At 38.4% G+C, this 72089-nt stretch overlaps 1 long non-coding RNA gene across 1 annotated transcript; it reads right to left on the bottom strand.

Moving 5' to 3' along the window:
* Positions 1-19326: 19326 nt before the first annotated feature.
* On the bottom strand, positions 19327-54993 carry LOC141568114 (uncharacterized). Its single transcript, XR_012491131.2, has 3 exons — positions 54847-54993; positions 23519-23589; positions 19327-22140 (listed from the first exon to the last, which is right to left on the bottom strand). It is a non-coding gene; the product is annotated as an uncharacterized LOC141568114 (long non-coding RNA).
* Positions 54994-72089: the final 17096 nt, after the last annotated feature.

Raw genomic sequence — 72089 nt, 5'->3', positions numbered from 1 at the left:
GCAGCTTTTTTAGCACTTTCAAATAGTAAACCTGGTTAACTGTTTGTCTAGTTGGTACAAATTCATAATGAGTAATCCCTCTGATATCAAAAAAGCTTAGCAACATTGTTGCAACAAGTTCGTGAACGTAATTGTCAGACCTGTATATACACGGAGAGCTTACCATATTCCTGACAATATTTCCAGGTGCTTGGAATGCATCAACAAACAAACTGATAAAAATACTGCTCTTTGCATTTTGGTGGGGAAGACAGACAATAGATCAGTTACATAATATGGTACACGATGGTTAGGATTATCAGAAACAAATAAACAAAAGTAGAGAAGAGAGAATCCAGAGTGGATATGGGAGGCCATTGCTAATTTAAATGCAATGATTGGGGTATTTAGGGCAGGCCTCATTTGTAAAGGTGAGTTTGACAAAAACTTGAAGAAGGTCATTAGCCATGAAGTTATCTAGGGAAATATTCTTCCAGAGGAAGCAGCAAAGGGAGAAGGCCCTAAGATATAAAGTTACCTGATGTAGCTAGAATGGAGTGAGCAGACCACCTAGGGCCATGGTAGGGATTTGGATGTTACAGGGAAGTTGGGGAAATCTGGGCATAGGAGAGGCACACTGTACTTCACATTTTAAAGGGGTCAATCTGGTTTTGAATTGAGAATACGCTGAATTTTAATGTGACATTGTGTGATTCTGTGTGTTATGTTTACCTTTTGGGGATGGATGGCATAAAAATTATCCTGTCTAAAGGGAAAGTATTTGGAAAACTCTTTTCTGTCTATAGTCTAAAACAGCTTAAATAAGATTGGATTTATGTACTACTTAAAACATTCCTAGAATTGAACCTATGAAACTATCTAGGCCTGGAATTCACAACTTGTTTCACTTTCGCCTATGGCTACTGGTCTACTTAAGGTTTTCTCTCTATCTCAAGTGAATTTGTAATACTTTATATTTTCAACTTATCAGGCTTTCAAATTCATTTGTATAGTGAAGCAAGCTCTTCCATTATAATTTTTTTTAATGTCTTCTGTTTTTTGGCTAGTTCCTTCTTCTTCTAATTTGACGTATGTTTACTTTTTCCATCCTCCCACCACGATTTGTGTGTGTTAGTGTTACATATATCTAATCCATTTGGTCAATGAAACAATTATTGAATGTATATATTTTGCATATTTTGTATTTCTTAATGCTTTAAGTTCTGTGCTTGTCTTTGTTGTCTCCTGATTTTTCAGTTGTATTAGGTAGTATCTATCACATGATGGTTAAAAGCACAAACTTTGAAGTCAGGTGTCCTGGAGTCTAATATTCATTTTTCCACTAGCAATCATGTTGCTTCTTCAAAAGTGTAAATATAAATAAATATTTATCTTAAATATTCTGCTAAATAGATTAATTCCTCCCTTGATTCATATTCCTGTAACAGCTTTTTGTTTTTAGTCTTTCTTTACTTCATTTCCAATTTATTTTTATTATGGTTTCATTTATTCATAGAATTTATTCATAGAAAAATTCTTGGAATTTTTCGATCGGAGTTTACTTCATGGGGATGCCATTTGTTGCAACACAATTTTTTCCAGTTTTATTGAGGTATAATTGTGAAAAAAACGTGTATTTGTAAGATGTACAACTTGATGTCTTGATATATGTAAAATTGTGAAATAATTAACATATCAAGTTAATTAACATAGCCATTATCTCACAGTTACCATCTTCTTTTGTTTTCTGTGTGTGTGTGCGTGTGTGTGTGTGCTGAAAACACTTGAGATTTACTCGCTCAACAAATTTCAAGTACACAATACAATATTGATAACTATAGTCACATTGTGGTGCATTGGATCTCCAGAATGTATTCATTTTGTATAACTGAAACTTGTATCCCTAACCAACATAACTTTTGGAGTGTCTGGGAAGTGAGGCAGGGAATCCCGCAACCTCAACTTGTCTCTGTTTTCCCTCATCAGTCAGTAATTAATTACTCCTTCTGGGTAAGAATCTCTCAAAGTTCACATCTCACAGTAAAATTCCATAGCTCATAGACCTTAATTTTGGTAAATTAATGTTTATTTACATTTATTAATTTGCCTCTACTTTGTAGCAGCTGAACTGTTTATAATTTTCCAGTTTTCTTCACTTTACCCTGTATCTAGTGTGTTCTTTTAGAAGTTGTAGAGAAACTGACAATCTTTTTGAAATTTGCATATTAGCATCCTTCATTAAAGTTACTTAGTTTCATTGTATATGCAGAGTTTGTTTTTCCTGAGTGTTATTGTAGATTGTGACATGCTTAGTTACATTCATAGGAGTTAATACAGAAAGACAAAAACTCTCCTAAATTATTTACTTTTTGATAAAAGCACTAACTGTTTTCAAATTTTACTCTCTTCGCTTACAACTCTTGTCTTTTTCTCCATCCTGGTTCTGTTACTTAATCTTTCTCCCAATTCTCCTAACTCCCTTTCCTTTCTTAGTTTTGGTTGTAGCTGTTATTCGGTCCCAAAATGATACATTTCTCTTTGTCACCTCTTAATGTGAATTTCCATGTTAGTTTTTTTCTCAGTTATAAGTTGTTTCTGTGGTTCCCTAGAGGTGCTTATAATGGTCAGCCCATCAACCTGCAGTTTTCCAATCTGTACAAGTGAAGCTCTTAAATCTCCATCCAGTGGCAGATTTTTACTTCCAACAGAACTAAATTACGTTCCTAGTCAGGGTTATCATCTGCTGGGATAGCCACCTGGCACTCTTAACAGATGCACCATTTTTCATTTCCCCAGGCTACAAAGCACTGTTTATCTAGTTCACCACCATGCCTTTGACCCCACACCTTATGCAAGAGAGAAAAAGAGAGCAAGGGTGAAGCCACATGTATTTCCTGATGTGGCTTCAGAAGTCACATGCCATATCTTTGCCATATTCTATGGGCTACACAGACCAACCCTTGTAAAGTTTTGGAAGAAATAACGTAGGGGCCTGAATGCCGGGAGGTGGGAATCATTGAGGACCAATTTGGAGGCTAGTCATCCAACAGTTCAGCTTTACGAAGTTTTCTTTCTTAGATATTTGTATTGATTGCTGCATAAGAAATTATTTCAAAATTTAGTGGCTTAAAAAAAACACCATTTATTTCTTGTCATGTTTGTACAAGTAGACAATTCAATCAGGCTCAGTTGGGATGGGTCACCTCTACTCCATGAAATGTTAGGTAGGCTGCTGGGTTGGATGATCCAAAATGACCCCACTCACATGTTTAGAGGTTGGTGCTGCCTATTGACTGTGCATTTGAAAATACGGTCCCTCAGAATTCAGTCGTCTATTCAGGCTTCCTCACATGGTATCGTGCAGGGGACCCTGCTGGGTCTCTGCTCCCGCTCCCCACACAAGAACGCAGGATATGGTGAGGCCGAAAAGGAACACCCACGGAGCCATAGGTAGGGGAGTCATACCACTATATTCTCTCTGGCGGCACTATACTCTCACTGGAGGCTGGATCCACACTGTCCGCAAACCGCCATCCACGCTTGCCTGCCCAGCCGCCATCTTCTTGCTAGCCCCCATTCTTTCTCTCTTTCCTCTAGCACAGCCACAGCAGTTATATTAGTGGCCAATGGCTCACTGGTTACAGCTGACGGCCAACTAGCCACAGCTGATGGCCATGCAATCACAGTTGATGGCCATTTACTACCTGAGCCAGCACCTGTCTATGTGAGGCCGAGAGCCTGGAAACTACTTTCTGGGGCTCTGCCCCCACACATGGCAAAGGTGGTATTTCAGAAAGATGAAGGCAGAAGCTGCATTGAGACTCTAAGGGTCACTTCATGCCACTTCCACCACATCTTTTGGCCAAAATAAATCACAAGGCCAGCCCAGACTCAAGAAGTGGGGGATGGACTCCACCTCTTAAGGTGACCATGATTTTCAGTCAGCCACATTCTTCATTACTAATGTTAGTGTCATGCAGGGTGTCATGCGGGGTCTCTGGTCCCGCTCCCCACATAAGAACGCAGGACATGGTGAGGCCAAAAAGGAACACCCACGGAGCCATAGGTAGGGGAGTCATACCACTACAATCTCGCTGGCGGCTGGGTTGGAGACACAGGAAGCAGGATCCACACTATCCCGCAACTTGCTGTCCACTCTCTTTCTGCAAACCAACCTCACTTGCTAACTGCAACCCGCTCTTGCTAGCCCCCATTTTCTTCTAGTGTAGCCACGGCAGTTATATTAGTGGCCAATGGCTCACTAGTTACAGCTGACGGCCAACTAGCCACAGCTGATGGCCATCCAATCAGAGTTGATGGCCATTTACCACCTGAGTGAGCACCTTTCCATGTGAGGGCGAGAGCCTGTAAACTGCAATCCTGGCTCTGTCCCCACAGTTAGTTTTTCAGTTGTATCTTATTTCCTCACCCTGATCTTTTGGTTTACTAGTTTATCCTTGAAAGTAGCGGCACCCAGCCTTGTTTACCCACTGGAATCACCTGAGCAGATTTTCAAATACTGGTACCTGGATCCCACCTCAGAGAATGGGATAGAATGGCATACAGATTTTTAAAAGCTCTCTAGGTGATTCTAATCTAGGTGATTCTAAATCTAGGTGATTCTAAAAGCTCTCTACGTGATTTAAGGCAGAGTAGGGAACTGCCTTAAAGGGGAACCAGCTCATCTTGAGTATTTTTAACTTCTCACAAACCAGAACCAAAGGGAAATAGACTACATATTGGACTTACTGGTTTGGTTTACCTTTCCTCACAATTAGCTGGCAGTGAATGTATCAATGAAAACAAAACAAAAAAAATGACCAGCACAATTTTCAGAGCAGAAGGCTAAAACAGGCATTTTTTTACACGGGGTGATTTTTTGTAATTTCTACCCAGTGGAATAGTGAGGAAATATCACTCAACAATTTTGCCTTTGGGACATTTTAAATATGTATTTCTTTCATGTAGAAATCTGAACACCTTTTGACTTCTCTAAGACAGTATTTCTTCTCCATAAACTGCAAAATAATTTACAAAATAGGAAACAATCTTAGCATATGAACTAAAGCATCAGCAGTCTCTTCCCAGGCTCTCTTTATTTCCTATCCAAGACAAGAATGACTACTTTCTTTGGTCATAAGGAAGAAAATTCTTTCTGGATGAATTCAGATATATCATTGGCTGTCTGTAATAGTGGGTCAAAATGTTCTTATGTTCACCAGGAATTCAGCCAATCACTAACCTCAATCCATTCTGTCACAAAAACCATCCTAAATTTAGACACACCATCCAGGCCAATGTCTTTGACTTTATGCCAATCTCTGGACTTCCATTGCTGTTCATATTTGATGCCTTTATGAAGATTTTTAAAATAGTATCCAGTCTAGACAGATTCTCTTAACTGTTTTTTTTTCTCCATCTTCCATTTATCTCACATATGCTAATATTCTTCACATTTATTTCCATCCTCAGATGCACACATCTGTATCTTTCCAGGTTTCCTCCTGAGTCATAATGCCCTGGAGGTCATATCTACCAGGTGTGCATTTTTCTACTTTACGCCAAATCATTGCTAGGAGAGCCGGAAGCCATACCTGTGAAGCAAAGAGATAAAACACAGTTTTTAATACAACCTGTGCATGTGTTCTCATTCCTTTATGACCACACCTTTTAAGTCTTATAATTTAATCTCCACAAAGACACCACATGTCTTTTTTATCCATCAGTGAAAATTATATAATCTGCTGTGTTTCCATTGTTCCCTGGAGTGTCAGGAAGCTTAGAATTAACTTAATGTTCAAGTGTAATATAAACAAGAAGATGATATCTGAATTTTGAGAAGGAAATTTTCCAAATAAGACCTTTCCTGAGACCTCAATTTGGCGTCCAGTTATGAATACCACCAGCTCCCTGGTAAGTCACAAACTTGACCGTTATTTTGGACCATCTGGATGATAAGAACCCTCTGTTTAGCACATTTTGTTTATTTAATCAGCAGTTCCCATCTCACCTCTTCTAGTAGTGTCACAAACACTATCCCAGGTATTTTGAAATAACTTGTGAGAATCTAACTCAACATTTAAGTGTTGCTTATTAGGAAAATGTGGGCTATAGGAGGGAAGAAGCAGTGATAAGAAAGCAATAACACATTTGAAAACCTATTACCCATTTCCCCCGAAAATAAGACCTAGCCAGACAATCAGCTCTAATGCGTCTTTTGGAGCAAAAGTTAATACAAGACTTGGTCTTATGTCATATTATATTATAAAAGACACGGTCTTATATTATAGTAAAATAAGACAGAGTCTTATATTAATTTTTGCTCCAAAAGATGCATTAGAGCTGATTGTCCTTCTAGGTCTTATTTTTGGGGAAACACGGTATGTGTGAGATGTTTCATATACACAATATCACATTTTCCAAACACGTTGAGAATCTGGCACAGGCATCCTAATGAAATTTAGGTTCACAGTTGTTAACCACTGGCCCTAAACGTACAGATATGAAGAGGCAAAATAAAAGAGTTTTTGAACTCAGGTTGTCTGAAAGAAGGCCCATGTTCCTTCCACTCTACCAAATAATCTTGACACAACTTTTTCCCCTATAAACACATAACATTATATATTTTGTTCATTAGGCAATTAACTAGTTACTGCTTTGTGATTGCTCTTGTATTTCTTTTTAATTTTTCAAGAACGTATGCCATAATTCTCTAGTAGACTGTACAGTGTGGAAGATATACATTTGTAATAGACTTTCCTTTACCTTTCATAGCCCATATGTACTTCTAGTCAAATGGTGGGTACACTATTCAAAGTTATAGAATGAACATTTTTTTAAAAATGTTATTGAGTATGCGACATCCTCTCAAAAACTGTTAGACTTCCCAGGTTGGCTCTGTTCAAAAATTTAAAACTTACATTCAGTCCTGACTTATCTCTGAATCATTTTGCAGACTGCAGTGTAGTTCTGCTAGTTTTAAGGAGAATTTCTTTCTAATGAAACAAAGACTTCAGGATGTGGTAAAATTATTCACCTGTGCTATTTTTCTTATCAATGAATTCTAACGGTATACATTACACTAAGCACTCGAAATAAATCATATTAATGAAGGCATGCTGGAGTATATTTAGAAACATCCTACTTTGTTGCTGCCCTCCACCAGAGCCTAGCAAATGTGAGACGACTGGACTCTATGCCTCCCAAGGAAGTTGAGCTGGTCATCTGCCTGCTCTCATAATCTCTTGCCTTTATAAACCCCCGCGAAGCCTTGAGGTTCTGCAAGAGCATACATTGGGACTGAACTGTAATCTAGAAAGAAGGACAGAAGTAGAAACTCTCATTTTATTGTACATGACTAATTATAGCAGTGGCAGGATGCAGCCTTAAACCATTACCCATTCTGGACGTGGCGCTCACAGTGAGGAGAGCAAGATCAAACAGCAACTTAGGATTCAGTGTCACTGGCTTGACATATTTTGTTTTCATGAAATAGCGTCTACACCTTGATGGATGTTTCTTTTAGTGTCTTTGCGTGCTCTTAGCCACCCTGTTTTATTACTGAGAAGTGAGAGGGACTCTTTTTCTGGCAAATGTGAAGCTGAATTACCTCAAGACAACAGCCTTTCATCAGTATTTGGAGAAATAAACAACCGCTCCCCACAGTTGGCTTGTGCTGTTCTCTGGCAATGCAAAAAATTTATGGCGGTTCAAGTGCCAGAGAGTTCCAAGGTCGCTTTCTTTTTAGCATAAAGGGAATAGCAAATCCACCCGGCATCCTTGCGCTGATTAAACAGTTTGAGATGAACTAAGCACTGGGGTGAGAAATTGAGTTTCGTACATAAAGACATCTCTGTGATGGAAGAGAGGAACATTTAGAGAAAAAATGTAGGTGTAAACTGACCTAATTTAATTTCTTGGTTTACTGTCAGATCTTCATGAGTATGATTATTGTCATCTAACTGAACAGCTCCCCAAAAAATGTCAGTTCTTTTCTTCTAACAGAGAAAGATGTCTGTCCCTGTTTTGCTTGAGATACCACATGAATTCCAGAAATAGGGATATTTCTATACTGGACATTTTTATCACTTAGCTCCATTCTCAAACTGACCTGATCAAATCACATCAATTGGCCCTTTCTGTGTGATCATACATACTCTGGGATATCATTTAGGCACTACTTATATGGAATTTATGATCTATAATGACTGTATTGATTTCCTAGGGCTGCTGTAACAAAATACGACAAACTTCATTGCTTAAAACAAAAGAAATGTATTCTTTCACAATTCTGGAGGCCAGAAATTTAAAATCAAGCCGTCAGCAGAGGCTCTAGGGGAAATGCCATTCCTCACCTCTTCTCCTGGATTTATGGCCTTAACACTCCAGTATCTGCTTCTGTAGTCATACAGCCTCTTCCTCTTCTTTGTATGTTTCTTATAAGGATACTTTTCACTGGATTTAGGGCCCAAGATGATTTCATCTTGAGATTCTGAGCTTAATTACCTCTACAAAGACTTTTTTTTCTAGTAAGATCACAGGTTCTGTGGATTAGGATGTTTTGGTGTCACAATTTAATCCACTACAGTGATCAATGCGGCAATAAAATCAAGTGAAATGGGACTACAAGTGCTCCCCATATTCACAACTTTTCTGCTTATTGCTTTGGGTAAGAATTGAAGCGATCAAAGTTGGGATGACCCTCAATCACGTAGATCACATGAAAGGTGCAAAGTGCAGTCGATAAACTGGCTTGAGGGTATTTCTGCAGAACACATTACAGGCAAGAAAAATATATGAATTGAGGAGGAAGGGAAATTTTAGGTAATTAGTTCCCCTCAATTGCATGGGAGGGGAAAAGTCTAGTACATCAGGGAGATATTATCAGGGAGTAGATAAAAGGGTAGCTGTTTCAGGATTGGATCATTTCATTTACAAATGCATCAAAAATGACTTTTTCCTAGCTCTTGAGTTGAAAGCCTTTGATGATTAGAAACAGGCAACCCTCTTCTAATTTTCATATTTTCTGAAGAAAACTCTTTTCAAATCATTTCAAACTAGTTAAAATATGATTGTAAAATGTGGTGAGCCTTTATATACTTTGTCTCTAAGGTTCAACAGCACCCTCCCCAAGTATCACCCTGAATTCCTGTGTCATCTGCTCAGCTGCCCGGTGAGGGGAAAATGTGGAAACACGGGGTTAGATGCCAAGGAAATGGTGGAAATGTTTTCCCTAAAGAAATAAGACCATGCCTTGCATTATTCCTCCCTGAAATTTCTTCCAGGCCTTGACTGGCAGAATATAATGTTTCCTTCTTGTTCTGCATCTATTGCCCACTAAATGCTTAGATTCAACTTGAGACACTCTCTGGAGAGCTGCTTTTAAAGTCTGAAATCATCATGGCCCTCAAACCTACCTAACCTACCTGATATTCTCTTGTTGATTTACTGGATTATGTGTTTATCATTTGTTTGATCACATGAAAAGGGAACCTCATTTGTATTGTTCACTGCTGAATTTCTCAGCACCCAGAACAAGTTTGACACAAATACACATTTATAAATGAGTGACTATCCCAGTTGTATTGAGCAGCAATTCTGGGGCTGTATACTGACATTTTTCAGATGTCATTGTTTATAATAGAAGCTACGGTAAGAAGAATAAATTGAATTTGTAAATGTTACTTTGAAAATAGTTTGAATATATATTCTCTTTGGAATTATCTTGGCCTATAAATATCCTCTAGATAAAAGAGAAGAATTGATTTGGAAAAGACGTCTTCCTTCTACTACTTTTACCACGGATCTTCCTTTATGTTTTTGCAGCTGCTTTTCCCTGCCAGCACCAGATAATCAGGGCATTGTGCAAACCTACAAGTTGTAAAAAACCAGAAGAACTTGGATGTGAAATTGTGGTGGCAGTTCTGCCTTTCCCCTGTGGGCAGTGACAGTGCCAAGGATGGATTGCAGGGTGGAACACCAGCTGGAGGCATGACTCAGAAATGAGTGGATGATAACCTGTTTTTGAAGGGTGTCTCATGCAATTTTTCTCTCATAATGGCGGAAAAAAAAAAAAAAAAAAAAAAAAAAAAAAAGACTTGTTTTAAAGGGATTTGTTTTCGTTAAAATAAATATCAACCCCTCCCCATTTTATTACATTGGTGGGATACCATATCCTCTGACACATTCCAATTTAAAATACTTTGAGATACCTTGAAAATATTTAACGGGATTGCAAAAGCCCAAGTGCCTCTACATAGCCAGATCTCCCTCATGAAGGCAGATAATTCCATTGCCAACTTGGGGATTATGCCAAATACTATTTAATATTAAAATGTTAGACCAGGGCAAAGACATACAGATGTCTGTGTCTGCAGCTGACATTCCACCAAATCTGCTTGGCTACAGCCAGCTGGTCTTGGTGCATCTGTTACCCAAACTCTTTTCAAGTTCCTGTTCAGTCCAGTCCTGTAGACTGGACTGAAGTTGGGCATCTAACACACTGGCTGTGTGAATTTAGGTAAAACTGCCCAGATTCTATTTTCAGGGAGTAGTCGCCGCATGACACACAGGTCATATGGCTCCTTTAAAAATATACGAGAGAAGTTCTCCTTCTTCAGGCACCTACAGCAGTGTCTGTGACTGATGGGGTATCTGGTTGATGTGGGGCAGTGGGAGTGGGTTACAAGGTGGGGTGAGAAGCGGAAAGAAAGCGCAGCACAGTCTCGAAGACAGATGGGATTATCAGAGCCTTAAGGGAACTCTTGCTAAGGATGGTGAGACAGTGACTAGCTTGACACAACAGAGGGGCCTAAGGAGCCCACGGAGTTACCCTGGCCTAGGTGAGCACCCAGGGGAGGAAAAGGCTCTGGATAAAAGTACAGCCCTAATAAACTCTGTGAAACATTGAGCTCCAAGCAAGAGAATTGAACCCAAGAGGGGAAGGATACCTTCTGTGAATTGACTTACTAAACCAATTCACAGAAGAAACAGGCTATAAGCAGGTTGGAACAGAGCTGTGTCATTGATAAATACTGATGAGCAGTCAGCGATTCATCACAGAGCAATAAGGGGAGGGGGGAGAATGTCAGCGGCAGCTCAGGTAAGTAAAGATTGTGAGCCAATGCCTATTCCATGAGCATTTTTGAGGTAGTCCTGGGAGCCCCCAATACTTGTAGGAAGAGGAATAATATTCAGCTTTAATTTAACCAAAGATGCAACAGTTAGCAAACTTTGTTTATATTATGACCTCGTATGTACCCATAGTTTGGAGACCTTCAGGTTACTTGTTCAATCCACTTAATAGACATTTTAAAATAATGCTCCCAACTTTGAACAGATGAACACATATCAACATCCTTAATGGAAAATGGCCTGAATGTAAATATACAAACAAAAGAAAACTTGACCTAAAGAGTTTAAGGCAATGATGTTTTTGGTTTTTTTTAAATGACATAAAAGATGAAAATAGTGAGGAGAAAAATAAATTAAGCTTTTCTCAAACCTAATGAAGTTTTGCTTCCCCATTCATCATTTTTAAATTTGCTTACTTCAAAGAATAGTTTTTAATTAACTTAATTTCAACTCAATTACTGTGTTATTAAAAATAAGCTTTACAGTTTTTAAGAACCAAATAAAAATCTATCAATATATTTAGCTTGATGTCATCCATCAATTTAGCTGCAAAAGTATCTTAACATTAATCATTGGAAGGTTTAGTCCTGGGAAAAATTAAACCCTTGTTACTCTGAATTTTTTATCACCAGATATTCTTAAAATGTGTGCAATAATATACATATTCTGAAATAAAGATCCAAAATCATGCACCTCAATATAATGTCCTTGCTGTTTTAGGTAGAAAAATTAGATTGTGTCATATTCACAACTCTGCAACTATACTAAAACCACTGACTCATGTACTTCAAATATTAGGTTGGTGCAAAAGTTATTGTGGTTTAAAAGTTTAAAAATAATTCCAAAAACTGCAATTATTTTTGCACCAACCTAACATGAATTTTATGGTATGTGAATTATATCTCAATAAAGCTGTTTTTTAGAAAAGAAGTTGAAATCTTAATTTAAAACTTGACAATATTACTAAACAACTAAGGACATATAGTTAGTATTAAAAATTCAGTAGTTTTGAATTACTGAGCATTGATTTTTTAAATAATATTAACTTAATGGAATTTTATATAGCATCAGAAGGACACTTAGAGAGATTACCTTTATACTTGCTTGTTAATTTTAATGTGACCTCTAGTATTTGAGTTACTAGCTGTACAATATTAAATTATTTTAAAATTTTTGTGATTAGAGGATTTCAAAACATAATATTTAGTTAAATATTACCCCTAGAATCAAAGTATATACACTTACCTCATAGAAACTCCTTTGCTTACAGATTGAGAATTTTAGGTATTTAGTATTTTTTCACTAGGTTAATTACTGTATAAATTGTTTCTACAGTGGTTTCATCCATCTACATTATTTTAATGTTTATTATTTTGTGACTTTTTAAAGAGTGCAGCAAAGGAAAACCTCAAAATATGAATATATGATTATGACTGTACCTGTTAGGGTGGGTTAGGGAGGGAACGACACTACCAAAGTGCTAGTGAGGATATAGAGCAACTATAACTCTCATCCATTGATAATGAAAATGCAAAATAATAGAGCCACTTGGAACCACAGTTTGGCAATTTCTTATCAAGTAAAGGATATATTTGCCATATGACTCAGCAACCCGAGTGAAGTGAAAATCTAACTTTACACACACATGCACATGCGCGTGTGCACACGCACAAGGAAAATGTTTGCAAATGTGTATCGCAGCTCTATTTGTAATGGCCGCAAACAAAAAACATACGTGTCCCTCCACCGAAGAACGACTAAACACAATGTGGATCACCCATTCAATGTAATATTGCTTAGTAAAGAAAAGGAAACTACTACTGATATACCTCAAAATAAGGATGAATCTAAAATCCATTAAGCTATGAGAAAGAAGTCAAACTCTAAAGGCTGTAATTTCATTAGTATTGCATGCTATAAAAGACAAAGCTATAAAAATAGGAAAAAATAAATGATCAGTGTTTCCAGGGGTCAAAGGTGGGGACAAGAATTAACCATGGAGGACAGGAGGGAATTTTGTGGGTGTGGGTGCTATTCTGTATGTTTATTTTGGTAGTGCTTCCACAACTCTAGCATTTCTCAAACTCACAGAACTCTATACTTAAGTAATGACTTTTACTGTATATAAATTATACCTAGATTTTTTTAATGGAGAAAAAGGAGTATCAATGAAATATTATTTCTTAAAAACAGTGCCCAAGTTAAGAAAGAACTCAAAACAAACAAAAACAAATAACAATATACCAGAAATCACACCTTTCATAAAATCTCTTATGGGACATTCATACACCAAAGTCTGAGGACCCCAAAACAATGCCGTGGAGATGCTGACGGAACAGGGGACCCAGTGGAAGTATTCCAACCTTTTTCCATGTGGTTCTGAAAGAAAGTTGAACTTTAGTGCTTAATGCTAGTGTTATGTATGTCTATTAACTTTCCTTCTATGCATCTAGAATGGTATTTTATAGGGACTATACTGAGGAGAATTGAGAAAATCACCACTCAAATTATTTTCTGTGTTTTGGGGTTGAGTTTAAAGACATTGTCCAGGAGACCCCTTTTTTCTAGGACCTTCCTACTAAGGAAAGGCCTTTAGGAGAAATAGCTTCTACTTTGCTGTGGGGAACATGTCTGAAACTCTGCTTGTTTCTGGCATTGGGTCATAAGCTCCCAGAAGAGTGAGGAAGGGATCCATGACAGAGATAGATGCTGGGCATTGCCCACCACTGGTACCATATTGGTTAGGGCAATAAAATGTATTTCTCTCAATTTAAACAAAATGGAAGGTAAAGGGGTAGGGGGGTAAAAGAACATTGTTAAAATAATTTTCAAAGCGGTGTCAATGTTCTGATTTAAGGGGTGTCAAGGAAATTCAAAGCTTTGTTTGCATGTATTTATGCTCCCATTCATTCATTTGCTTGTCTGTAAGATACACATACACACACACACACACACACACACACACACACACATACACACGCCATATATATATGTATACATCTTTTTTTTAATAGGACTTTGTTTTTATATTTTTTTATTTTTTTAAATTTATTGAGGTGACAATTGTTAGTAAAATTACATAGATTTCAGGTGAACACACAATGGGATTTATAGATGATGTAACACAGAATTGTACACCTGAAATCTATGTATGTATCTTAAATATAGGTATGTAGGTACATTGAGATTTGGGGATACTGTTTTCTCATACCATTTAGTGAGCATCTATCTGCTCTGCATCCTAGTACTGTAGTAAGTCCTTTGTGTTCCTTCACTCTTTTTAATCTTTAGAAAAGCTGTTCTAAAAATGTAATGTCAAAATCCTTTGAGGTCACCTTTCAGGGGATCCATGAAGTTCTCACTTTTTCTATTACAAATTTGTTTGAAGCTGGATTTTCCTTATACACTTCAACCAAGACAGTGTATCACAGCAGATTGAATGCAGAAGGAGTTAAGAGCATCTGGGTGTTTTATATTAAGCCACACATTAAAGAGATTTGCAAAGTTGTAAAACAATGACACTCTTCTCACTAAGTTTTTGAAATGTATAGTTATTGCTCTTGAGAAATAATGTTATTTATGTTAACATTTAATAGATATATGATAATTTTTAATAAATTAATATTTTTAGATGTCTTGGTTTTAATTTATAATATGATTAATATCAATAGATATAGCCCATATCTAAGAAAACAAAAACTATTTTGGGTTTGCAACAAAGTTTTAAGTGTGAAAGAGTGCCAAGACAGAAAAAAAAAAGACAGACAGTCAGAGACAGAGATTGAGAATTGCTGATTTAGAGCAATTCTACAAAGTAGGTATGATTAACCCTGTGTTCAGATGTCCAATATCTCACAAATATTAATTGACAGAGCTGCCTGACCTCCAAAACTATGCTCGCTGTCCTATAACATCCTGTGCCTTTATTTAGGATCATTTGCAAATAGTATTTTTCAAAAGGACATATATGCCTTTTAGATTCTCACCACAGTAACCTGTTTATTCGGGGGTGGGGGGCAGGGCAGTAGTAGGCATAGAGAGCCAATATTCCCAGCCCACCCACTCTCATCCTTCCCCAACATTTCCTCAGGACCATCAGAGATATAGTTTCATTAGTGTGTTAGAGAAAGGCTCACAGAGAGCAGCAGGCTATAAGGTTGGAGTAGCTGTGGACAGGTGAGTTCCTGCCACTACCTGGAGTCCTTTGCTTTCCAGGTTCTCATAAAATCCACTGCCTGCTGGAATCCTTATGGGCAGGTGTGTATCATTTTGGAAGAAGTACAACTATGGAGTCAGCCAGCTTGGCTTTGAGTCTATTCCTTTGCCACTTAGCAGCTCTTCTACTTGGAACAAGCTATGCTTCCTCTGTGTGCTTTAATCTCCTCTGTAAAATGGGTTGATGATATCCACATGATAGAAGGGTTAAGAGGATTTGATATGCTAACACAATTCAAGTGCCTGTAGAAGAACAGGTAAGGAGGAAAAATAGGCACTCTTGGTTTCTCATTCCCCTTGATTTCCTGTCTCCTAGATGGTCTTCTATCTTCTCCATGGATATTTGGTCAAAGGTGACCTAGAGGACCCCGAGGTTTTGTGATTGTTGTTTTTGTATTTTTTTTTCCTCTGGGCTGAGGGGGAAACAGTTACTTCACAAAAGTCTTTACAGATGTCTCAGATATGCCATTCCTCTTTGATGTGTAAAGTATAAAATATTTCTCTGTTATCCTATTTTCTATCAAGAGAACTCTATAGAAGGGAGAACTTAACCTCATTTTATTTTTTAAAGTTAGAGGCCATCAGAATGAAGCCAGTGCCTGCGGCTGGCTGGATCTCAGGAGTAAACCATTGCCTCGTCTTCTCCTTTGCTCATCTTTTTCATTACTCTTCAGCCTAGAGCAGGACCGGGGTGGGATGAGTGATGCACAACATTCAGGAACCTCATGCCACTTGTATAAATGGTCTTGATGTTCTTTTTTATTTCTCATCTGTTTCCTTTGTAGATGAACAGAAAGAGCAGGTGGTGGTTTACACCTATTAGGCAATCCTTTAAATTCTCCATGAATCTATAGCCTCAGCAAATAAAGTTTTAACCATTTTTTTCTGAAATTTCTGGTGGTCAACCATTTTTGACCTACAAAATATGGTAATTTCAACGTAATAATCTTCAGGCACAATAGTCTTAAATGGGTTAAAGAGCGACCAGCAACCTTAAGACAGCAGTCCATGTTAGTGAGGATAAGTGCAGATCAAGTGGTCTCCAGAAAAACTAATTTAATAGACTACAGGGCACAAGAGAAGTTTTGAAAGCACCACATGCGTCAGTCAGTAGCAATAACTACAGAATAACACCAATAGAGTGGACTGAGTCATTTCAGTAGTTGTTTTAAACCAGGTACAAAGTAAGGGAACCGCACCGTCCTTGGGTCTGTCACTATTTCCAAAGAAGTTGGAATCATAAAGGAGATATGTAAAGAAGGAGGGGTAAAGGGGTGTGCCCAAGGACTTCATGAAAATTAGTAAGACAAGAGCCCCTCCCACTCAGACATTTTCATATTTATCAACAATGAAAAGTGCCGATGGAAGTCCCATCATCACTCCTTCAGCCTCCATGAGGCATTAGCAAAATATTTCACTTTTATCCTCCTTCCCACTTCACAACTTGATGGCTACTTAATTCAAAGCATCATGCTTTCGGGGACTGAATCCACTTCAAAGGAAAGTAAAGACTTCCTTGCTGTAGGAAAAAAAAACATAAAATCAGTGTTATGTTTATTATTAATGGAAGGTCCAGGGTGGAGGATTGGGTGAAATACATAACTACATTTTAAAAGTTCTTTATTCTACCAAATAATGTATGAAGCACCACGGAAAGCACAACCCCTTTCCTATCACTTCCAATTTCAAAAAGGTTTCTGGAAATATGGCCTCTTAAATATTAAATGTTTATGCCTATTACAACAGGGCTGCTTTATTCAATGTATTGCCACTTTTCAAGAAATTAAAAGTGTAGGAATTATTAAAATAATTCACCTCTTTTTGTGAACTTAAGAAATAGGTAAGAATCAAGCCTGAGCCATACAGAAGTGGGCTTATAGAAAACTGGACGTGGCACGTGGCATTCATCTTTTGGAACCTCCACATTTCTAAGAGGAGATCTATGTTTCTGAAACTGATACCACACCCAATCCTCTTTGAATCAACCACACATATTGAGGTTATTCTTATAAGTTATTATCAGAGTAGAGGTGAATTAATGTGAGTAGTCAAGAGCAATTAATAAATGCCAATTAAACAAGGCATTCTTCTCCTTCTTCTCCTTCTTCTCCTTCTTCTTCTTTCTTCTTCTTCTTCTTTTTTTTCTTTTTGACAACAACAAGCAGAGATCCCAAAAGTACCATGTGCTAAGCCTAATTTTGATTGTATTGTATGGCTCCTCTCCATTAATTAGAAGATCTCGAGAAGCATACACTTGTCTGTCACTGATAGGACATCACTTGGTCCCTCCAACTCAGAACTTTCCACGTGGCAGTCCGTTTCACAAAATAGCTAAGAGCTTCTACCAAGACTAATCAAGACAAATGCCTTGGAAACAAAGACTCTAAATGATGTCTCTAAAGGACTTCATTCAAGATGCTTTGAACATGAAGCTTGTTTCGATAAAAATAGGATAGGTTATACTGCAATAAAAGCAACCCCAAACTTTCATGGCTTTAGCATAATACAAAGTTATTTCTCAGTGATCCGAAATCGGCCATGAGTCCGTAGCACTGTCATTTCAGGCTGCATCAGGCCTGTGGCCCCGCCATGCCAACCTGCACTTCCACAGGACCTAGGGAGAAGAGGCCACTCAAGGGTCAAGCATCACAAATTAAGTGCTAGAGCCTGAAAGTCACACACAGCATTTCCACTCTCATTTCATTGTCCAGACATGTCCCATGGGCATGCCTCCCTTGAAGGGGCAGGAGAATGAGGTCATCGCATGTGTCCAGACAGAGAGAGGAACTTAAAATATTGATGAGCCATATTAATAACAAAGGCAAAGTATGATCTGAGTAAATGAAGATTTCACCTGCATTTAAAGTCTAGGACTGGAAATTACTAGACATATCCATCATCAGAGAAAGGAAGCTCAGAGATGATTTACTTCAATAAATTTAAGCCCTCCTTTAATAAAACAATCTTTATGCTACTCCTCAGGTAACTACAGTATATGGATTCATTTGATTTGCTGACTCTGTTAAGGCCAAATCTCTATGACAAGAAGTCCTCTGGGAAGGGCTGGGCATTCCCAATTATCTGGGATGAGCACTGTTTCTTTACTTCATTCACTAAACAAAAATCAAACATATTCTCAAATTTTTAACTTTCTGAGGTTTTTCTGCAAGGGCATAGCACACTGTTAATAGTTCACATGCTGCTTTATTAGAAGCAATGGAAGGTCTCTTACCCAGGTCTTACCCAGTCCTGCTCAAATAAAGTTCTGTAAGAATTGGCCTTGGAACACAGTACATTTTGTCACCTTTATAGTTTCTTTTTTTAGTGATACCTGAACATCGCTTGTTACCTTCGTTCAAGGACAAGCAGCTAATAGGCATAAGTTGATTCAATTTATTTAAAACGAGCTGCATGAGTGACTCTAATGATATGTTTTATTTATTGACAGAGAAACTTGCTGCATTTTCCTGCTTTCAGCACCACGAAGAGCTGTTGTGGGCAGGCAGGCAGGGAGCAGAACAGGGGAAGGTGGGGAGAAGATGAGTTAATTCCATAGCCAATGATTCTGAAAAAACCTCCTGGTCTGAAACTGGTAACATGGGGTGAGATCAGTTGAAGGGTTTTAGTACACCGTGTAGGGGGTAGTAAAAAAGGTCAGGTCAAAGCAATCAGTAGAATTTACTCAAACATCTGTAGCTTCTTAGGGTTTTCAATGAGAATTCCATATTAACATTTGGTTTTACCAGCGTACTGCATAATTTTCTACTCAATTTATCCCTGACAGGTTACAGACATAACACTGTTCTTATCAAATTGACTTTCTATAATGTAGAAAGACAGGGAAGTGTTTTGATATTCTTTGTAGAGTAAGGGAGAGAGGATGAGAGCGAGAGATAACTTTCAGGCAAGGAAACGAAACCAGGCTCTTTTGAATATTTATCATAGTTTTTATTTTTTCATGAATTTTTAATATTCATTAAAAATACATTAACAGTTCTGTTTCACTTCAGCCAGGGGATCATTTACAAAATAGACAGTCGTGTTCATATCTAAACAGTGAGTCTCTACCTCAGTGACAAAAATTAATTGGATTTAGGAAATAAACCCATTAGCTCACTTATGAACTGAGGGTGTGGATTCAATTTCTATAAATTTTCTTACCAAAAGAAGAAATTCAGGAGTTATCTGAAGAATGGATCGGTATAGCATTGAGTCAAACTGGAGGACCCTAAGCTCTTAGATTCTATAGACTAAACACTATTATTAGTTGGATACCAAAAAATTTATTTTTAAATGTTATGAAACCTTTGCAGTGGGACCAAGAATTGTCATCTATACCTGCTTCCTAAAGGAAGATGGAGCTATGATCATAATATAGGTATGAGTTACATGCTCTACTGCTATTACTAGCAACACAACTCCACCCACAATATCTGGATGAAAAATATCTAGATGTGCTTCATCAAGGAACCAGTCCATTGGACTCTGTATTCATAGAGAAATAATATATCTTAGGTAGGATCTCGATCGCTAATGCTTGTCCTTCCTCTCTCAAATCAATCTGGTTCAATTTGTCTTTATGTAGGAATACTTTGATTTGAAATTAGCTTATGCTAGGGTTCTAGTCACAGAAATCCTGATTTACTTAGTCTGGGGAGGGTCCGTAAAATTGAGAACTGAAGTCACGTTATTCTTTTGTCAAGACGAACAACAGCAAAAAGCAGAAGTAACTGACAACTCAAACAGACAAAAAAACAAAAACAAACAAAAAAAATCCTCTATCTATAATTCTTATCAAAATGTTAAACACAAATTAGACATGATTTTAATCACTCAGTGGCATAAACGTGAGAATTCTTTGACCTTGATGATTAGCACTTGCTTCTTCAAGCAGTCTAGGAGGGCCTCATATTAGACCTGTGGTCCTAGCCACCACTTGGCCCTGCATAGAACAATATTTTGATGTCAAAGTTAGATAAAACCTCTTTGCCAACTTCCTATTTTAAAAATTAATCTATAGGGAAAGTATAGAAGATATAATTTTGGTTTAAGAGAGAGTAAATAATGCTAACCTTGACAATATGAAAGCAAATATATATCTGCAAAAAAAAAAAAAAAAAAAAAGGAAGTACAGAAACGAAGGAAGAGTAGGCAGATGTGGTGCTAAAGTTGATATAAATAGAGATATGATAGAGGCAGGCCATAGAGCTAAAACAATAAAACTACCATCCATAGGAAATTGGGAGTAAAATGAGTTAAACCCCATCTTTTATAACAGTGAGTCAACAGACTTCATGTAAAGTTAATAAGTCAAGAAATAATAGATATTTTATGTAAAGTTAGGAGGTAACCAACAGAGGAAAAGAAAATAGAAACAGGAGCTAGGACAAGAGAAGGAAGGAATGTATCATAAGTTCTTAAGTACTCTTTAGATTTTAAAGCCACAGGCTTATAATTTTTTGAAAAGGAAAGGATAAAGAAAGGAGTAAAGAAATTATTGGAAAACACACATTATATTGATTTATAGCACAGCCAGGAACAGAGAACATCCATTTATAACTGACAGTGCAGAGAGCAGTGGGTGGAAAGCAGATTTCACAAGCACACACTTCTGGTCCCTACTGGGACTGCAGAAAAGAGAAAGGAGCAGAGACGGGCAGGTGTAGACGAAAGGGCAGTCACAGCCGGGAACCATGGCTTTGCCATTCAGGTTATGAGCTTTGGCCTCCCTCAGGAGTGCATTTGCAATACAGACATTTAGAAACCCAGACAGATAAAACTAGAGTTTATCTTGGTGCAGCTTTTGAAGTTGATTCTGCATCATTGAAAAGACATGAATCATACATGCAAATCGAATCATTCATGTAATTAAATAAAAATGATCTAGGGATAAACAAGGCAAGGGGGATCCTCCTGAGGATGGGAACAAGGGTCCAGTGATTCTTCTGGACGGAACCTGTAGGAGACTGCTCAAAGAAGTGAAGAAGCCACTTCAGAAAATACAGAGATTGGAAGAAGCCAAAGAACTTTCTCAATCAACGTTCTTAACCTGAATATAATTCAGAGGTTCATGTGCTGTGATGGGAAAAAAATCTTTATGTTCACTAACCTCTATCTGAAATTTAGTTCCTTAAACTGTGCATTAAAGCAACCAACCATAAGCGCATTAACTGTCTTGAGACGTTGACACCCATAGAAATGGCAGGTAATTTTATATTGCATTACTGTTGCTGCAGATATCTCCAAATATGGTTTGCACTCATTATTTCTTCAGTATTACAATAGTTCATAGATCCACCAATAGATCTTATTTAATGTGTTAACAAGTACAGATGTTACTCTGACCCAAATGTTTTAGTATCTTATTATTCTGTTTCAGAAAAAGCCGGTTCCTTTGTAACCCTATATGTTATTGTTAGCATGAAAAATAAATTCTGTGCAGAAGTCTACAGACTTCACCAGACATCCCACAGGGTCTATGACACAAAAATGGTAAGAATCTCCGCAATCCCACTGTATTAGTTTTTTATGTCTATGCAAAAAATTACCACAAACTTAGATCCTCAAAAACAACTTATTATCTCCCAGTTTCTATGGGTCAGGAGTCAAGGCACAGCCTAATAGATTATCTGCTCAGGGTCTCACAAGACTGAAATGAAGATGTTGGTTGATCTGGGTTTCTCATCTCGAGTTCTGCTTCTCTCCCAAGCTTCTTCACATTGTTGGCAGTATTTTGTTCCTTGAAACTGTTGTAGGTCTGAAGCTTTCAGCTCCTCAAGGCTGCATGCTGTTCCCCACCACATGTGGTTCTCTCTACAACATAGAAGTTTGTTTCCTTCTAGGTTAGAAAGAGTTGATTTTCTTTAACTTCTTCCATTTCAGACTTGTAAACCATCTTTTAGGAGCTCAGCTGATTATGCCAAGCTCACCCAAAATAATCTTCCTTCTGATTAACTCAAAGTCAACTGAGGAAAAGAGCCTGGCAAGGAGGGCTTCTTTGTTTCACCACCTACCATTGGCAGTTCACTTTAAGAACTGTATCCCTTTAAAATGCTCACTTCACTCAGCTGACAGCTATCCCTTGCTGAAGGGCACATTGCCCTGCTACTACAGCAAGTCCTCAAATAACGTCCTTTCATTCGTTCAACATTGTTTCATTATAACGCTGATGAGATGCCATAGGAACCTAACTCTTCTTTAGATCAATTAGCCTGTGGTAAATTTGGTTTTGTTATATGTTGTTTCACTTAGAATCGCAGAATTTATCAATGATGTTCAATGAGGACTTACTGTGCTATATTGTGAATAAGTACGAAGTCTGACAATTAAGTTCACGATCTCATCCTAGAAAAAGTGCTACCTACCTCTGCAGAATATCATTATGGTCACCTTCAAAGTACTCCCCTTGGGAAGCTATGCACTGATGCGAGCACCTAATCCACCCTTCAAAGCAATTTTGGAACTCTTTTTCTGGAATGGCCGTCAGAGCTGTCATTGTATTACCCTTGATGTCTTGAATGTCATCAAAATGTCTTCCTTTCAATATTTCCTTTATCTTTGGGTAAAGAAAGAAGTCATTGGGGGCCAGATCAGGTGAGTAGGAAGGGTGTTCCAAAACAGTTATTTGTTTACTGGCTAAAAACTCCCTCACAGACAGTGCCATGTGAGCTGGTGCATTGTCGTGATGCAAGAGCCATGAATTGTTGGTGAAAAATGCAGGTCCTCTAACTTTCTCACACAGTCTTTTTAAGCATCTTGCAAATAGTAACTTGGTTAACTGTTTGTCCAGTTGGTACAAATTCATAATGAATAATCCCTCTGATATCAGAAAAGGTTAGCAACATCATTGCAACAAGTTTGCAAACTTAATTGTCAGACCCCATATTAGCCACTGGAAAGGGCTACAACAGCATGTAGGCACAAAATGCTTCAGGAAGAGGGAAGCCAAAGGATTAGGGAAACCTTGAAAAACAGAAGTGTGGTTTGTAGCCCCAGATGTCGACCTACTTAATGGTTTTTCCTAAGGCCCATCCTTGCTCTGGTCTGCCTCCCAAAATGTGCGGGGTAAATATTGAAGGCCTCAGAGGCTGATTTTCACTGTATGTGGCTCCTCTGCAGTGTGATGATTCAGCCACTGAGGGAACTGGTTTCAGAGGACACAGGCAGAGCTGTAGTTGATCTGGATACTTACTGACAGCTGGTGGGCTTGAGTGACAGCATCCATATTCTCACAGCAAAGGAAACCATCCACCACTCCACCCTCTGAGCATCCAAGAGAAGAATTTCAAATTAACAAAATTTCAACTTAACAAATCTTAGACTAAAATTTGACTTGCTATAGTAATAAAACTGACTTCAAACTGAAAAAATTAAGAGTACAACCACCTTTATCCTCTACTAATGAATCAAGGCAGTGTATGGAACCCTCCTACCATGCTTAAGACTGGGTTTTATATTAATTTTTGCTCCAAAAGATGCATTAGGACTTATGTTCAGGGGATGTCATCCTGAAAACTCATGGTAGGGCTTATTTTCCGGGTTGATCTTATTTTGGGGGAAACATGGCATTAGATTCTCACTCTAAGCAGGTCAAGGCCCCCTCTGCAGTGTGCTGGATGTCCAGCCTCAGCTTTGTCCCAGCAAGGAGTAAACCCAGGAAGTTAATAATGATTTTCTAATTTATGTTTCCTCAGTAGATGACATACCATTTAAACTGGCTTCTGTCTTTCTAACGGAAGTGAAAAGGTGATTCTAAACTTAGAATCTGCCCTAAGGATTTAGGATTGATGGGGGCCCAATTAGAGGGCAGCTTTTTTTAGAATTCTACAGAGTGATCAGACTTTCAGTTATATATATTTGAAAAATATCACCCTCATTCTAAAATAGAATGACTCTTTTTCAGAGCATCAGGCCATGCCTGAGTGAGCTCTCCCCTCTTCAGAAATAGTTGCTGAGTTTCAAATATCATCAGGCATATTGGGAAAATAAGCGTATTAGCTGTTCAGCAAAGAACTGACATCCCTAGGAGGGTCATGTTGAGGAGAGAGAGATAAGGAGCCCTGAACTGGGGTTAAACAAGAGATACATACACACAAAAAGAAGTGGTGGTACTGACAAATAAGTAGGTAAATTTCACAGTCTTAGCTTTTTCTGTCCCTCAGATCCTAATGGCACTCTAATGAGTTGAAAGACCCCCTTTAACCTTAAAATTTTTAAATGTATAAAGTTAATTGCACAGTAGTACAAAGTAAAAACTGAATTATACTGAAATTTAGTAACCTGAATATTAAAAAAACATAAATTTCTGATATAGTAATGTTTGTGTTTCTTTATTGGCATGATAAGTAACAAGAACTAATGGAAAGTCTAATAATATTATTGAAAAGTCGTGATTAAAGTAAATTACATTTTAAGATATCTGGAACAATTGTATTGTAAGATTAAAATAATTGATTGGTATTGATGCCAAAGAACCAGATACTGCTAATAATACTGCAACTGGTTGTCTATAAAAATAATTGAAGAGAATACTGAGCTTCAGTGAAATAAAGGTGCTTTGCTTTTTCCTTGGATGTTCATGGACCCTCCTCCCACCTACCCAATCTGAGTATGTAGACTCCAGGTCAAGAACCAATGAAAGTAGCCTGGTCACTGCAGATTAAACCATTCATGTCAAAAAAGCCCAATCTTCTTTTCTGCTGACTAGATTAAGCTGATAGTTGCAAAAACCCACTCACTATCTTTTCTGCAGTTTCAAAAGTTTGAAAACAAGGAAAGAAAATTGAATTTTTTTGTAGAATTTTAAAACCATACCAGACTAGTGAAAGAGTAAAAGACACTATTTAATTTTAATTCTTCCTCTATGGAGTCAAGAATATGCACAGTATGCAAATGTAGGCAATTTGTTTTTGAATTAGCATGTTGACCCAGGAGCATTGGCACTGGAAACAAAATAAAAATAAAAATCAGAGTATAGTTTTTAAGCATCAGGAGGCCTGAGAATGTTGGCTTGCTGCCTAGAACTCAGAGTGTACCTTCTACAATTTTGACTATGATAAGAGAGCAGATTTTTTTTGCCCCTGACCTACCATTGCTTTCCAAGCAAAGTCCCTTTTCTCTGGAGAGAAATTCACAGGCAACGTCCATATGGAAAAGATCCAGGTTATATTTCCCTCTGAGTAATTAAGTCCATTTCATCTTATCATACTTAAGAAAACCCCAAATACAAAAACACACATTTGTAATCACAATTGAAGTAGAGCTTATCATTCCCATTAAAGAAAATACTTTGTTTTATGAAATAATTCCCTGTAGTGTTATTAATTCAATCAAGTCAATGAACGACCATCTGGTACCAGGAACTCTGCTAGGTGATGAGGGTATAAGTATGAGGCAGAAAAATACCTCATCCTAGAAGGGCTCACTATTTGTTGGAATTTCCTTGAAATAAGAGTTGACTTGCGCTCATTATTGTTTTAAAATTCGTTACGCTTGTTGAGACACTGTTTTCATTAAGGAAGGGGAACCTGAAGGCAGAGCTTTAGAAGCCATAGTTAATTGAAGACAGTGACTAGACATAAAGAAATTCCAAGGTGGAAAGGGAAGAAAGCAAGGCTATTTTCTCTCAAGGCAATAGACAGCTAAGACCATGCCCCTAGGGTCACTTTTTGGGAACAGGGTTTTTTGTTAGGGACTCAGAGCCACCAGAAACTGTAAGGGGAAAAGTGGAACAAGAATGAAGCCAGGAAGATAGTGGGCCTGCCTTCACTCCCCATGGGACAACGAGTGCCTACCTTCAGTGCATTTGGTGTTTACTGGGTTTCTCCAAGAAGCTGGAGAATGAATGGTATATTGCACCTAGCCAAGGAAGGGCCAAATAGACCTGTTCAAACAGCCACAGGGTGAGAGACGCCGGGCGCCATGCCAATGTGAGAAATGTACAGAAACCATGGGCATGGGGATTCAAAGCCTCATTTCCTGAATGCTCTGAAGGGCATAGAAGTTGCAGAGAACAGTAGGGTCACATAAGAAGTCAACCAACACACGTGCCCTTGTTCAGGAACACCACTTTTGTATAACATGACGTGCACTGTGAATGAAGATATTAAGTATGTGAGTCCAGAAATAGACTCTTAACAAAAAGATTGAAATCATAGAATTGACAGTTGTCCAACAGACTGTGAAAGACTGAAAGTGTGTGTGAATGTGCGTCTTACATCCTCACATTGTGGGTATTTGGCTCATCGTGTGCTGGGAGTTAGCAACTTTCTTTTCCAGTAACATGAATCATCCTACTAAGCTCTATCTCCAAAGAAATGGCTTGGTTGGATCTCCCCAAGAAACACTTGCCTGTAGATTTTGTGCCCCTAGCAATCTGTGGTAAAAGACAGGCTCTCATTCAGTCTTTGGTCAGGGTCCCAAGTGTCTAGAACCTTAAAGAATAATGCAGTGTTTGAGAGAAGATGCTCATGGATTCAGAATGTCAAGGTCATAGCCAGGGGACATAGAAGTACCTGGATAATTCATAAAGTGGAGAGACACAGGAAGCCTGACCAGGTCGTAGATTTTGTCTGCCTAAGGCACTGAGTTCCAAGTTCCAAAATGACAGATCTGCTATATAATACACACACACACACACACACACACACACACACGCACGCACACACACACACTTCTTACTTTTTCTTTAAACATAAGAAAACCCGAGTTAGGCAGAGAAAATAAAAAAGCTGTGAGAGAAGAAAATGATAAAGTGTGTTATAGGCCTTAGCAAAGAAGAAAGAAATCTATTTTAAGACCTTGAATTTGCATTAACAGAAGGCAAACCAGGGAGGAAATATAAGAGCAGCAGCAGCAGATATGAAAGCCATGGGGGGCTGCTTCACAGCCCCTGCTGTTCCTCCCTTCAGATCCTTCCTGATCCGTGTGTGTGCGTGCGTGTGTGTGTGTGCGTGTGTGTGTGTGTGTGTGTGTGTGTGTGTGTGTAGCGGGGGTGTGTGGGTATCTGTATAGGAAGTCCAGGGAGCAGTGGTTTGGGCCTAGAAATGGGGGCTTTAGAATTTGCCTTGAAGTTGCATGTTCCCAACACAAATGTTTTACTTAGATTTTATGTTTCAAATTGTCTTCATTCACATCCCCTGAGATTCTGGAAGAAGCAGAGCCTGAGTCAGAGAATTGCCCTCAAAGGGTTTTCTGGGGCATGCTTGAAGGAAATACCTATAAGGAAGTGGGAAAGTTGAGATTGGACAGAGAGAAAATCTGACCCCCCAGTGCAATTATAACACAGCCTTGTCCACTCTCCAGGGAGCTCTGGAGCTGGGATGACCCTATAGTAGTCCCAGTTGAGGCAAAGGGGCCAGGCCTTTGTGTCATTACTCAACCATTTCCTCTGCTGCCTAGTCTTAAGGAAGACAGTCCTCTGAGGCCAAGGGCAATTCCCAGGGAGGGCTCCCATTGTGAACAGCCAACAAGTGAATGTGAGAGTATTGCCCTGAAAAGAGGATCTGGGTGGTGCTTTATAATATCTACCATACAGATCAATAAAAAGAGGAGCTACTGGAAATTATGGAGGCCTAAAGGCCCTCACCAGCCTCATTCTCAGGCAGGGTCCCAGTGTGAGCCAGGCTGGAAGTAGTCAGTTCCTGATTTACCCTTGTTAAAAAAAGAAAAAAAAATCAACCACGTAAATTTGGAGATCTACTTGGCTTTATTAAGCAATTCATGAATCGCGCAGCAACCCATCTAGCAGCTAAAAGAGTGCACCAAGGGTTTGTACAAAATGCAAGCTTTTTATAGGGGCAAGGGAGCTATTAACAAAAGGAAGAATTAAATGAATTCTTTTGGGGCTTGGATACCTCCTTTTTGGGGGAAGAGAATGCAAACATTGCTTTTTTTTTTTTTTCATTCAGATTTCTTTTTTTCTATAGGGGCACATGTGACAAATGCGCTTATTGGTGCTTGACTAGAAAAATACCATACTGGTTGATTAAGGTTATGTTTCTGGGAGAAGTTGAAATGGCAATTAGATCAGGTATTAATTAGGTCTAGGTTTAATTAGATGGGAGGTTCTAACAACCTTGGGTTTGAGTAACTTGCTAGAGTGGCTAACAGAACGCAGAGAATATACCTACTAGATTACTAGTTTATTATGAGAGGATATAACAAGACTAGCCAGAGGGAAGAGATGCATCGGACAAAGTAGAGGGGAAAGGTGGAGAGCTTTCATGCCTTCTCCAGGAACACCACTGTCCCTGCATCTCCATGTGTTCACTAACGGAGAAGCTCTTTGACTCCTATGAATTTTGGGCATTTTATGGAGCTTTCATTACACAGGCACATTGATCAAATCCTTGGCCATTGGCTATTGATCTAACCCGCAGCCCCTCTCCCCTCCCAGGAGGTTGGGGAGTGACTGAAAGTTCCAAACCTCTAATCACATGGTTGGTTCTCCTGGCAACCAGCCTCCATCATTAGGTTGTCCTCAAAATGTCACCTCATTAACATAACAATAGACACCTTTATCGCTGTCCTCACAAGATATTCCAAGGGTTTTAGGAGCTTTGTGCCAAAAACTGATGACAAAGAACAAATATATATTTCTTATTATAAATTAGAACATTACATCAGCTATTAAGAGCATGGCTAAATTCTCTTACTCCAACTGAGCTTCTGAGTCTTCTAGAATCATAGAATATTTATACAAGAAGGACTTCAGAAATCTGCTACATACCTCTAGTTTTTTCAGCAAAGAGAGCTAAAGGGAATCAGTAAAGGCCACACAGCAAGTACTAATGTCATCTTCTTAACTACCATGGGTAATGAACGAGAAGAGAAAGCAGGACAGAGACGAGGATGGGGACCAGAACTTGGACCATTTATAGACTAAATATTCTGAGGGGCTGGGGAGGGATGCAACTCAGTTACCACATACAAAAATTACACTCTGCCTCCTAATTCTCTTTCCCTTTAACCCAGCTTTGTGGTTTATGCCCCAGTAGGGAGAATTTTTAAACATTTTTATTGCCCACTTAGTACGAATCAGCCATTTCTTGATTGCTTGTGAATCAGCTACAGCTAGGATGACCCTACATCCCTGTTTGCCTGAAAACAGTCCCATTTCACCCTGAGATCCTGGCTTAATTATTGAAACCCTGTCCTTTCACTTCCTGAGGAGGCCTTGTTTATTCAGTGTGGTTAACTGAGCTTATAGCTAAGTGGTGTTTTTAAGAATTCCAGCTTCCTAGCTCTGCTTCCCCATACTATCTCTTACAGGTAGGCCTGGGAGACTTCCTCCATGTTCTCCTCTCTTGCTTGGCCACAGAGCCACACCACATTTGCCAGTCTCCCTTGCATACGTGTCAGAGTTCAGCTAAGTGAAATGCACATGGAAGTGAAGTCACCACTTCCAGAACAGGCCCATAAAACCTGCTTTAATACAAGACTCACTGTATTTCCATGGAGCAGAATGGATGCTGAGGACCTAGAGAAGGGAGGAACCCCAAGACAGAAGGAACCTGGACTTTTGAATGACTGTGTGATGCCTATAAAACCACACTGGACTGAAGTGAGAGCATGAAATAATCTTCTATTGTTTTAAGACACTGACATCTGAAGTCAATTGCTATGACAATTAGATTCTAACTGAAATACTGCTCTACCAGATCCCAATCAGCAGTCTTGGCCTGGCTTTCCTAGAAGCAGAGCCTGAGCCAGCAATTCGGGCACATATAATTCATTGAGGAAGGGCTCTCAGAAGAAGAGGAATGAGGGAAACAGAAGAGGCCAGGAGAAGGAGCTAAGCGAAGACATGGTCTCCACTGGAGTCTAGCCTTGACCTGATCCATGAGAACTTCTGAGCACTATTGAGCTGTGTCCCTTTGAGGCATGGGAATTGGTCTTTCTACCCTCATACCAGTTCATCACTGGCTATGAGGTGCCTCTTGGTAGGATGGGGCTGGAAGAAGAGAAGGCATTAGTGGCTGTCTGCGTAATTTTTCAGCTGGGGGATGAGGTGTGAGGAGGGAAGCTGTGAGACCTTAGCAGCCAATGCTTACAGAATCTGGGGATGGGTGTATCTGCCTGGTAAAGGGTATCTGGGCAGGCAGGGCATGACTGCTTTTTATTTACCTGTTAATATGGCTTTAATTTCCAGTTTGGTCCCCCCCCCCAAAAAAAAAAAAATATTTTGAGTAAGAATTTCAAAAGCCTGAGGGGAATTAAAGGAAAATATTTTAAAATTAATCAACAGAGTCCTTATTTGCAAACAACTGAAATGTTTCTGGTTAACTTGGCAGAAGAAGAATTTATTAGCAAGGGAGATTATTAGCAAGAGAGATGATTATCATCAAGTAGCTCCAAAAATTGCTGGAAAGTATGAAGAATGTAGCTTGCAAACATGACAGGAACTAAGGAAGTTTGGGAGGAAAGAAACACAGCCCAAGTTCACAATATCTAAATGGGATGATACTGTGGCACCAACAGCAATAGAAACAATATTGCCACCATTGCCAAGGTTACCCTCTATTTGATCTATGTGGGGTATGTCTTGTATACTGTTCTACCCATCTCAATTTAGGATTCACAGTAAGAGACAGTTCAATGCTTACGACAAAAGGGGCAGAAGTATTCTTCACGAGGTAGGTGGAGTACTCTGTTCAAATGCATGAGCACTTCTGCTTGTCTTTCCACCATTAAGAGATCTAAAAATGTAAATAACCTTCACATTTTTTTTCTTAATACCTTAACTATCAGCAAGCACCATAGTTATGACTGTGTTCAAATTAGCTGAAGACAGGGCAGTGATAATTTGTAGTATCACATTTCCAAAACAGGGGATGGGGGGGTTGGCGGGGGAATGCCGATAAAGAAAGACATCCTTGACTCAACTCGGAGGTTTTGGGGTATTTATTGACTATATTCACTTTCCCTGCTAGAACCGTGCTATTGCCACTAAAGTGGTAACAAACTTCAAGTGAAAGAGCTCTCATTTCAGAACTCATAGCCCATCATCCATCTTTAAGAAGCAGTACATTCATTTGGCGTAGCAAACTGGGCCTACTTCTGACTCCATTACAAAATTCATAGCAGTTTAGTCTCAAAACCAGGAGACTCAACTAACAGGCTTATTTTGCTCATGTAGATTTTCTAATAAATTATATTTTAGCTAGTGTGGTAAATTGCAAAAATGACCTCCCTGTATCCAGACCTTTTGCCTATATATGATTTTCCAACTCCTCCCATCAAGATAGGGAATCTATTTCTCCTCTTTCTGAATCTTGCTGGCTTTGAGACTTGCTTTGGTCAACAACATGTGGCAGAAGTGACAGCATGCCAGTTATGAGTCTTGGCCTTGAAAGGATTTGTGTGCTAGCTAAACTGCCCTGGCTACCCTGCTGAGATAAGATATATGTGGAGTAAAAATGAGCTATCAGAGTGGAGGTCAGTTTGAAATAGCCAGCCCCAGCCAACCTGGTTGCTGACCACAGACAAATAAGTAATCCAAGCCAAGACCAGAAGACCCACCCAGCTGATTCCAGCCCAAATCACCAACCTCTGGGTTCATGAGCTAATAAAGAGGTGTTGTTTAAGCCACTAAGCAAAGAGGTTGATCCACAGAAACTACAGAGTGAATTAGCTCCAGATGGGCACAGGTAGAGAATAAACATATTCAAAACCTGGACGATCACACTTGTGTGTCTGCCCAGAGACTTTATCCTATATTTGATATTCCATATACACCAAAGTTGTGGAGAGGCAAGTGATTCCCAGTTATATGGCAAGCATAATTATTTGACCACATATCACTGCCATTTCCAAGAGATCTTGATAATGTTCAGTGCTGCTCACTTCCAATTTCAACAGAGCTAAGAGAAGGAGAAATAAAAAAATGGGCCTCAACACATTTGTAGCATTCACTGTCTACATAATTAATATAGAAATCTGTCATCTACAGCCAGTGGTAAAGTAGGTAAAATTCAACGTAAGCCGTCATAAAAATAACTAAAAATGAGACTTTTAAATTAAAAGGTGTCTTTTAAATAATTCATTAACATTTGCTATTATTCTAAACAGACTTGCTGTTAACCTTTAACAATTTACTCATGCAGTCCTTTCTAAACCACATTTTAATTATGTCTTAGGAAAGTGAAAAAGTTATCCATTTATTAATTTATTAAGTACGTATTCTATGTAAGGTGGACCTTCATAGATGCCTGGAAGAATGGAGCAGTCTCCACTCTCACAGATATGGTAATACAGAAGGGCAGAAGAAAAGATAAGTGCTCCTAAATATCACTTAATTGTTGATTTTTGATTAGCTGGCATAAGGAAAGGCATTTTCAAAAAGGTGGCATCTGAACTCCTTGAAGATATGGGGCAAGAAGTTGGTATTTAGAACATAAGAAGGCCATACAAGCTACAAGCAGAACAACTAACTGACGGGGATCTTCAGAACTATACTATCAACAGTGAACTGGGTTCTAGCAACTCTCAGGAAGGGAATTCTCAACAATCTTGGTGTGGAAAGCAATGCTTATTCACTCCCTAAAGGTCCAATGGAGTTTCCTTAAGCAAATAAACTTCCTTCTTAGAGCCACAAACTTTAGCAACAGAGGAATGAGAATTTAAACACCAGGCAACTCTCGTATGAAAAAGATTCTGTAGGGAGACAAGGAATCAGATTTCAGAATCCTCGCTGTCCCAAGTCAGAAAAGCATCTGCAGGTCACCTTTGCTATGGATGTCCTTGATTACCTCGATGAGGCCCGTCCTCTGTCCCAGGGTTGAGTATTTCCAACACATGGTATGTTTGTTTGGCATTACAGCACCAGTGTGACATTAAGAAGGTGCTTGATTGGTGCTACCTCAGTTGGAGGTAAGAGATCTGACTCTGGACAGTAAACAAATGATGTTTCCCTCCTCACCCAGAATAGAAGAACCCAGTTCCTACCACCATGTATTTCGGTCTTCTGCCTCTCTGCCCCTGGCTTCTAGATCCTGTGGATGAAAGGTTCAAGCTCTTAGATAAAATACACACTTCCATTTCCACATAAAACTACCCTTTTCACCACTCAAGGCCATAAATTCATCAACTTTTCCCTCTTATTTTTCTTGTTCTAATAGGTTTCATGATCGTTTCCCCCATTTATTAAAAAAAAAAAAAAAAGAGATTTCCTTTGATCCTCTATTAGTGGCCAGCAAACAAAACCTTTTATTCTCTCCTTTCATTGAACTCCTTGAAATTGTGATCTATACTCACTGTCACCAATTTCTCCTGCCCCATTCTCTATTAAACTCATTTTGACCAAGTTTTGGTCCCCTCATTCCAACTAAACTGTCTCACAGGATCATAAATCACCTGCATGCTCCCCGCCTACCAGTGATCTGTCCTTATCTTACTTGACATGTGGGTAGCATTGGACTAAGTTGAAACTCCTGTCTCTGAAAACATTTTTTCCCTTAATTTCTATGATATCATGCTCTCATTGTTTCTCTCCTATACTCTAGCCATTTATTCTGTTTCTGTTCCTGTTTCCTTGCCGTCTTCTTGGCCCTGGAAGCTAGAAGTGCTTCAGAGTTCAGGCCTTGAGTTCTGTCATTATTTTACTAAACTCATTCCTTTTTGGGATCTCATCTAGTGTCACTGCCTTGAATAACTTCAGACATACAAGCAAACATACAAAAAGGGCTCCAAAATTCACCGCTTCATCCTGGACCTCTCCTCTACGCATCTCACTTTTGACAACCTGCTGGACTTTTCCAGTTGGATAAATAATAGGTACCTTAAACATAACGGGTCCCAAACTGAACCCCAATTGTCCTTTCTCGTGGGCTCTTCAGAGTCTTTCCTGTCTCAATAAATTGAAATTCCTTTTTCTGTTTTCAGTTGATTGAGCCCATATTCTTGCCATCAACCTTAACACCACACACCCCTTTTCTGCAAATCTGTTCTGTCAGCAAACTTGACTGACTCAACTTCAAAATATTTTCAGAATCCAACCAATAGAGTGACTTATTATCACATCCACTGTGGGGATCCTTGCCTAAGCCATCATTGTCTATCACCTGTAATATTGCAATGGCCTCTTAGCTTGTCTCCCCACCCCCAAGCCCCATCAGTCCATTCCCAGTAGGTTAGCCAGAGTCCAGCAAAAAGTAGGAGCAGTTCATATCACTCGTTTTCTGGAAATTCTCCAATGGACATTCGCCTCATTCAGACTTAAAATATAAAATGTTTCACTGGCCTCAAATAATCTCTGCTCTCTTTTTTTTGTCTTCTCCTCCTCACTCACTCGGCTCAATCACATAGACCCTCTTTCTGCTCTTCAAACATGCCAGTTAGATCCTACCATCAGCCTCTAGAATTCCTTTTTTCCTCTGGTTTCCCTCAGCAATCTTCATGGATATCTCTCACTTCCTTCCTTTAAGTGATTTACACAATTGTCATCTTATTTTGTAAGGTTTTCCTTCTTGGCCATCCTAAAATGTCTACCACTATCCCTATCATCATTCTGCCTAACCTCTTTCTTGCTTTACTTTCTTCTCCTTAGCACTTATGTCCATCTACAATTTTATGTATTTTATCCATCAATCATTTTTCTATAGAATATAAACTAGTTTAAAAATTTCAGTCTGATCACTGTCTTTATTGATTGCATTATTATTGCCAGTCTATTCTTTTTTTCAGAATCTATGCCCTTTGTCATGTACTTTGCAGTTTGTCCAAAGAAAGGTTGATTATACTTCTCTGCTCCATTGCTGTTGGGCTTGGCAAAAAGACTTGCTTTCATCAATGAAAGGCAGAAGTGATAGTGTGGCAGTTCGAAGCCTAGGCTTTAAGCACCATTGTATGTTTCCTCTTGCCCTTCTTATACTTCTGTCATTGCTAAGAGAAGCACATGCCTCATGTAACCACTGGTCTCAGGAGAATAGAGGCTATATGTAGTAGTCTCACAACTTGTAAAATTTGTAGGTTGAAGTCTTGCTCAGCTGAGCCCATGCTAGATCAGCCAGATCCTAGCCACCTGCTACTTGCACAAAAGAGAAATAAACACATATTTTATAAGTCACTGAGATTTTCTGAGTATTATGCACTAGTAGCCAACTAATATACTTTTATGCCCACAGATCCTGGCATGTAACAAGTGGCTGATAAGTAATTGATGAATAAATAGCCACAAAATGAAGTATAATTTATCTGTGGGGGTCATTATTGCATGTCAAATATTCTATCTTTGCATCTTCTATATGTTCTTACAGCTTGTTCTGAACTAGCCGTAATGAGTTATGAACTGAAGTGACATTGTGTCACTTCCAAGCTAGTGCATTTAATCGCAAGATATTCTAATTTCCCTTTGTTCTATTTTCCCTTTGGCATACTCAGAAGCAATGTTTGCAATGATGGCTGCTTCATGTGTAACAGCAATGAGCAGAACCTCTACCTGACCTGCAATAGACATATAACATACATGAGAAAGAAAGTGTTGGTGCTTTAAACCACTGAGATTTAGGGTTTGTTTGTTACTGTATCATAACCTAACCTATATTTTATCTCTACAAAACTACATGGAAATAAGACGTCCATTTATTCATCTTAAATGATTTCAAGTGGTATGAGGTATTGGCCTTATATCCTTGTTTTAGATAATAAGTTTCTAATGTAAGTTTTCACTCTAAAGGAACTTGGGTTGAGATCTGGAAAGAGCCACATATGGGATTTGTGACATTAGAAAAGTCATTAAACCACTATTTGTCCATTTCATTATTTGTCAAATAAGACTGCTAATATCGCTCTCAGAGGTTATTGTTGCCATTCATTCATAGACTTGGCATTTATGGAGGCTATGCTGAGCTCAGAGTTTGGGGTCAAGGAGCTGGATGTCCAGGAAGAGAAGCCACAGATCCATACTGCTATGTTACCTGACACTGCGTGTGGTAAATGCCAGGGGAGCCTCAGAATAAGGGTCTGAGAAGCATGAAGAAGACAGCTGACCTCTGGCAGGAAAGTAAGAAGACATCACGTATGACTCAGAAGCAACTATCTAGGCCAGAGAAAATCATAACTTGGAGCCTAGTTTCTAGGCAAACATTACGCTCAGTATTCAGCTCTTTGTCCCACTAAGCTGTTCTCTACCACTTCTCTGCAAAAGTGTCTACTTCTTGTTTGAGAGTACCTGACTCATTTTCAGGCATGGGTTTCTTGTCCTGAATAGCACGATGGCCCTAGAAAAGTTGATTTTTGGTGACTTTCCTTTCCTACAGAATCTTTTCAGGCCACTGTAACTCCTTGAAACTCTCTTTCATTGAGGCCACTGCAATCTTCAGTTATTAATTCTGTAATTATTTAAACACCAGCCACCTCACTCAATAAATTGTGTGCTCCATGAGGAAAAGTCTATATTACATACCCAGTGCATAGCACAGTGTCTGATACATAACAAAAGCTCAATAAACAATCTGTGAATGAATGAATAAATGACTGTCAGGTCTCCCATCTTTATTGTGTCATTCCACCCACATCACCACTAAAGTTGGGTTGAATAATGTTTGTTGAATCTGAATGGTTAGAAAGGAAAATGATCCAAATAAAATGAATTTACCTCAAATATAACCCAAATGTTTCTACTCATAAGCTTTTACATTTAAAAAAAATAATAATAATAATAAGACCTATAAAGGGAAGTCTATTTAAGCCAAATGAAAGACTATCGAATGGTGAAATTTCTGACTAGAAGGACATTTAATGGAAAAGAGATAGGAAAGTATTTTGAAGCATTTTCATATGCATTATCATGCTGTTCTTCAAATTATGCCATCTGTGTAATCGTCTACTCATAAGGTTGACCAGCAGGAAGAGAATAGAGAGGCAAGGAAGCATTTGAAAAAAACACACTTAATTTTAAAAATCAGGATAATTTTTATTCATTCTACCCTCATTAAAAGTGAGGAACTTAATTGAATTAAGTGTGAGGAACTAATTTAATTAGATAGAAATTATAATAACTACCCTTTGAAATATAAATGCTTGGGTGCATGAAAGAACAATTAAAGAAGCAGGCCAGAAACAGAATCCTTAACTCATTCTGATGTAGCCAAACATTTTAGGTTGTGCTTTTCATGTCACTTTATTTGGAAATACTTCAGCATAATGTGACATACCAAAATAACTTAGGCAAGGATATTGAGTTTTTTTCTTTAGCAAGAATGAACTGTATAACATTATGTATTTGGATCTAAAACTGAAATCATAAGACTCAAGTAGTAATTCCGCATCATAAATGCTAACTTGGTAAAGATTAAAAGAGTAACAAGTCTGTAAAGAATGTAGGTTTCCATCTGAATGTTGGGATGCTAAACCAAATTATATAAATACTTGGTTTGGATTGAAAATCAACCCATTTAGCACTGTGTCAATGGCTCTAAAAAACTGCATGTTTCTTATTTTATACATATCATCTGCTCAATTTGCCTTTAATTTACTGTATAACTGGTGTGACCTCATTTCATGGAGATGAAGACAACCTCAGACTCATTCAGCAATAATTATGGATTGCAGAAGGATAACTTAATGAGAAGATCCCGTTTGCATAAAATTGCTATTTGAATGTTGGATGCTAGTTTTGGCTTTATCAGGGTTTGACACATCTGCCAGACTCAGCTGTGGCTTCAATGGGAAACACAAATTTAATGTATGTGCTGAAAATGTTGAAGCCTATAAGATTCATAGGGATAGGCATCCCAGGTGATGTAACAAGTTATCATTCTGTGTAATAGCATCACCGTGGGCCTACCAACTTGCTAAGCATTTATGAGGATTATTTCAGTTCAGACTTAGAAACAACCCTATGAGGTCAGTATTATTAATATTAATCCCATTTGACAGATGAAGAAAAGAACTTGCCCAAAACCATGCAGTTAGACAGTGGCAGAACAAAAACACTAGATCTGAATGCAGAGTTCAAACTCATATTGCATTATTTCTTCTCTTTATTTAATGATTTATCTTTTATCCATGCATTTATCCAGCCATCTTTCCATTTCTTGCACTCTTCATCTTTACATCTGTCCATCCAACCATGTTCTTTCTCTGTATCTTCATGTCTCTCTGTCTCTCTCTTTCTCTGAGTACTCCATCTCAGCCCTTGTGGGTTTCTACCCATCTCTCTCTTATTCCCTGGTCTCTCTGTCTTTCATTTTCTTTTTTTTCTCACTATTCTAATCACTTTATTCATGAGAGATTAGAATCATGAATTCTAATTCATGTATTTATTTAGATGAATAAATAAGCTAAATTATTAATTTAGATTAATAATAATCAATCTAAGTATTATTAGATTAATAATTAATCAATCTATTAATTAATTATTATTATTAATTATAATAATTATATATTATAATTAATTATAATGTGCATTTATATTATATATCCATGTATTTATTTGTCTTTATTACATATCCATGTATTTATTTGTCTTTATTACTCCACCCATCCATCCACTTATGCTTTCCATATCTTTAAATCCTTTTCTGAATCTATCATATACTTTTGAATTTTCCCTCTGAGTCTCTGTCTGTGTCTCTGTCTCTCTTTTTTCTCACTTTCTCTCTATTCTTTCACCTCTTCTCTCCCCCATTTCTCTCTCTCTCTCTCCATTCAAAGTTGCTGTTCACCCAGGTATTTAAGGCATGTCCTTATTCTCTGCCTCATCCAAGGTCATGAAATATGTCCCCATATGTTGAAGATATATGCCTTGTTAAGGAATACAACATCTATATATGGCTCAACTAAAGGTTGACTCTGTCGCTACTTGATGAAAAACAAAATATTGAAAGAAAATCATTCATGAGTCTCTCACATTTTATTAGTGAGACACTAATTTCCCTTTGTTCCAGATTATCTTTTCAAGGATATTTGTATACTGAGCAGCCTTAGAAGACAAAGACAGTGCCTCCGTCTGAAGAAAAGGACAGGTTTGTTTATATCCCTGTAAGACAGAGATAGTATTTCCTTTTGGAGGAAAGGGCAGGCATCCTTACTATCCAGAATAAATAAGAAAATATTGCCTGTGAGCAAAGGGAGGGCATACCTGCCCAATTTGCAATTCAGATTCCTGAAGCTCTTCTGAAAGTTCTTCTATAATGCAACCTACTACACGTACAGGTATCTACTTGTGTTAATCCATGTAGCCCCTTTTGGACTTGAGAGTAAGGAGAACTGACAAAAACATGCTGATGCTCAGGCTGCTTACTGTGTCCTGAGCAATAAAGTCCTCTGTGTCTGACACTGGAGTCTCCTGTATTCTGCAGACATCCATGAAATTGTGACAGGCTAACTCATTAGCTTGCAAATAGCTAAAAATCTCAGCCCTTTCACAGTCTTGCCTCAAAACTATAGCATTGTTCATCCTATCTCAAGACAGAGCAATACTAGTCCTCCAAGTTGTTGTTGTTGTTTTGTTTGTTTGTTTGTTTGTTTTGTTTTGTTTTGTTTTGTACCTTGAAAGGGACAATGCTTTAACCAAATTCTTCTAGCCTCCGATTGCCCATTAGAAAATGGGATTTATTTCAACAGCAAACTTAGGTATCTCTGGCACTATCAGCCATTTTAATGAGGAAGAAAACCCTTTCCATCTATATACTTTATAATGTCTCCCCCTACCCACACTTAATTTGGTGGAGTGGTTCATTACTTGGGTGTAACTGGACCTTTTCAAGTTTTACCACCTTTCCAAAGCTAATCAACAGAAGGATCACATGTCCAGGTGGCCCGGAAAAGCTGAATCTTGGAGAATAGGACAACGCCAGATGCCCGTGGTGCCCTGACTCACATTCTCTCAGCCTCACCTCTGATCCCAGCTGCGGCTACAGCAGGCAGGTCCTTATAGGCTTCAACTTGTACACCGCACCCACAATGTCTTATCTCAATTATGTCCTGTTAGTTGTTCCCTTTCTATTCTGGGGCTTCTCCAACAACAAGCAACAGTCCTCTCACCAGGTATGAATGTGCTTCCTAAAAGTGTAGGGTTGGTAGTGTCCCCAGGGACAAGTCTCAAACATGGGGACCTGGGAGCTGATGAATACCTATTTTTCTCAATTGATTCTTAGATGGAAAATTCAGAAAGACATCTATAAGCTATTTAGAAAGGCCTTGAAAGGATCAAATCCAAGTGATCCACATCAGTGACCTCAAAAAAATGCACCCTCATGTTGGTTTTTCCTCCTTTCTTCACTCCGTCTTGTACCTCTCTTCTAATCTCTGGGATCACCTCATAAATAAACTACCTGTATACAAGCCTTTGCCTCAGATTCTACTTCTGGGGGAAATATAAGCTAATCTAATGGTAGAGTACAAAAACCAGTGCCTCTGGAACCAGGCAGATTTGAGTCTGAACTTTCTACCTGGGAGATCTTTAGCAAGTTATTTAACCTCTCTGAGCATCAGTTACTTCATTTATAAGATGGGGAAATAATATTTACCTTGTACAGATGGGGAATATTGGTTGTAGGATTTTTTAAAAAGGGATCCTTAGCACATGGTCTGTCATATTTTCTCAATGAATATCAGCAATTATTGTTATTATAACCTAAGCAAATCCCAGGGGCACCCTGGAAACTAGAGATGCAGAAATCTTGATATTCTGTTTTCAGTGACTATCTGGGAACTGGTAAACTGCAGGATTTTATCACTTTAAGGACACAAAACCACATGCATTATTTATAAATTACTGTTTATAGAAATGGTTGCATCATAAATAGCTCCTGGATTTTATAAAATTATTTATGCATGTATGGAGAGATAATATATTTGAGGAATTAAGCCAGGTTGCTGATTTTCTTCTTCTTCTTCTTCTTCTTCTTCTTCTTCTTCTTCTTCTTCTTCTTCTCCTTCTCCTTCTCCTTCTTGATTCCTTCTATCCTTCACTACTTCCTCTGTCTAGTCAGCTAATTAGTGTCCATTTGTGGCATCAGGGAAGCACAATTGTAGAAGTTTAAAAAGAGAGATTGACTACAAGCCAGGAGGGAGTGGAAAGAAATATTCAAACTATTGAAAGAGAGAAATTATGAGCCAAGAATAATATATCCAGTAAAGATATCCTTTGGATGTGAGGGAGGAATAAGGAACTTTCCAGACATACAGAAGCTGAGGGAATTTCTAATACATGACCTGCACTACAAGAAATACTAAAGGAGGCTATTCGACCAGCATGAACAGCGACAATTTGTGGCAAGCAAAACATAAAAAGGGGGAGAGTAAAGGCCTGAACCAGAATATGGGAATGGAGAAAGTAAGCGTGCTGAAGAAAATGGAAGTCTGAATAACAAACTTTCTTTTACATAAACTTAAGGGTAATCACTCAAAAAAAAAAAAAAAAAATCCAGAACTGAAATATATACTGTAATAAAAGAAGAAACAGAGGGAAACATCAAAGAACACCACCACACAGAAATAATAGACAACAACAAAAAGGCAAAGAAACAATGGAGACACAGCCTTACCAGAAAACTAAAGATAGAATGACAGGAAATCCTCACATATCAATAATCACCCTAAATGTTAATGGACTGAACTCACCAATTAAAAGGCACAGAGTAGCAGATTGGATCAAAAAACTAAACCCAACCATATGCTGTCTGCAAGAGACACATCTCAGCTACAAGGACAAGCATAGACTCAAAGTGAAAAGGTGGAAATTGACACTCCAAGAAAATGGTATCCAGAGAAAATCAGGTGTAGCCATATTGATATCAGATGAAACAGACTTCAGGGTGAAAAAGGTAACAAGAGACAAAGATGGACATTTCATAATGGTAAAGGGGACTATACAACAAGAAGATATAACAGTCATCAGTATTTATGCCCCCAATCAGGGAGCACCAAAATATAACAAGAAACTACTAACAGAACCAAAGGGAGAAAGTGACCAAAACACAATTATACTAGGGGACTTAAATACATCATTGACAGCTATGGATAGATCATCCAAACAGAAAATAAATAACGAAATAGCAGCCCTAAATGACACATTAGATGAAATGGACATAATTGACATTTATAGAGCACTTCATCCTAAAACATCAGACTATATATTCTTTTCTAGTGTACATGGAACATTTTCAAGGATAGACCATATATTGGGACATAAAATCAGCCTCAGCAAATTTAAGAAGATTGAAATCATACCAAGCATATTCTCTGATCACAAGGCTTTGAAATTGGACATCAACTGCAAAAAGAAAGCAGGAAAAAGCAGAAATACATGGAGATTAAACAACATACTTTTAAAGAATGGGTCAAAGAAGAAATTAGAGGAGAGATCAAAAGATACATAGAAACAAATGACAATGACAATACATCCTACCAAAAATTTTGGGATGCAGCAAAAGCAGTTTTAAGAGGGAAATTTATATCATTACAGGCCTATTTTAAGAAACAAGAAAAATCCCATATAAACAACCTCATGATACACCTTAAATAACTAGAAAAAGAACAAATGAAACCCAAGGTCAGCAGACGAAAGGAAATAACAAAAATCAAAGCAGAACTAAATGAAATAGAGAACAAAAAGACAATAGAAAACATTAATGTGACAAAAAGCTGGTTCTTTGAAAAGATTAACAAAATTGACAAACCCTTGGCTAAACTCACTAAAATAAAAAGACAGAAGACATTAATTAACAAAATCAGAAATGAAAAAGGAAGTTATCACGGACACCACAGAAATAAAAAGGATCCTCCAAGAATACTGTGAAGGACTATATGCCACCAAATTCAATAACCTAGAAGAAATAGACAAGTTCTTAGAAACATATGGCCTTCCTAGGCTGAACCATGAAGCACTGGAAAATCTAAACAGACCAATCACCAGTAACGAAATTGAATCAGTCATCCAAAACCTTCCCAACAGCAAAAGTCCGGGACCAGATGGCTTCACTAGTGAATTCTACCAAACCTTCAAAGAGGATCTAATACCAATCCTGCTCAACTCTTCCAAAAAATTAAAGAAGAGACAATACTCCCTAACCCATTTTATGAGGCCAACATTACCCTGATACCAAAACCTGGTAAGGACAACACAAAAAAAGAAAATTACATTGTATTTCAAAGTGAATCAAAGACTTAAGCATAAGACCTGACATAATAAACTGCATAGAAGAAAACATAGGTACTAAACTTATGGACCTTGGGTTCAAAGAACATTATATGAGTTTGACTCCAAAGGCAATGGAAGTAAAAGCTGAAATAAACGAATCGGACTATATGAAACTTAAAAGCTTCTGCACAGCAAAAGAAACTATCGACAAAATAAAGAGGCAACCAACTGAATGGGAGAAGATTTTTGCAAAGAGTGCCTCTGATAAGGGGCTAATATCCAGAATATACAAGGAACTCATGCAACTCAACAACAAAAAAACAAACAACCCAATTGAAAAATGGGCAGAGGACTTGAAGAGACATTTCTCCAAAGAGGACATACAAATGACAAATAGACATATGAAAAAATGCTCAACATCACTAATCATCAGAGAAATGCAAATCAAAACCACAATGAGATATCACCTCACCCCAGTAAGAATGGCTATCATCAACAAGACAAATAGTAACAAGTGTTGGAGAGGCTGTGGAGAAAAAGGAACCCTCATACACTGTTGGTGGGAATGCAGACTGGTGCAGCCGTTATGGAAGGCAGTGTGGAGGTTCCTCCAAAAATTACGAATAGAATTGCCATATGACCCAGCAATCCCTCTCCTGGGTATCTACCCAAAAAATCTGAAAATATTTATAGATAAAGACACATGTGCTCCAATGTTCATTGCAGTTTTGTTTACGGTGGCCAAGACATGGAAACAACCAAAATGTCCTTCGATAGATGAATGGATAAAGAAGTTGTGGTATATATACACAATGGAATACTATTCGGTGGTAAGAAAAGATGATATAGGAACATTTGTGACAACATGGATGGATCTTGAGAGTGTAATGCTGAGCGAAATAAGTCAGACAGAAAAAGCAGAGAACCATGTGATTTCACTGATATGTGGTATATAAACCAAAAACAACAAAAGAACAAGACAAACAAATGAGAAACAGAAACTCATAGACACAGTCAATAGTTTAGTGGTTACCAGAGGGTAAAGGGGGTGGGGGGTGGGAGATGAGGGTAAGGGGGATCAAATATATGGTGATGGAAGGAAAATTGACTCTGGGTGGTGAACACACAATGGGATTTATAGATGATGTAATACAGAATTGTACACCTGAAATCTATGTAATTTTACTAACAATTGTCACCCCAATAAATTAAAAAAAAAAAAGAAAGAAAACTACAGACCAATATCGCTGACGAATACAGATACAAAAATCCTAAACAAAATTCTAGCAAACCCAATACAACAATGCATTAAAAAGATTATTCATCACGACCAAGTGGAGTTCATCCCAGGGGCACAAGGATGGTTCAACATACGCAAATCCATCAATGTGATACATCACATAAACAAAATAAAGGACAAAAATCATATGATTATATCAATTGATGCAGAAAAAGCATTTGACAAGATACAACATCCATTTATGATTAAAACACTTAATAAAATAGGTAGGGAAGGAAAATACCTTAACATAATACAGGCCATATATGACAAACCCTCAGCTAATCTCATAATTAATGGTGAAAATCTGAAGCCCTTTGTTCTAAGTTCAGGAACACGAGAGGGCTGTCCCCTATCACCTCTGCTTTTCAACATAGTGTTGGAAGTCCTTGCCAGAGCAATCAGGCAAGAGAAAGAAATAAAAGGCATCCAGATTGGGAATGAAGAAGTTAAATTGTCACTCTTTGCAGATGACATGATGCTGTATATAGAAAACCCTAAAGACTCCACCAAAAAGCTATTAGAAACAATCAACGAATACAGTAAAGTTGCTGGGTACAAAATCAACATGCAAACGTCCATTGCATTCCTATATACTAACAATGAAATCTCAGAAAAAGAAATACAAAAAACAATTGCTTTTGCAATTGCAGCAAAAAGAATAAAATACCTAGGAATAAACTTAACTAAGGATGTGAAAGACCTACATGCTGAAAACTATAAGACATTTTTAAAAGAAACTGAAGAAGACACAAAGAAATGGAAAGACATTCCGTGCTCATGGATTGGAATAATCAACATAGTTAAAATGGCCATATTACCCAAAGCAATATGCAGATTTAATGCAATCCCCATCAAAATCCCAATGGCATTTTTTAAAGAAATAGAACAAAAAATCATCAGATTTGTTTGGAACCACAAAAGACCCTGAATAGCCAAAGCAATCTTAAGAAAAAGGAACAATACTGGAAGTATCACACTCCTTGACTTTAGCTTTTACTACAGGGATACAATAATCAAAACAGCATGGTATTGGCAGAAAAACAGACACATAGACAAATGGAATAGGATTGAGAATGCAGAAATAAAACCACATAAATATTGACAGATAATTTTTGACAAAGAAGCTAAAAACACACAATGGAGAAAAGACAGCCTCTGCAATAAATGGTGCTGGGAGAATTGGATAGCCACATGCGAAAGAATGAAACTGGACTATTATCTGTCACCATGTACCAAAATTAATTCAAAATGGATCAAAGACTGAAGCACAAGACCTCACACAATAAATTGCATAGAAGAAAATATAGGTACTAAACCTATGGACCTTGGGTTTAAAGAGCATTTTATTAATTTGACTTCAAAGGCAATGGAAGTAAAGCTAAAATAAACAAATGGGACTATATGAAACTTAAAAGCTTCTGCACAGCAAAAGAAACCATCGACAAAATAAAGAGGCAACCAACAGAATGGGAGAAGATTTTTGCAAACAGTGCCTCCAATAAGAGGCTAATATCCAAAATATACAAGGAACTCATGAAACTCAACAACAACAACAACAAAAACAACCCAATTGAAAAATGGGCAGAGGACTTAAAGAGACATTTCTCCAAAGAGGACATACAAATGGCAAAAAGACATATGAAAAATGCTCAACATCACTAATCATCAGAGAAATGCAAATCAAAACCACAATGAGATATCACCTCACCCCAGTCAGAATGGCTATCATCAACAAGACAAATAGTAACAAGTGTTGGAGAGGCTGTGGAGAAAAAGGAACCCTCATACACTGTTGGTGGGAAAGCAGACTAGTGCAGCCGTTATGGAAGGCAGTGTGGATGTTCCTCAAAAAATTACGAATAGAATTACCATATGACCCAGCAATCCCTCTCCTGGGTGTCTACCCAAAAAAATCTGAAAGCATTTATACATAAAGACACATGTGCTCCAATGTTCATTGCAGCTTTGTTTACGGTGGCCAAGCCATGGAAACAACCAAAATGTCCTTCGATAGATGAATGGATAAAGAAGTTGTAGTATATATACACGATTACTGTTAGGAGGTAAGAAAAGATAATATAGGCACATTTGTGACAATATGGATGGATCTTGAGAGTGTAATGCTGAGCGAAATAAGTCAGACAGAAAAAGCAGAGAACCATGTGATTTCACTGATATGTGGTATATAAACCAAAAACAGAAGAACAAGACAAACAAATGAGAAACAAAAACTCATAGACACAGACAATAGTTTAGTGGTTACCAGAGGGTAAGGGGGGTGGGGGGTGGGAGATGAGGGTAAGGGGGATCAAATATATGGTGATGGAAGGAGAACTGACTCTGGGTGGTGAACACACAATGGGATTTATAGATGATGTAATACAGAATTGTACACCTGAAATCTATGTAATTTTACTAACAATTGTCAACCCAATAAATTTAAAAAAGAGAGCTTCATTTTTTGTTACTTCTTTCATTATATATTTTTTAAATTTCATAAACCTAAAGTGGAGGCCATAGCTTTAGAAAAAATCTTCACTCCTCATTAAATAGTAAGGAATGCTCAGAGCCTAAACAAAGTTAGGGAGAATGGGGATTCAGATAGAGAGTATGGTGAACCCACACAGATAAGAATGGATCCAGAGATGGCCCAGCCTCTCTTTGAGTGCCACTCAGGTAATCCCAATCTCTTCTTGCCCTAGGGGGAATGTGGGATACGAGCAGATTCCACAAACAACCCAATGCATTGCTGTAAGTACTGTGTGTTTCCTATGATGGGGAAATATGTTAGTTGTTCTTTCTGTTGTCATCCACTGAAGACCTCCCTTCAATAGCAGTTGGATTTCCAGATGAGCTCCTGAAACTTTTCTTAGTCAACATTCATCTTACTCCATGTGGATCATTCCCTTTTCAAAATTCTGACATCTAGAAAACCATAAAGAAAGAATGGGCCCAATGTGAAATTGGGAAAGGGTTACATCTTTGATATGTCTGTCAGAATAGATATCTATCCCCTGGCCAGAACAGTGATAAGTCAAACACCATGAAACATACATTATTTATCAAAATATATAACATGTTGAAGGAGTTCAGGACATGCCACTTCAAAATATGCTGCTCTGGTAGTTCTATTTTTAATTTTTTGAGGAAACTCCTTACTGTTTTCCACAGTGGCTGCACCAATTTGCACTCCTACCAACAGTGCATGTGGGTTCCCTTTTCTCCACATCCTCACCAACACTTGTTCTGTGTTGATTTATTGATGATTGTCATTCTGACAGATGTGTCATGATATCTCATTGTAGTTTTTATTTGCATTTCTCTTATGATTAGTGACATTGAACATCTTTTCATATGTCTATTGGCCATCTGTATGATGCAACAATTGCATTCCTGGATATTTATCCAAAGAAACAAAAAATACTGACTCGAAAAGTTATATGCACCCCTATGTTTACTGCAGTGCTATTCACAATAGCCAAGACATAGAAACAACCAAAATGCCCAATAGATGATTGGATAAAGAAATTGTGGTTCACACAATGGAGTATTACCTTGCCATAAAAAGAATGAAATCTTACAATTTGCAACAACCTAGATGGACCTAGAGGGTATTAAACTAAGGGAAATAAGTCAAACTAAGAAAAACAAATGCCATATGATCTCATTGATACACATAATCTAAAGAACAGAATAAACAAACAAATAAAACAAAAATAGACTCATAGATAGAGAACAAACTGATGGTTGCTAGATGGGAGGGGGTTAACGGGATGGGTGAGAAAGGTGAAGGGATTAGGAAGTACAAATTGGTAGTTAAAAAATAGTCACGGGGATATAATGTACAGAAAAGGGAATATAGTCAATAATATTATAAAAACTATGTATAGTGTCAGGTGGGTACTAGACTTATCAAGGGAATTGCTTCATAAATTGTATAAATGCCTAACCATTAAGTTCTACACCTGAAACTAATATAAAATAATATTGAATGTCAACTATAATTTAAAAATACATATAGCCATGGAGCATAAAGTACAGCATAGGAAATATAGTCATTGGTATTGTAATAGCTATGTTCGGTGTCAGATGGGTAACAGACTTGTGGGGTTATCACTTTGTGAGGTGTGTAAATGTCCAATCACTATGTTGCTTTGTACACCTGAAACTAATAATAAAAAAATATATATGCTGCTCTGGCATATTGACTATTTTGAGGTAAAGGCACTTGTAAAATAGCAAATACAAGAAAAACACTGTGACCATTCTTTTTCTTAAAAGCAGAAGATGAAATTCCCAGGTGAAAGATATGCTCTCCATACCAGAAGAAAAGTAGCATTCTTATCAAGGATGAGCAGTTGAGATGGGGAGAATTCTATAGAAACAGATTTTATTAAAATCTTTCTTATCTTCCTTTAGCCTCCCCACATAGTTTTTGTTACTTGTCCACAATTACCTCTTTGTTCAACCTAATTAAAGGAACGTAGGTTCCACAATTTTTTGTGTCTTCATTCCTTGTAAAAGCTCCAGTGTTCCGTAAAACTTGTGTTAAAAAAATGTGGATACTTTTTACCTGTTGATCTGTCTTATGTCAACATATTTCTTAGGCCCAGCTGGAATAAAAACAAAGAGAGTAAAGGTAAAATTTTGCATCCCCTAGAGTTTCCTACATGTTCACCTGGTTTACCCTTTGCACACTCTAAAGTTTCTAGAAATCCTGGAGAATGAAGGTCCACACATTTGTGGATTCCAGTCCCAGAGAAGGCCATTCCTATAAGATGTGAGTCATGAACTGAAATTCAAATACACACTCCCACTTAATCCCAGTGTGTCATCTCTGGAGGATCTCTACATTACAGTCATTAACGAGTTAGACAAACGGGTATCTGGGAACCCTCAATGTAGGAGGCACATCTGGCTGAAAGTGGTCCCCAGCGGTGGCCGATGCCTTGACTGTGGACAGTAGCCTCAGAACTTCTGAGGTTATTACACTCAGCAGGCACTGGGGACTTTACATAACAGACAGTGTAAAAGCTGACAACAGCGATATTTTCCTTCATGATTTCAGTGAAGATCAATGCCTTCTAACTACATGAATGATCCTTTACCAGGAAAGAAGTGGTGAGTTATACAGCAAAGGGCACAGCACCTTTCAGTGATATTGAAAAATTATCCTTTCTCTGCTCCCACAACCTGACCCGCAACTCTAGAAAACCATTTGTGTAAGGGATCTCTATTTCAGCCCACTAATTTGTGGTGAATATATTAGTTATTAATGCTGAGTAACAAATTTCCTCAAAACCTAGTACCTTAAAACAATAAATGTTATCGCACAGTTTCTGTGGGTCAGCAATCTGGATGCAACTGGCTTAAAGTCTCTCAGGAGGTTGCATTCAAGCTGTCAAGTGGGGCTACCATCTCATCTGAAGCCAACTTCTTCACTACATGTGCCTCTCCATGGGGCTGCCTCATCACACGGCACCTGGCAGCCATGTCAGATTGTTATGAAGGCTCCCACATGTTGCATTTGTGCTCTGCATTTACTCTGTGGATAGGTAACCAGCCATTCATGGGTCAGCACTTCAAGAAAGCTTGATCAATTATCTGCCTCCTTCCATGTGTCTCTGTCCCCCAATCCTCTCTCCCATCCCCTCAAAGGGGATGTTCTTTCAGGAACATCAACTCAAGCAAAAAAGAGTCATTCAATTATTTGGCTCTCCAAATCATTTTTTAAATTTTTCAAATTTTTTTGTGCTCATGGACATATAAATCCACCCTGGATCTCTGTCTGCCACACATGCTCGAATCCAAATCTCCTCACCAAGTTTGCTCTTTCTCTGAAGCTATCAACTTTGTAAACAGAATTGTTATCATCTCAGTCATCGATGGGAAAACACAGCCTCATCTACATATCTTCCCTCCTTTTTTCCTAATACATCCATTTGTTGCTCAAGACCCAGTAATTCAAGTTCTGCTATATTTTCTTGCCTCTTCTCTTTTCTTTTTAGCCCAATTGACACACATCTACCTAGCTCAATCCCACATTATCTCCCAACCAAATTATTGCAGTTGCCTCTAAATTGCCTCCTTGCTTCCTGCTTTCCTCATTCCCCAACCCACTATACATAGTGAGTCCAGAAAAATATTTCTAAACCACAGCTCTGATGAGTGTCCCACATTTTCTCAAAAGTCTTTTCAGAGCCTTCATAGGGCCCACAATATAAAAGCCTGTGTTCCTTGGATGCACATCAAAGCCCTCCAGGTGACCATAATAATGCCTTTCTTTATAGGTCTTGGCCTACCCCAGGAGCATGCTGGGAGTGCCAGGGAGTTAACAGCCTCAGGAAGCGCCCACACCCAATGAGAGGCAGGAGTTGATAGATAAGTGCCTCAGCCTCCCAACTTCTCAGTAGAACAATTCTCAGAGGAACCCCATTGGGAAGAAGCCCACAGGGGTAACCAGTGCTGTGCCAAGCCACACTGGAGACTTAGCAAAAGAAATACATATGCTCCTATGTACAATTTTTGTGTGTTTTTTGAATGATTAATTATTTTAATGAAACATTATTGGTGAGTTTGTTTTCCTTAAAACCAGTAAAGTAAAAGTATAATGAAATTTGTATTTTATTTAAGTAAAGTATTTATATTTAAAATAATGGTTTGAGTTTTAATATGATTAAAACTATTTTTTGACTTTTCAACGTTTTGTAACTTTAATGTTCTAAAGAAATTTTACCATTTTAAGAATACATACAAATTTTATTTTTACATAGTTTTCCATTTGCCTCAGGATCCGATATGGCTCAACACAGCAGTCAGATCCTGTCTTTATTTAAATTTTTGATAATATTTTATCATGGATTTTATTGTGTTAATTTTGATACTTAAAAAATGTTTCATTATAACGTGTTTATCTTGATTACTGAGTGTTTGGCACACCCTAAACCCTGCATTCTAGGTGAGGGCTCCACTCACTTCACCCTAGTCCTGGCCCTGATGATAATGTGTTTATTCATTCACTCATACGTTCTTTAGTGGCTTCCCTCCCTTTCCTGCCTTACTCTCCACTCCCCCTTATCCTACTTTCTGGGGTTCCTTCCTTAATAGACTACCTAAAGTCTTTATTTGAGATCTGCTTTTGGAGGAATACAAACTAAGATATACTCTGTGGTCTAGCAACAATTGACTGTCACAGAAACACTTCTACCTCTGTCCTTCAAACCTATGCTTAGCCAATTCAAAGTGCTTTCTACTCCTGCCTTGATTAATTGTAATAAGATATGTGAAAGCCCTTTATTAAAAAGTACTATATAATCATGAGCTTCTTATTTGTTTATGAAACTCTCTCTCCCTCGATTTCCTTTATTCTATGTTCACAAGCTGAAAAATGAGTCATGCCACTCCTCCTGTACAGGCATTGTTCTCACATCTCCTCACGCAGATTTATCCCTTTTCTTTCTATCTCCATATTTTAGTGTTAACCCATATGATAGTCTCTATCCCTTATATCGTATATTTTGGGCATTTTAATATTCTTATCGCTTCTATTAGACAATCCATCTGAAAAATAAAATGGGGATATGACAACTGCATCCTGCCTTGCAGTGGACAATTGCACATAAAATGTCTGGTGAATTAAATTAAATGAAAAACTGAATAAATTTAAAACCAAATGCATTCAACAACAGAACCTTCACTTGGATGAACAGAGCAGGTGGAGATATACACAAATGTATTCAAAGCAAAGCTATCAGGGAACACAATGTACCAGATCAGTTAGCTTGATTTGCTGCCTGGGTAGGTTTAGGAACATGCCCGCCCAACAAGCTGGAGGTAGATTTGGCAATCCAAAGTACAAAGAAACTCGTGGCCTCCCCCAACAATTAAAAGTTCTGTTTTTGCTGTTACCAACCTCTCCTGACGGTGTTACTTGCCTCAATATGCATCAGGTGACAAATATTCCTAACAGGTGTCTTCAATCAAGTCCAGGAATGGGGCATGAGAAAAAATAGCTGGCATCCACTCTGATCCTGATGATAGGATTGATTTAAACCTTGGCAAGCTCTTTTCAAAACCACCTGGCAGCAGATCTCAACACACCCACATATGCCCTTCAGTTAGCATTTTATAGGACTTCCATAAATCTCCAGGTTCTCCAAACTGTTCTATGGGCAGCTGCCTTTTCCTTGGCTGTGATTAAACTGTTCATGTCATCATCTCCCCCACCTTGCCAACAATTTAGAGGGTGCAGGATCCAAAAAAAGAACCCACTATATTTCAACCTCATAGCCTTTTCTACCATCTAAGCCATATCAAGTTGTTAATCAAAGTATTATTTATCATAGTGGAACATTGAGAGAAAACCTAAATCACAGAGTAATGATTAAGCAAATTATTCCATGTTCACAGGATTATATATAGAAAATTACATATCGTTTATACATAGAAAAAAATTAAACCAGAATATTACTAATTGTAATAATTTGCATTATGTAAACATGAATGATTTTCTCCCTTATATTCATAATCCATTTTAGTGCATTATGAACATGTGTTCCTTTAATAACTGTATGCAATAATTGTACATAGTACAGATTTTTTAAAGTACATATTTTTAACAACATGGATATCCTAAATTAAGGAAAAGTTATAAAAATAGGGCATTTGGGAGTGGGAAGCTCTATTCCCATTCTTTTCCTTGACAAAGATATTTGCAAATTCTGAATGTGGATGGTATTGGTATGTGTGTTTTTGTGTGTATATGTATATGTATAACATCCAGTTGTAAAGTTCACAAATATTTAACAACTGGCTCCAATAAATAGCTCAATTTGTAGCATTTGCTGATTTCCATGATGCAAATTATCTCATTATAGCCAAGGGTTGGGCAGAGACACCCATGATTTATCTCACAAGGAGCAAGCCAGTCCCAGCTCCCCACTGGACTTCATCTTTCCATTGTGTGTCTCCTTGAGACAATGGCTCACCACCTAAAAGTGGCTTCTAGGAAACAATTATTTGTGGTCAATTTGAAACTCCTCTCCCAAGATCACAGCTCCTTGACAAGAAAACTCACCAACATACAAGATAGAAGGAGCAGCTGAACTTTATCTTAGCCCATCTGTCATCTCTCAAGTTCCTCTCCTCAAGTTCACCTGAACCACAGGATCCTTATTAGTCTCTAAAGTCCAAACATCAGATAGGAAGCTGTGTGGACTTTTTAAAGGGAAATGAACAAGTTATGAAAATATTAAATGTAGAAAACATGTGTGAAGAAGAGTAAGCAGTGATCATAGTTTGGGATCAGTAAGTAAACATAAAATATATATATATATATATATATATATATGATTGGGAATTAATCAAGGAATTTGTGGGGACAGAGTCCCAAAGAGCAGTTTCCAGGCTCTCGGCCTCACGTGGAAAGGTGATGGCTTAGTAGATGGTAGTAGATGGCCATCAGCTGTAACCAGTTAGCCAATTAGGCACTGATATAACTGCTGTGGCTGCACTGGTTAGTTAGTTGGGTGGGTTGGCAGGCAGAGAAGCAGACAGCAGGTTGCAGGTTGTGTGACTCCAGCCTCCAGTGAGACTATAATGGTATGACTCCCCTATCTATCGCTCCGTGGGTGTTCCTTTTTGGCCTAGCCATATCCTGCATTCTTATGTGGGGAGCGGGATCAGAGACCCCGCAGACCACCCCACACGACAGAATTGCAGGACTGGTAGGGACCTTCGTAAATAGCTAAACTAACCATTTAGATACAATATAAGATTGCATACATAGGAAAACTGAAACCCAGAGCTTTTGAGTGACTGATTCAAAGTCAGATTTCAAATCAGTGTATACTGATTCAATAAACTGTTTTCACCATTAATTTGGCATTATTTAAAAATTCATGTGAGCTCAAATTTTAGAGCATTATTATGATATGCTATTTCAAAACAACAAGGACTCCAAAATTTTAAATATTTTTCCCAGTGAGTTTAGATAAGAAGTTCTTTTCAAAAACTATATCTTCAATAAGTTTACATTCTAAGCAGAAATTTTTTAACTAAGAGGAAGGCATCGCTGTCTATTATCAATGAAACTCTCTCATACTTTTCTGTTCCCCGATACAAAATAGAAGCTAGGCTGCCCCCCACTCACCTCTTTCCATTTCATCAGAGTGAGTGTGTCCTATGCACACACTGCAAGAAGTTGCATCTTTGACTTTGCTGCTGATGTCTCTGGGGAATGAGAACTGGAAATGACTTCCTCAGGAGAGCTGGCAGCTTGTTTTTGCTGTGACTGCCAGTGGGCTGCATCTTGTCACAAGTGACTATATTTCTGAGGGAAAACTTGAACACTCTGAAACCTCTTAAAACTACCTAGTTAAAAATATAACAGTGGAAAGCCAAATTTATATCCATACTTATATTCTCACCATCGTATTTGTTAATTTTATGAGCACGACTTGGGGTGTGCAAACCAACCCACACACACCAGACACACTACACAGCATTCTTGATTTGTCCACATAACTTAGGTTAGAGCTTCACTGAGCATTCCTCACGAGTAGCATGCAATTATCTGTTAATATTCTGTGTCACTCACTGAAATAAAGATTCAGTCTGAGGATGAAAATTAGTAACTCATACTATAATACAAAAAATTTAAAATAACTGGTTTAACAATTAAAACTGACATAACCGTTCATTGTTTATGTACCATAAATTTTGCAAAAACTTAAGAAGCATAATTATCTGGCTGCCATACAAATCAGTAAGCTTCTAATACTCACTTTAGTGTCTTCAGGGTTATTTTGAAGGGGTGATAGAAAGTATCCGATAGGCAGAGAATACTATTTTGGGGAAAACAGTAGAAATGCAGGATCCTAGACCTACTGAATCAGAGTCTGCATTTTACCACCATCACAAGGGATTCAAAAGCACACTGAAGAGTTCAAGAAGTACTGGTCGAGGCTCATTTCATACCTGGACCAAATGAGGAATTGTTCCAAGTTCTCATAGGTATTTAACTGATCATTAAAACTCAAGCCCAGGGTTCTTGAATTCCAGAACTGTATCTTTCTCTGGCCTTCTGTGGGGACAGAGCCCCAGAGGGTAGTTTACAGGCTCTCGGCCTCACGTGGAGGGGTGCTGGTTCGGGTGGTGGATGGCCGTAGGCTGTGGGAGCCATTGGCTGTGGCCGGTTAGCTGATTGGCCACTGGTATAACTACTGCGGCTACCGAGGATTGCCGAGGAGAGCTGAGGATTGCCGAGGGGAGCCGAGGAGAGCGGAAGAGAGCAGAGGAACAGAGTCAAGGACAGTGGAGGAGAGTCGTAGGTCGGTTGGCGGAAAGGCTAATGGCAGGTCGCGTGTCCAGTGGGCCCAGCCTCCAGTGACACCATAGTGGTATGACTCCCCTACCTATGGCTCCGTGGGTGTTCCTTTTTGGCCTCATCATATCCTGCGTTCTTATGTGGGGAGCGGGATCAGAGACCCCGCAGGCCGCCCCACACGACAAATGGCGCAGTGAGCAGGGTCTCCCACACGACACCTTCCTTTCTTCTTTTTTGACACAATTTTAGGCAAAATGGCAACTCTTTCCATATAATCCCTTAATACTAATCCAAAAGCTACCAATGCCTATCATTGCCAAAGCCAGGTTTAGCTGGATCTATTCTTCACAATGATTAAGGTTTGATATCCTTTTATATTAATAGAGTCCCAACTTTGACACGGGTAAAATGGCAAAGTCAAGAAAAGTGTTATTTGTATCTGTTGGTGTCATGCAGGGTCTCAGCTCCTGCTCCTTGCACAAGAACTCAGGATATGGTGAGGCCAAAAGGAACACCAAATGGAGCCAAGGGTAGGGGGTTCATACCACTGTAGTCTCATTGGTGGCTGGGTTGGAGACACAGGAAGCAGGCTCCACATGATTCACAATCCGCTGTCCACTTCTCTGCCAACCAACCAACCCCGTAGCGTAGCCACAGCAGTTATATTAGTGGCTAATGTCTAACTGGTAACAGCTGATGGCCAACCAGCCACAGTGGATGGCCATCTGATTACAGCTGATGGCCATCTAATAACAGAGCCAGCACCTTTTCACGTGAGGCCGAGAGCCTGGAAACTGCTCTCTGGGACTCTGTCCCCGCAGTTGGTAAATATCAATCTACTCAGGAGGACTGAACAAGGGTCTTTGGTGTATTTGTCAGTTTACCACCAAATTAGAGATGTTAATTACCCCCTCCCACCCCCATTCTAATCAGAAAGAAGCAGAAATGGGCCTTGAAATAGCTTATATTTTCCTGGAACCAATAATGCAAATGGAACCTCATTACAAAAATATTGCTAAGTACAAACCAACAGGGAGAAAAAGCTTCAACTGTTAACTTTCTGAGAATGGGAGATTCACAGCTGGTGAGAATGATTTGGAAGCAGATCATAGGGAAAATAGTTTATTTTTCTATCATCCTAAGAGGAATGAATTGGAGAATATTGCTTGCCTTTTCCAGTCTTTTATACCAATGAAAAACAACAGCCATTACACAGCAGGAAAGGGGGGACAGAGGAGCCAGCACTGAAGCTGTGTCATTGCAAAGGGGCAACGATCCACATAATGTATCAGTTGAAAGTTTGGAAACTAATGCAAGTGTGGAAAGGTGCTGGCTAGGTTATTAGATGACCATCAGCTGTAATCAGATAGCCATCTGCTGTGGCTGGGTGGCCATCAGCTGTTATCAGTTAGCCATTAGCCACTAATATAACTGCAGTGGCTATGTTGAGGGGTTGGTTAGTTGGCAGAGAAGTGGACTAAGGATTGTGGATCATGTGGCTCTTGCTTCCTGTGTCTCCAACACAGCTGCCATCGAGAATATAGTGGTATGAACCCCCTATCCATGGCTCCGTTGGTGTTGCTTTTTGGCCTCACCATGTCCTGCGTTCTTGTGCAGGGAGCACAGCGAGCAGGGTATGGTGCTGGACAAAGCTCTCCGAAGTGTGTATGAACACTTGGTTTTGGGAGGCCCATGAGGTGCAGTGCCGGGAGCAGGAGGCACGGTCTGCCTGGGGGACTCGAGCCTCTGGATGGCATGCCACCCTGTTGGCCATGGCAGGCGTCACCTGTTTTCTGGTGGGCCGCTGTTGCCATAAGCTCCTATTGTTGTGGATATCTTACACCGATGCCACCACCCACTCAGATACCTGGTGCGGTAAGCAAGATTCTGGCCAGGTAAGAATGATGTCTGATTCTGGGCAGGAGGACAAGTGGCACCCATAAAGTGTGTGGTGCCTGGTGGCCACTGTTCTCAGGAGTTGGACCCCCATGGAAAGGTGGGAAGACATGGATGGTTCTCCAATCAGCATAGAAAAAGCCATGTAGCTGCCAGAGAGCTGGACCCCTGTGGAGGGGTGGGAAGACGTGGATTGTTCTCCAACCAGTATAGGCAAGAGAAAACGAAGATCATTGCGGCTGTGTGGGCTGGGAAGTGCTTGCTAGGGTGGCCCAGATGCGGGACTTGTAATCCCAGGAGGAAACGCTTTCTGAGTCCTCGGTGGATGATGCAGCTGAGGTCAAGGTTGTCCCTCACCCCCAGGTTGGAGCCCTCTCCCTACAGAGAAGGACAGCTCCCAGTACCTGAGGATGCTTGGTATGCTGATGGCTCTAGCCAGGGAGCTGCAGCCGTTTGGACGGCTATTGGTGTGCAGCCCAAAACAAACACCATTTGGTTTGATACTGGGATGGGCCAGAGTAGCCAGTGGGCTGAGCTACGAGCTGTGTGGATGATAATCAGCCATGAGCCCAGACCCCTAGTTATTTGTGCTGACAGCTGGGCAGTGTTCCAGGGCCTAATGTTGTGGCTACCTATATGGAAACACCAAAACTGGTTGGTAGGAAACCATCCACTGTGGGGTCAACCCATGTGGCAGGACGTCCAGGGCCTAGGACAGAGAAAGGAGGTGACCCTAATGCATGTCACAGGTCACTCTCCTTTAGTGTCCCCAGGTAATGATGGAGCAGATGCCCTAGCATGGGTCTGATGGTTAGAAAGGGCCCCTGCCACTGATGTGGTCCATTGGCTGCACAGAAAATTGCAGTACGCTGGAAGCTGAAACATGTGGCAGGTGAGCAGACACTGGGGTCTCCCTTTGAAATGGCAGGAAATAGCAGATGCCTGCTATGACTGTGCCGTCTGTGCCCAGGACAGCCCCCAAAGGCGGAAGCACCCCTGGGAGACACAGCAGATTATGTGAGGGAGGGCGCCCCTCACTCGCTGGCAAGTAGATTACATTGGACCCCTGCCTAAGGCCCGTAATGCTATGTATGTATTCACAGCAGTGGACACTGCTACGGGGTTGATGTTTGCTTGGCCGTGTCCCCCTGCGGATCAGCAGCATACAGTGGTCGCTCTTACACGGCTGTGCGCCCTCTATGGGCGCCCCCAAGCCATTGAAAGTGACAGGGGTACCCATTTTATGGGGCAAGAAGTGCAGCGCTGGGCTGCCAGGATGGACGTGCGATGGTTGTTTCATACCCCGTATAACCCACAAGCAGCTGGCATGATTGAACTCTATAATGGCCTTTTGAAACAAGGCCTCTGGGTGTCAAAACACCCTCCCACTATGCGTGACTGGGCCTCGTGTCTATGGGACATCCTGAGAATCCTGAACGAGAGACCACGGAAGGGAGGGCCCGCACCAGTAGAAGCTCTGCTACATTGAACGGCCGCTCCCATTCAGTTACAAGTTACCACCAGTGAGACTCTGTTAAAGCCAGGCTATGGCAGAAATGGAACATTTTGCTGCCAGCACCCACATGCTTGAAAGCAGGGGAACGGCAGCAATGGACTTGGCCCTGGGAGGTCAAAAGCCCCCACTGTCGGTGGTTGGGCCTGATAGCCCCTTGGGGCAGGGGGGTTGACCCATGATTTACAAGTGATGCCAGGGGTGGTGTCTGAGTGGTCACCGCAAATGACTGTATACAGCGGTCCCGATAGCGGGACGATTTTGCGGGGAACCTATGTGCTCTTACTATGGCCTATTATGGGGTCCCCTGTTCTGTTACATGTTGAAACTATGCAAGGGACCCCAAGCACTGCCATAAAGGTGTGGTACCACAAACCAGGAAAGGTGCCAGTGGCAGCGACCCTCCTTTCCCAGGACAAAAAGCTAGCGTGTATCCTCCCAGATGGAAGGGATTTGCCATTGTTGGCCCCTATGACTACTATTTCTTTCCGCCCATAAGTGTCTCTAGGCTAATATGATTCAGGGCCCTGCACAGAAGACACTTGTCACATAGATTGTGAGGCGAGACTCTGGAGGGGTGGAGTGTAGGGACAGAGCCAGGAGAGCAGTTTCCAGGCTCTCAACCTCACGTGGAAAGGTGCTGGCTTGGGTAGTAAATGGCCGTCAGCTGTGACTAATTGGCCATCAGCTGTAATCAGTTAGCCATTAGCCACTAATATAACTGCTGTGGCTAAACTACGGGGTTGATTGGTTGGCAGAGAAGCACAGTGGATTGTGCATCGTGTGGATGGAGCCGGCTGCCTGTATCTCCAACCCAGCTGCCAGCGAGAATATCGTAGTATGAACCCCCTATCCATGGTCCATTGGTGTTCCTTTTTGGCCTCACCATATCTTGCATTCTCATGTGGGGAGCGGGAGCGGGAGCAGAAACGGTGAATTACACAATAGACTTGCAGTTGGCTGTGATCCCATAGAATTCTCCAGATTCCTATTTTCTACTAAGACCCTTTTATATTATTAAAATCAAAAGGGAACATGAGAAGTCAATGTCATTTGACAGTTAAGGAAACTGAGGTTTAGAATACTTAAACAACTTTTTCAATGTCAAAAGATGACATGCGAAACCAGGAAGAGGATCCTGTGTTTCCAATTCTCCATTCAGTGCTCTGATTTGCCTTTACACCCACATTTTCTGCCCAAATTTCAAGCTGTATATCCCAAATGGAAGGAATCTTATCTTTTGTTTAACACATTCTTGTAAGAGACTGTGTGTAATAAAAATGGGGAAAAAAATTCAAGATCTTTGAGAAATAACGAAAGAATGTGGTTTAGCTTTGGAGGAATCTATTATCTGGAATTTAAAATGTTGACATAAATTCTTTTATGTTAAAATTATTCAGACTTAGAGATCTGGATGAAGTGTGAGGAAGGTCAAGAGAAATTTGTATCAGTTGGCAAAGAATAATGCATTTAGGAGTACTGGACAGGGGTCCTTGAAGTGTTTGGGGCTTAATTAATATCTTAGTAGTACACGTCATTTTTGGTAGTGCTCCTACTTCTGTTTCCTAACTTTAGGGAATAAGAATCTGGCCTCAAAGCTACAGACAGCTGTGAAATTGAATGCTCTATTGGAGCATTTTAAATAGCACACTTGTCCCTTTGGAAGTAACTAAGTGAGTTTCACTTCTGCAGATTTATAGAACTTAACTCGTTTGCCCAAATTTATACCTCTTCCGGCTGACTCACTCCCAGTACTTCTGAAATAAGCCCTTCGCTATGCACACTCCCTACAGTATGTAAGGTAAGCTGGGATTGACTTCATATAGGGCTAGCAAAGCTTATTTCCTTTCAGATGCTAGAATTTGTATCCATCTTTTTCCCTTTCATAGCAACACACTAAAAAGTGCAAATTGCAGATAGTCTAGCCTTGCAACCCAGACATGAAAGTATGGTCTAAGAAATGGTTTTCAACCTTGGCTGCACATTAGAATCACCTGGGAAACTTCAACTAATCCCCATGTCAGGATGTTTCCTGGTCCAATTTCAACAGAACTGGCTGGGTGAGACCCAGGCATTGACATTCTTTAAGCGACTCATCAGGTGGGTCCAATGTTTAGCTATGACTGAGAACAAGTGGTTTAAAACAGCTCTTCTCAGACTTAGGTGAGCCTCAGTATCATCTGGACACATGTTAAAACAGACTTCTGGGCCCAACCACTCATTAGCGCACAACTGCCTCAGTGTTTTTCAAACTGTGGCCCTGAGCCAGAACAAAGGCATCATTGGAGAACTTCTTAGAAATGCAGAATCTCAGGTCCCACTCAAGACAGAGTCACTATGAGTGGAGCTCCTGAATCTTCAGGATTACTAGCTCTCCAAGTGCTATCGATGCTCACTAAAGTTGAGCACCACTGGTTCAAAGAAACTGATAAGTAAGAACTCTATAACAATGATAACAGTGGAAAATAATATTTCAAAAAATGCTAATATTTCCATCACCCATTAACTGCCTGATTTTTCATTTGTGCCACAAAACCCTGATAACTGTAGAAGGCCTGGTTCAATCCATTTGTGAACTGATTCTCATTCCACCTTGTCCATCTGGGTGAACCTTCCTGATTGTCTCGCAGACAGTGCCCATCAAAGCTGAGGTCACCTTGGAAGGAGAGAACCCTGTATTGCTAAGTCAAGTCTCCATGAAAATAAATGCATTTTCATCAAGGCTGGAAGAAACAAAGCCCATGTCATCACTGGAAAAAGTATCAGGATAAAAATATATGTAGGAAGCCTTGCCTATTTGTTCCTGCTTTAATCAGGAATAACGTTCTCATTCAAGTCTCTACCCCGTCTCATAAGGCCCAGGCTGAGCTCCTGATGCAAAACATACAGAAGAAAGAGCACCTACCTCGACCTCAAGTTTAATCCCAACTCCCGCCCTTCTTCCTCAAACACATTTCCTTGGATATAACATCTGTTCACTTCCCTTGACCCCTATTATTTGCCAGGTCCTCTGAGGTTCCCTGAAACCCAGCATTTTTTTCTGTTCAGTCATTGTCTTCCAATGACTGAAGTAAAAATTGTCCTACAGCTGAAACAGAACATCAAAGTCACTAACAATTCCAAGGTTATCATTCAGTATTGCCTTGGGTCATGAAAAGTATTACAACGCTCTTCTGAACTAACTGGCCCCTTTTAACCAGTGAATCTCTCGAAAAAAGGCTTGGATGCCCTGATCATTGATACACAAATCATAACTTCCTGGCCTCTATAAATTTTAAACTCAAGAGTCAAATGCTGTGACTATCACTTATGAGCACAAGTTAGTTTTTCCCTCTAATTAAAATGCTACCTCACTCACAGTACGAGGTAAAAACAATCACGAGTGTTTTAGACACTTGATTGACATCAGGGAAATACACTTAGAAATTAGACTAAATATTTTCACTCTGAGATTTTGAGTGGCAGGACCAGGAATTTGCCTTTTTCTAACAAAAGGAAAGAAGATAAATCTAAGAACAGTGGGGTGAAGCTGTCCTAAATCAAAACTCCCAATAGAGAACGGTAAGCTTCTTATGCTGAGTGTGGGTTGTGCATATTTTATTATTTCCCACCCATTTGGGCTTATAGAAGTGCAAGAAGAACAGGATGCCTGCGATAGGAGAGAAATATGCAGGTTAAATAATTGCAAAAAAAGGCTTAGACAATTGCAATCTCTAGCTGGGGTTGTCCTCTTTGTTATGAGTTTTTATATAATAGCCTCCCCCCTTTAAATAATATTTTAAAAATTGGGCTCACTTTGCACAGTAATGTAAGTCCTTCTTTGGACTTCCTGTAACCAGGAAGCTGAATGCTAATGCAGGGGTTGCTATGGTAAGCAATCTTTTCTATTGAGCAAGAGAATAAATAGTTCTATGAATTCCTAAAGCAATAGACGGGACTGAACAGAATACAACCAGGTATTTTATCCCCTAAATATAGGTTTGGAGCTAGAAGATAGTGTCTTGTCTGTAAAATCCTAATATAATTATAGATGTTTCAGGAAATTTTGTGTTCACCTTTTGAAGATGATCGTTGATATTTTTTCCAAAGTTTTTACATAACCCTCTAACATTTGTTTAAATTTTTTTTTTTTTCTTTCAACCAGATAAATGCAGCTCAGGAGGAAAAAAAAAAAAAAAAAAAAAAAACCTGCTGATTTTCAAAGCTAGGAAAAGGAGTTTGCAGAATTAAACCCTAATTAATGAATGCATAATGTACTAGAAGTGTTTAATGAACATTAAATAATAACAGCAAGATAGGTATGCATTTTTAAAAATAGAACATGACTTAAACAAAGAACTTTGTTTCATTTTTTGAGAAACTAATTATCCACTTGATAGATATTATTCTCCCCTTGGCCCTCTGGCCCTTTTCCACGCGGGGGCAAATTAAACTTATCCTCAAGGACCAGTCAACAACTCCTTGCCTGTAAACTTCCAGTTCTATTCATCTAATGGGAGATACCAGCAGGAGATAAAGGGAGGTGGGAAAGTAGGGTTCGGCTCTCTCCTGCCAGTTTGCTGCAAGTTGGCTGAGATTCTCCATGTACAGCCACGGCTGTGCTGCTTGCTGTTCCGCCAATCACGCCATTCCACCCTAGGTGTGATAAGGGGCCGCCACTATTGCTCGCCCTGGGGGCTTCACAATTCCTGTTGATTCCCCTTAATCCTGACCCAATTTTGTAAACATGTCCCTTTAACTCCCTGCAAATTCACCATCTGAGGGAGTAGGTGCTTCCTTCTATATATAGCCTTGCCTGCTACACCATGAGAGTCCATTTTTCATTAGGGTGAAAAAACAAATACCGGGGATGCCAAAAAAAAAAAAATGTGAACACATTTTAAGAGATGTTATCTACATATTATTTTCTGAAGTTGAATTGAATTATGTAGCAATGTGTACTATGATGTTCACTCAAAAGATGGCATTAATCAAATGAATGCCAGCATCATTCATTGCATTACAATTTTAATATAGTTTTTCCCTTTCTTAAAATGTGTATACATTTTTTTGGCACCCTCTGTATATTAAAAAGAGTAACTAAAGTTTTATTTCAATACATATTGTTAAGCATAAATTTTAGGATATAACTATGACATTGGGCTATTTTAATGACAAATTAGGTACTTCTCTATGGATATAATTTGTAAGGTCAAATATATTCTCTCTCTCTCTCATATTCATATGAATCACTTGATTTATAATTTGTATCTTATTTTCATACCATTTCCTGCACGTTTTCCATGTTTTCTCCACCAAGGTGGGAACTCTGTAAAGGAAGCTTTTCACATGGCTTTGGTATTCGACAAGGAACAAAGACAGAGAGGAAAGAGCAGAAAAATTCAACCTGTTGTTAAGGAAGATGCTATGATGAAGATTTCCTCTGTGGATTTTGTCTTTTACTCCCATTGGTCACTTCTGTCTAAGTGGCATGCCCTTTGGAGAAAGGCCTCTAACTGAACGTTTTTTCTCTCTATTCTAGGATCTCTTGAATAAACTTATTGGTTGTGATAGACACTGAACTGAAAGCTCTCCTTTGACCTTCTCAGTGGACAGGTACTTCACCTTGGAGCCACAAGGAATGTGGAGGTATAGCTTTTAAATAGAAGTGGGGTGTCTTTTTCCCACAAGGGCTCTGTCCTCCCTCAAATCCTAAGATTCTCCACAGAGAGGCAGGCATGCAAACATAATTAGGGAGGCAGTGCGACCTGTTGCCCATTTAGCACAGCCCTCAAACAAGGCCTGTCTCCCTCTGTGGGATTCTAAATGATAAATGACTCTGTTACTGGGACTCTAAAAGGAAAGTCATTTTCCAGAGCCATCATCCACTCCCAAGAGAATATTAGATGATGGTGTGTTAGGACATTTTCCCTGTGATTGACAGTGTTGGTGGTAAGAACTTCCATCTCTTACCAATCTATGAGTGATACACTAGATACAACCCCAGGGAGATAAAGAAGTTAGAGAAGCTTTCAAAACTGCCTAATTTGCAAAGAACAGCTTATGCCCATAGAGAAATAGGCTTAAGTTTTAAGTGGAAAATCACAAGGTTATAAATGAAATGTAGCTACAGGCACCTATGACTAAGTCTACACCACTCTCCAATCAAACTCTTAAAATAAAAGCTAACAGCATCTACTAAATACAAACATTTAAAAGCCCTGTGACCCAGCATTTCCACTCATAGGTACACGGAGTCTGAAAATTAAGTTCATGAACTTTTTGCAACCATGTTGTTAGGCTTTTTTTGATGTCAGAGGGATTATTCATTATGAATTTGTGCTAACTGGACAAACAACCAAGTTTACTATTTGGAAGTGCTGAAAAGGCTGTGTGAAAAAGAGGAAAACAACCTGAACTTTTGCCAACAATTCATGTCTCTTGCTTCATGACAATGCACCAACTCATATGACACTGTCTGTGAGGGAGTTTTTAGCCAGTAAAGAAATAACTGTATTGGAACACCCTCCCTATTCACCTGATCTGGGCCCCAATGACCTGAAGATAAAGGAAATATTGAAAGGAAGACATTTTGATGACATTCAGGACATCAAGGGTATTATGACCACAGTTCTGATGGCCATTCCAGAAAAAGAATTCTGAAATTGCTTTTGAAGGCTGAACTAGGCACTGGCATCAGTGCATAGCGTCCCAAGGCATGTACTTTGAAAGTGACCATAGTAATATTCAGCAATGAGGTATGTAGCACTTTTTCTAGGAAGAGTTTGCGAACTCAATTGTCTGCCCTTGTATAACCAAAATAAATATATACCTACAGTTTCAACAAAAGCCATCTAGTCACATGTTCATGGCTTTATTCCTAATGGCTAAAATCTAGAAGTTTCCAGATTGTTAATAAACAGTAGAATAGATTAATAAGTAAATACTACAAAGGAGTAAGAAGTAATGATCTACAGTTATATGTAAAAATATAAATAAATCTCACAAACATAGTGTTAAGAATGAAGCAAGACACAAGATTACATACTACTGTGGCTCCATTTATCTGAAGGACAGAAACAAGCAAAACTTATCTATGTTCATCCAAGTCAGGATATTGGTTACTCTGGAGGGTATAGAGTCTAGAAAGGAGCATGAGGGGGCTTCCATCATGCTGGTAATATTCTGTTTCTTGACTGGGTTACATTTACTGTTCAATAAATTTTCCTAAAATTAACACACCTCATAGAAAGAAAGGGTGACAAGGAGTCCAACAGATTTAATGCAGAATCATTAATCTATTGCCAAGGTACCTTTAATCTTCCTTTACAATAGAGATGGAGCTGAATTAATGGGAGGTCCTTCCAGACAGCTGCCTGAGGTGCCATTTTAAGAAGAATACTAATGCCTCCTAGGGGATAGAAGATAAAGAAAATTATACTTGACAGAATTCCTTCCAGAGATGGCGTTCGATGTATTTAAAAAGGATCATTTGATAATCAGTTAAATTTGGTAGAATACCCTGAGAAAAAGCTGCAAAAATCATTGGCATACATTGTTTAAGTAGATGGTGAAATAAAAGGGCCACGATTCATTAAAATTTCTGTGATGATTTGGTTTATCATTCAGCAACTTTTTCTCTTCTCTGTTTTCCTCTATGAATAAAGAATGCCCCAGGCTGTTGATGTTGGGCTTGGCCACATGACATGCTGTGGCCAATGGAATGTTAGCACATATCCTAACACACTTCAGGACTAAAGTACTCATTCCCCCAAGCGTATAGAGAACACCAAAGAAGCTTAAGGACATATAGATATCCACTGGAAGCAGAGCCTGAAATGAGGATTCATGTACAGATAATTCAGTGAGATGGTACTTTTAGGAGAAATTTGGAAGGAAGTGAGTAAAGGTGGTAGAGTGGGACCCTTAGTGCAAGGAAGTGAAAGCTCTTCCTATGCATTCAGCTTGGCAGTACTCCTGGTCCATCATCTTTTATCCTCCCACAGCCCCTAGTGCCATGCTCACTACACAACACTCCCTCTTTACATGCTTCTTCTACTGATTTAAGTTAGAAATGGAGGAAATTGTAAGTTGTAAAATGCATTTTCAAATTGGTATAGTAATTAAGTAAGTACAATCCCCAACTAAAAGTCCAAGGAAAGTTTAGTACTTGGTGCCAGTGGCCCAGTTTTGACCTTGGTTCAATTCAATTTAAGAAGTGTTTATGAGGTTTTACTCTTAATTCAGTTATGACACTCATAATTGGGGGATAAACACTAAACTATAACATACCACTAATCCTAATATAAAAAAAATTATAATCTTTTTTGAAAACCAGACTCCATTCTATCTCTCCCATCCTCTGGCAACCAGTCTTCTTTCTGTAATTATGGATTTGCCTGCATTTCATTTAAAAAGAATCAAATAACGTGTGACCTTTACTGTCTGTCTTCTTTCACCTAGCATAATGTTTTCAAAGTTCATCTGCTGTGGCATGTATCAGTACTTTGTTTTTATGGCTGAATAATATTTTATTCATATACGAGTGTGTGTGTGTGTGTGTGTGTATGTGTGTGTGTGCATGTGTATCACAATTTGTTTATCCATTCATCCATCGATGGGCATTTGGGTTGTTTCTATAATAACTTTTGGTTACTATGAATAATGCTGCTATAAACATTCACATTCATGTACAAGTTTTTATCTGAACATGTGTTTTCATGTCTCTTGAGTATATAGCTAGAAATAGAATTTCTAGGTCATGTGGCAATTCTATGTTTAACATTTTGAGAAAGTGCCAACCGTTTTCCACAAAAGTTACAGTATTATATGAGGGTTTCTATTTCTCTATATCCTCATCAATACTGTTATTTTCCTTTTATTATTATTATTTTATTTATTATTATTTTTATTGTTATTATTTTTCCTTTTATTATTATTATTTAGTAGTAATAGTATCCTAGTATATATTAATTGGTATCTCATTGCAATGTTCATTTGTATTGCCTTAATAACTAACAAGGTTGCACAACTTTTCATGTGCTTGCAGGCCATTTGTATATCTTCTTCAGATAAATGTTTATTCAAGTCAATTTCTCATTTTTAATTGTGTTGTCTGTCTTTTTTATTGTTGAGTTGCAAGAGTTCTTTATATAGTCTGAATAGTAGCCCCTTATCAGCTAGCTATATAAGGTGGAAATATTTTTTTCCATTCTGTATGTAACAATCACTTCTCTCTTGCTGCTTTCAAGACTTTACATTAGTTGTTGTCTTCTTGTAGTTTATTTATAAGGTGTCTTTATACATATCTCTTTGAATTTATCTTGCTTGGAGTTCTTTGAACTTCTTGGATGTGTAGCTTTATGTATTCCATCAAATTTGTGAAGTTTTTGATCATTATTTATTCAAATATTCTTTCTGCCCTTTCTCTCTTCTCCTTTTGGAAATATCATAATATATATGTGGGTATGCTTGATGGTTTAACATAGGTCCCTTAGTCTCTGTTCATTTTTCTTCATTCTTTTCTCTTTCTACTCCTCAGGGAATTTTAACTGCCCTACCTTTGAGTTAACTGATTCTTTTGTCTGCTGTTGAAATCTGTTATTGAACTCCACTAGTGAGTTTTGTTTTTTTAATTTTAGTTATTGTGTTTTTCTACCCAGAATTTCTATTTGGTTTTATTTTATACTTTTTACTTTTTAAAATTGATATCCCCTACTTGTTCATGCATTCTTCTCCTGGTTGCCTTCAGTTCTTTGTCCATGATTTCCTTCAGTTCTTTAAACATATTAAAATGGTTAATTTAAAGCATTTGTCTAGTAAATCTCACTTCTAGGCTTCTTGAGTGGTTCTTGTTAACTAGTTTTCTTCTTGAGAATAGGCCACATTTTTCTGGGGATTTTTGTGTGTGCTGTAATTTTTTTGGTTGAGAACTAGGTATTTTTAATATTGCAGTGTAGTAACTCTGGAAATCAAATTATTCCTCCTTCTCAGGGATACTGTTGTTTCCTGTTGAGAACCTTAGTTACCTATGGTTTAGTTTTACTTTTCCAAATTATTTTTTGCAAAAGCTATCCTTGTCTGTGTGGACACTGCATTCTTTGTTCTATTATTTTATGGTCAGCCAGTGACCTGACAGGATCTCCTTGAGTGCTTGAATGCAGAGAGAGAGAGAGAGAGAGAGAGAGAGAGAGACTTCTGTCTTTTCTAGTTTTTTTGTTTTGTTTTGTTTTTGTTTTTGTTTTTGTTTTTTTACAGATGCTGCCTAGGGAACCACATGAGCCCAATGGGTTTGAAACAATGGGAAAATCTCTTTGCTGATTCCAGTGACGCACTGGGCAGATCAAAACACACAACCTCAATATTTGGAGATAAAGGTACTTATTTCCCACCCTTGTACCAGCAAGCTATATCAGGAACACAGGATAGTGATCACATGGCTACTTGCCACAGTGCTAGGAGATGAGGGGTGGTTGTACCATGTATAACACTGAAATTTACTACCTCTTTCTTCATCAAGCACTCTCTTGATCACTATTAGTATTTGACTTGAATCTAGAATTCCAAAATAGTTAATTCTAATAGTTCTTGCCAGTTCAATAGCTGTTTTGATTGAGAGATACATTTCTAAGCTTTCTACCCTGCCATTTTTTGTGATGTCACTCAACATATGTTAATATTTGGTAAACCAAATTATTTATGCTTCTTCTATTGTCAGATTTTCTCTAGTCACTTTTGCATATTAATAGTTTTCAAATAAACATTAGAATATTTTTTGTCAATTCTTAAAAAGAAAGAAAAGCAAAATTATACTTGGATTTCTTTTGTAAATTGAATTGAATGTATTGGTTAATTTTAGGATAATTGGCTTATTTTTGATATTATAGCTATATCCATGTAAGATATAGTTCTCTATTTACTCAAGTCTCCCTCCAAGTTCTTGTATAAGTTTCATTTATTATAATATTTGTTCTTTATTATCTTATAATTGTGAAATAACATTAGTCCTTACAATACTGCTATTGTGAATGCAATTGTTTTCTGTAATATACCTTCTAAAAGGATAGTATTATATAAGAAAATTGTATTTGATTATTTATTTTGTGATTGATCACGTTACCGAATTCTCCCACTAATTCTAATTGTTGTTGCTTTTCGTGAATTTTCCTGAATGTATAATCACATAACTTGCAAATAATAATAATCATTTTCTTCCTACTTTCAATATTTATATCCTTCATATTTTCATAACAATTATAAAGAATAATGATGATTGCAATTGTCCTTCTTTTGTTTCTAGCTTAAATGGGAAAATGCCTAGTGTTTCAACATTAATCATGATGCTGGCTATTATTGCATGCTATAAATACATATAAAAATTAATCTATATATACATACATAGAATACATAGAAATTACATTTTCATAAATATAATTCTATTACTGTATTATTAAATCTGTGCCTTAGATATTATTTGAATTTATCATGTGCCTTTTTTAAATGTATTGAAATAATTGTAACTTTTTTGGTTTTTACATTAACTTATTTATATAGCAAATCTGTTAGTATTTTTCTAAAAATTTAGATTTTCTGCATTTTTAGTATTAACTTCACTTAATCACTATAATTGGTAATATTTCCTACGTATATGTCATCCATTACTGAGTGGAATTTAAATTGGTCAGTTTTTTTCCCTGTTACTTTGTCATGATTTGGTTTCAATAATAATTGCATTTATTTACTTCACTGGACACTTTTTCCCTGTATTTATTCCAAAATTTTATAAAATAGAGAGAATGAGTTTACTTTTTTGTAGTTTGAAAGTACTCATGAGGAAATCATATATTGGTTTCCTTTTGTTTAGGTAGATGTTTAATATTTACTGCATTTTCTATATGATTACTTTATTATTTAGACTTTAAATTTAATAATTTAAATTTTTACATAAAATCATCCATTTCATGAAAGTTCAAATTTAATAGCATAGAGCTATGTCAATACTCTAATGAGTCTCCAAATTTATTCTACAATTTAATTTTTCTTTCAGCCGTGATTTATCTGATAACCTTATTTTGCAACTACATGTATATGTGTGCATAAGAACATTATAATCATACGTATATTTATATATTATACAGATATATGCTACTATGATACGTTTCATTCATCTCTCACAAAATACCTTTCATTATGATTTTCTGTTTTATAATTTATCTATTACTATTTTTAATCTATTAAAAATATTAAGTGATGGGTTCTCAGACATGTCACCAAAACTACATCTATTTTAAAAAATCAATAAGTGAAAGTTCATTAAAATTAAAAATTTTATTATCTTACCAAGGTATTTGATTAAAAAAATAATCAAATACCTTGGTAAGATAAGAAAAAGACAAGCCACAGATTGGGAGATATTATTTGCAAATCACATATCTGACAAAGGACTTAAATCCAGAATACATTAATAATTTTGTAAACTCAACAGTAAAAAAAAATAAACAATCCAGTTAGATATGAGCAAAAGCTTAGACATTTCACCAGAGATAAGCTAGGCATTGCAAATATGCATAGAAAAGATATTTAACATCAATGGACGTTAGTGAAATGCAAACTAAGACTGTGATAAGGTGCTGCTACACACCAATTAGACAGCTAAAATAAAAAAATATAGTGCTAATTT

The sequence above is a fragment of the Rhinolophus sinicus genome, chromosome 13 (assembly GCF_057876585.1).
Source record: "Rhinolophus sinicus isolate RSI-liver-muscle chromosome 13, RSI-T2T, whole genome shotgun sequence".
In the NCBI taxonomy this organism is placed as follows: Eukaryota; Metazoa; Chordata; class Mammalia; order Chiroptera; family Rhinolophidae; genus Rhinolophus; species Rhinolophus sinicus.
The sequence above is the reverse complement of the archived record's forward strand: the minus strand, read 5'-3'. Positions and strand labels throughout refer to the sequence as shown.